The sequence below is a fragment of the Ranitomeya imitator genome, chromosome 6, assembly GCF_032444005.1.
Source record: "Ranitomeya imitator isolate aRanImi1 chromosome 6, aRanImi1.pri, whole genome shotgun sequence".
NCBI classification, from domain to species: domain Eukaryota; kingdom Metazoa; phylum Chordata; class Amphibia; order Anura; family Dendrobatidae; genus Ranitomeya; species Ranitomeya imitator.
Genome location: NC_091287.1, coordinates 117187842 through 117259930, shown reverse-complemented (window position 1 = coordinate 117259930; position 72089 = coordinate 117187842).

Sequence of the window (72089 nt, the reverse complement as noted above, 5' to 3'; positions counted from 1 at the left end):
GCCGCACACACAGCTGGGGATCAGCTGACGTTACTGAACCCCAATAACAGAGGAGCGACTGTTGACTGTGCACACAGCACTTCCAGGCACCAACTGGCGGTGTTAGAGCCCAGGGACAGCAGGAGGAGCAGAGGAACAGAGTGTAGGCCGAAGCCTGATTGGAGCAAGTTGAAAGGAAACCTTTAACCCCCCCCAAGACGTTTGTAGCTGAAAGAGCCATGTTGTGCAGCACTAAGGATGCAAAAGGAAAAGGTTGCTCTTTTAATTATGCTCCTTGCAAACACCGAAGTAAACACTAAAAATGTGTCCCTTTATACCGTTAAACCGTTCCGGAGGTGCGAATTTCCTTCGTAATGGGACACAGCACAGCTGTCATTCCTATCCCCTTGATGCCGTGCGCTGCCTCCTCAGCGTTGTTTTAAGCTGTCACGGAGCCTGCGCTGTTCTGTTAGCCCTTGGCCATGCCCAATTAGCGCTGCCTGTCTTCTGACATAATTTGGTGTCAGGCTGTCAGTGCCTGTGCGTCCACGCTGCTCCAGATCCCACCTCGCAGTCTCATCTAACGTAATCCCACTGCGGGCCTTGGAACCATGGGCATGCACAGTGCATAACCTCGACTCTCACTCCCCTCCTTCCCTCTTCTTCAGACTGTGCGGTGTCACGGCCGTGGCATGCTAGGGATCAGCTGACGGCGCACAGTCTAAAGAAGGCGGAGGGAAATGAGCGAGAGCCCGAGGGGAAGATATGCACTGCGCATGCCCATGGATCCCAGGCCCGCAGTGTGACTCAATCAGAAGACACTGCGAGGCGGGATCTCGGGCACCGCGGCCGCACAGGCGCAGCCAGCCTGACACCAAATTATGTCAGAAGACAGGCAGCGCAAATAGGGCATGCCCAAGGGATAACAGAACAGCGCAGGCTCCGTGACAGCTTAAAACAACGCTGAGGAGGCAGCGCATGGCACCAAGGGGGTAGGAATGACGGCTGTGCTGCGTCACATTACGAAGGAAAGTCCCAGCTCCGGGACGGTATAACGGTATCAGTGAACACATTTTATAAGTGTTAAGTTCTGCGTGTGCAAAGAGCTAAAAAAAAAAAGCTACCTTTTCCTTGTGCAGCATTACTGCTGCACAAGATGGCTCTTTCAGTAACAAACGACGGGGGGGGGGACAGGTTCCCTTACATTTAGGTTGTTGTGCCAGCGTGGCGGTCGCAGGACACATTGCCGGCTACACAGCTGGGGATCAGCTGACGTTACTGAAACCCAATAACACTGGGTCGTATGTTTTTACTGTGCAGCCTGCACTTCTGAGCCGCAACTGGCGGTGTTGGAGCCCAGGAATAGCAGTTCAGGTGGTAGAAAGATGAACACAGCAGGAGACCTGGATGACACCCAATTACTTAATCAGGCAGAGGAGTGGCAAATTCCTGCGAGATCCAGGCCTGGTTCATTTTCAGGAAAGTAAGCCGGTCAACGTTATCGGAGGATAGTCGCATGCGACGGTCTGTTAGTACACCACCTGCGGCACTAAAGACACGTTCCGATAAGACACTAGCCGCAGGGCAAGCCAGCACCTCCAATGCATACTGGCTTAGCTCTGGCCATGTATCCAGCTTAGAGACCCAAAACTTGAACGGGGAAGAGCCGTCTGGGAGTACAGTAAGAGGGCAAGCCATGTAGTCTGTCACCATCTGACGGAACCGTTGCCTCCTGCTGACTGGAGCCGCCGGTGATGGTGTAGACATTTGGGGCGGGCACACAAAAGTGTGCCAGAGTTGTGCCATACTGGGCTTGCCTTGGGCAGAGGCACTGCTTCTGCTCCCTCTTTGGGCAGAGCCTCCCCCACTGCCTCGACGCACTGAGCTGCTTTGTAAAGCACTAGCAGCACTCCTCTCAGTTGGACAGGAGAAGATGATGGAATTCACCAGTGTGTCGTGGTACTCCCGCAATTTACGCTCCCGGGTCAACGCAGGGATGAGGTTTTGGACGTTGTCCCGGTAGCGAGGATCGAGGAGGGTGAACACCCAATAATCAGGCATGTTGAGAATGTGGTCGATGCGGCGGTCGTTTCTCAGGCACTGCAGCATGAAATCCACCATGTGCTGCAGAGTGCCAACTGGCCCAGAAACGCTGTCCCCTGCTTGAGACATGATCTCTGCCCGCTCGTCATCACCCCACCCTCGCTGTACACACTGACCACTGGACAATTGTGTCGCTCCCTCCTCTGGACGGAGCTCTTCCTCCTCCATTGACTCCTCCTCATCCTCCTCACAAATTGGCCCCTGCGTACCCCTTTGTGAGGAACCACGTGGCGCTGACTCTCCAGAAGCTGATGGAAAAGGTGACTCCTCATCCTCCACCTCTTCCACCACATCATCCCTTAACCCTTGCAAAGTTTGCTGAAGCAGGCAGATAAGGGGGACAGTCATGCTGACTAGTGCATCATCTGCACTTGCCATCCGCGTGGAATAATCAAAAGGACGCAAAACCTGGCAGACGTCCTTCATAGTGGCCCACTCTGTGGTTGTGAAGTCTGATCGGCGCTGACTGCGACTTCTTTGCGCCTGATGCAGCTGGTACTCCATAACTGCTTGCTGCTGCTCACACAACCGCTCCAACATATGTAACGTGGAATTCCACCGGGTAGGTAGGTCACATATGATGCGGTGTTCCGGAAGGCGGAATCGGCACTGCAGAGCAGCAATGCGGGATCTGGCCAAGCTGGAACGCCGCAAGTGAGCACACTCTAGGCGGACCTTGTGCAGCAGGGCATCAAGATCCGGATAGTCCCTCAGAAAACTCTGCACAACCAAATTGAGCACATGTGCCAGACATGGGATGTGAGTGAGGTTGCCAAGGGCCAAAGCTGCCACCAGATTTCGGCCATTGTCACACACTACCATGCCTGGCTGGAGATTCGCTGGCAGTAACCACACATCGCTCTCCTGCTTTATGGCATTCCAGAGCTCCTGCGCTGTGTGGCTTCGATGCCCCAATGAAACTAGTTTCAAGACGGCCTGCTGACGTTTGGCCACGGCTGTGCTCATGTCGGTCATAGGTAAACGTTCACGGGTCCATGTGGGGGTGGACTGTGACGGATCCTGCAGAGAGGAATCAGAGGAACTGGTGTAAGAGGAGGAGTCGATGCGTACAGACTGGATTCCTGCAATCCTTGGAGTGGGCAGGACACGTCCTGCGCCACTCGCACGATCTGTACCTGGCTCAACAACATTAACCCAATGGGCAGTGAGGGAAACATATCGCCCCTGTCCATGCTGACTGGTCCACGCATCGGTGGTGAGGTGGACCTTGCTACTGACGGCGTTCAGTAGCGCATGTTTTATGTTTGCCTCAACATGCCTGTGCAGGGCAGGGACAGCCTGCCTGCTGAAGTAAAAGCGGCTGGGCACCTTGTACTGTGGGACTGCCAATGCCATCAAGTCACGGAAGCTGTCAGTCTCCACCAGCCTGAACGAGAGCATTTCCAGGGACAACAGTTTGGCAATGCCTGCATTCAGAGCCTGTGCTCGGGGGTGGTTGGCCGAGAATGCCCGCCTTTTCTCCCATGCCTGTACTACCGATGGCTGTAGAGTAGACTGGGAGTGTGAGGATGACTGGGAAGGTGGTGCTGTGGGTGGAATTACACAAGGTCTCTGGGAGGAAGCCAAACCAGCTGTGCGTGAGCTGGAGGAAGAGGCAACACGAGCTGAAGAGGTGGTAGCTGCCGCTGTTGGTTGGCCTACATCTTCAGTGTGTTTCTGTAACTCCACCGCGTGCCTGGTCCGCACATGTTTCCACATATTTGTGGTATTGAGGTTGCTGACATTTTTCCCTCTTTTTACTTTATGATGACACAGCTTGCATTTGACAAAACAAATGTCATCTGCAACTGTGTCAAAAAAGGACCAGGCACTGCAAGTCTTGGGAGCGCCCTTTTTGGCTTTGGAAAGAGACAGGCTCCTAACGGGTGCCAAAGTGGAGGCTACAGGCTCCGCAGTCTTCCCCCTCCCTCTCCCTCTTTGGCCCGTAAGAGGAAGCTCTTCCTCTGAGCTGCTCCCACCACCTTCCTGTTCCTCACGCCACGATGGGTCAAGGACCTCATCATCTCCACTACCCTCTGCCACCAACTGCTCCTCCTGGGTAGTCTCAGCAGCACAGTACGCACGAGAAAGCGGCACCTGAGTTTCATCATCAGATGCGTACTGCGCTGTGGTCACCGGAGGCACTGGCCCACCTGCCTCTTCAGAGTCAGAGAGAAAAAGGTGTTGGGCATCACTGCACACTGCCTCTTCTTCCATTTCTCCAATGCTGCTTGGCTGGCCCCCTGTTTCCAAGCCAAGAGATTCAGAGAACAGAAGTAGAGACGGCTCCTGTCCTGGGCTCTCTGACTGCCTGGCCAATTTGGCAGGTGGTGAAGAGACAGATGGCTGCTCTCCAGTGCTCTGTGCCTGAGAGGATGTGGCACTAACTGAAGTCGATGCCGAGGCGTTAGCTGCCATCCACCCGACAACGGCTTCAATTTGGTCTTCACGCAGCAGCGGTGCACGGCGCTCTCCGACAAAGCTGCGCATGAAGGACTGTTCCCTGCTGAAACTGAGTGACGACGAGTCACCGGCGCCCGCAGCAGGCACAGAATCACCACGTCCTCTCCCTGCTCCTCTCCCTGCTCCGCGCCCACGCCCACGTGCCTTACTCCCTGCCCTCTTCATCTTGGTTGACAGATAAAGATAAGCAGAAAAGTACTAAGGCCTTAGTGTGCTTATTCCTGTAATGCTCCTCCTAACAGGTGTAAGAAACACTAATGTTGTAAATTGTGGACTAAACTTTATTATTTTTCAAATGTGGCCTACACAAGTATTAAGTTGTGTTTGGTGAACTTAACCTTTTTTTTGGTGCAGATCGGGCTACAGAGCTAGTTTAAATCACACGGAGACCGTGCAGACAGCCGTAAACGGCGCTGCAAGGCCAAAAAACCCTCCTCTAGGTTATCCTATATAGTGTTTTTCCACTATTTAGCTGGATACAAGTGGAAAGACACTAATAGGAATTTTTTTTTTTCAAATTTTAAACTGGCTGCACTATTTGAAAAAAAGGAAATTGTTTTTCAAGGTATGAGGCAGTAACGCACCCTGAGCTGAATCCAACCGGCTATGGCTGCACACAGACTACAGGGCGAGCTGCGCTCACACAGAGACCGTGCAGACAGCCGTAAACGGCGCTGCAAGGCCCCAAAAAAACCCTCTAGGTTATCCTATGTAGTGTTTTTCCACAATTGAGCTGGAGACTGGTGGAAAGACACTAATAGGAATTTTTTTTTTTTCAAATTTTAAACAGGCTGCACTATTTGAAAAAAAGGAAAATTTTTCTCAAGGTATGAGCCAGTAACGAACCCTGAGCTGAATCCAACCGGCTATAGCTGCACACAGACTACAGGGCGAGCTGGGCTCACACGGAGACCGTGCAGACAGCCGTAAACGGCGCTGCAAGGCCAAAAAACCCTCCTCTAGGTTATCCTATATAGTGTTTTTCCACTATTTAGCTGGATACGAGTGGAAAGACACTAATAGGAATTTTTTTTTTCAAATTTTAAACAGGCTGCACTATTTGAAAAAAAGGAAAATTTTTCTCAAGGTATGAGCCAGTAACGAACCCTGAGCTGAATCCAACCGGCTATGGCTGCACACAGACTACAGGGCGAGCTGGGCTCACACGGAGACCGTGCAGACAGCCGTAAACGGCGCTGCAAGGCCCAAAAACCCCCCTCTAGGTTATCCTATGTAGTGTTTTTCCACAATAGAGCTGGAGACTGGTGGAAAAACACTAATAGGAAATTTGAGAAAAAATGTGCAGCAGGCTGCACTAAGAGCAAAAAAGAACAACTGTGTGAGGCAGTGTGAACCCCCCCTGAGCTGAATACAACCGGGTATATGGCTGCACACAGACTACAGAGTGAGCTGCACACACACACACACAGAGACCTTGCAGAACGCTGTTAAAACAGCGCTGCAAGGCAAGAGCAAGGTGAACAGTGAAGAACACACAGCGTTTTGCTAAATTAGCCTTTGGAAAGGAAAATAAAGCAATTAGCAAGCTCAACTGGCCCTCAGTTAGAACACAGCGTCCTGTCCCTAACTGAAATCACAGCAGAGTGAGCGCAAAATGGCGGCAGCGCTTTTTTATAGTGCAGAGTGACATCATTTCAGCAGCCAATCCAAGCCTTGCCAGTACTTACATGCCCACCATGCTAAACAGGATGTGCCCACACTTTCATTCATTCCTCATTGGCTGCTGCGTTCAATTTGAATTCTGGGAACTTCCGATTCCGGTATCCGATACGCGGGAAGTATCGGAATTCAGTATCGGAATTCCGATACCGCAAATATCGGCCGATACCCGATACTTGCGGTATCGGAATGCTCAACACTACACATCATCTATGAAACGATACCAGGCGTGCACGTGGGTAGCGAAGAGTGGTGAGGAATAAACAATAGTATCCTCCCACCAGCCTAAAAAGGTGTTAGCATAGGCCGTTGCACACTTCGCGCCCATCGCCACGCCTGAACACTGTAAATAATGGACCCTATCAAACAGAAAAAAATTGTGATGGAGAACAAAGGACATCAAGTCGAGGAGAAATGAGTCATGGCCTCTGTCCGTAGAGTGCTTCTTGTCCAGAAAGTAAGCTATCGCCTCTAACCCATCTTTATGCCCGATGTTAGAATACAGTGATTCTACATCACAGGTAACGAGCAGAAAGTCCGTAGGGAGTGAAATCTGACTGCATATTTCAATGTAGTGTGAAGAATCACGGACATATGAGGGAAGGGATGTGGCAATAGGTTTGAGAAAGAAGTCTAAATACTCACCGGCCTTTTCGCACATACTGCCGACACTGGACACGATTGGCCTACCAGGAGGCCTAGAACTGTCCTTATGAATTTTCGGCAGCATGTAGAAAGTTGCCGTCACCGGATTGGCCCCCCAAAGGTACTGTTTCTCTTGTGGGGAGATGATGGCCAACTGAAGAGCCCTGCAGAGTAATTTTTCGTATTTAGAAAGAAAAATAGAGGTAGGGTCAGAGGGAAGCTTTTGATAATACTGAGCGTTATTTAATTGACGTCTTGCCTCAGTCTCATAAAGCTCAATAGACCACAAAACCACATTGCCCCCTTTATCTGCCTCTTTGATAGTGAACTCCTTGTTGTTTTGTAAGGCAGAGAGGGCATGTTTTTCCTCTGAGCTCCTTTAAGTTCCTTGGGGGGTCTAGGTTCCAATATGGGGTCACTTGTGGGGGGTTTCTATTGTTTAGGTACATCAGGGGCTCTGCAAATGCAACGTGACGGCTGCAAACCAATCCATCTAAGTCTGCATTCCAAATGGCACTCTTTCCCTTCTGAGCTCTGCCATGCGCCCAAATGGTAGTTCCCCCCACATATGGGGCATCAGCATACTCAAAACAAATTGTACAACAACTTTTGAGGACCAATTCCTCTTGTCACCCTTGGGAAAATACAATACTGGGTGTTAAAAGATAATTTATGTGGAAAAAAAACGATTTTTTATTTTCATGGCTCTGCGTTATTAACTGTAGTGAAACACTTGGGGGTTCAAAGTTCTCACAACACATCTAGATAAGTTCCTTGGGGGTCTAGTTTCCAATATGGGGTCACTTGTGGGGGGTTTCTACTAGGTACATTAGGGGCTCTGCAAACGCAATGTGACACCTGTAGACAATTCCATCTGTAAGTCTGCATTCCAAATGGCGCTCCTTCCCTTCCGAACTCTGCCATGCGCCCAAACGGTGGTTAACCCCGACATATGGGGTATCAGCGTACTCAGGACAAATTGCACAACAACTTTTGGGGTTCAATTTCTCCTGTTACCCTTGGGAAAATACAAAACTGGGGCCTAAAAATAATTTTTGTGGAAAAAAAACAATTTTTATTTTCACGGCTCTGCGTCATAAACTGTAGTGATATAAACACAAAAGAAAAAAGACTCGACCAATAATGGTATGCACACCCATAAAATATGTGAAAATATCAAAAAATGTTTAATTAGACCTCAAAGAACATGACAAACATATAAAACCATTTAAAAAGGTCTGAATACAGAACCATAAGTCACCACCCCTAAGCACAAATATCATGAAATAACAACACTGCATGGATAAAGTGCTATATATATACAAGATGTATCCTGTCTAAACATGTAATGGTCCAATATGACATACATGAATATATAAAGGCCGAAACAAATGCATACGTAAACCTGTAGTCGTACACTGACAGATAATCTAGCAGTAAAATTACTGCAATTCAGTGTTAGGTATATAACAATATAAAGTGTTATATCAGCATGCTGTTTAGCCAAGATGATGGCAGTACCAAGATAGGTATATAAATGCGGGCTGCAAGCATGTGCCAGAAAGCCTCAAATAGGCATACACTGGTGCTCCCCTGCAATCAAATAATAACCCAATGGGTGCCAAGATGTAAGAAAAAATGGGGGGAGTAAAGAGAGGAAAAAATATTCCAAAGGAATGGCATGAACACTGAACAATGGTATACCATGAGACCAGATACCTAATGGAGACAGGAGACAGGCTTAAGGGGTGAGGCGAGAGCCCCATGCGTATCGCTGCGGATGCAGCTTCGTCAGGGGAAGTAAAAGAATATGCCTGTTCTGAGGTATATATAGATGCGATAATGATAGAAATGAGTCAAGTACTAACCGGTGTGTAGTTCTGACGAGACGCACACTGGAGGCCGCCGCATGGAGTGTGCAGGAAATGCAGGAAATGGCTATAGCCGGAAGTGTACACTGTTGTCATGGTGCAGATGCACATGCGAGACGGCAACACTAGGGGGAGACATAGACGCATGCGAAGAAATCCCTGCATAATGGAAGACGGCGTACATAAACCGCAGGTGAAAGAAAAAAGGAAACTAGGTCCAGATAAATGCATGCAGACCATAGATGCACTGTCAGTGCATGTTTGAAAATAAGAAATAGGATGACATAATGTAGAAACCTGTAACATATATTGGGAAAACAATGAGTCAAAAAGAAAAATCATAATGCGGTGGTTACAAAAATGAACTGGCATCCATATAATAATGGAATAACATTTAATTAGAGGAAAACTGGCATGGAAGCAAACACCGTCCACAGAATGTTAAATAAGCCAGAGCAAGATGAGTAATGAAGCCCCACTAGGTGAGGCTATAGCGAAAAAATCCTGAGGCAGATTACCCAAAACAAGCTTATCCATATATTAAGTGAAAATCAGAGATACCAACAATACATATGAATGAAGTAGGTTGCACCTAAGAAGGATATGTGTCCATCAATAGGGACTCAAGTACCAGGGCCAGATTGCACACAAATGCCAACCTGGATCCAATTAGGAAGCACGAGTATTATAACACAGATGAAAATAAAAGCAAGGGGAAAAGGTTCAACCACATAGTCCCAGTACGTCTTGTAAAAATGCGCAACCTTGGCAGCGATCATATTGCCGACATTTCTCCAGGTTCATGGGGTATATGGGTCAGCTATCACAAATTGTTAATAAGCCACCAGAAACGCCTGGGGAATGCTCTGTAACATGTCTGGTTTCTTGTACATAACCTGAAAGGTGATATTCCTGCAAAAAAGGTATAAGTCTTTGATGAGTGTAAACTTATCTACCCTATGCGTGGGGATGAATGTCAGGCCTCTCCGGAGAACTGACAATTCAACCTGTGATAAAGGGTGGTTAGACAGATTAATAACCTGTAAAACATCACTCGGTACCTCTAAATCCGTTGTTGGAATCTCCTGGGTGCCAATGTGATTTACTTGCGTCTGGTTTGATATTTGTGCTGATATGGCGATATCTTCCCTCGATATTGTGGAGGGCGTTTTCTTGGAGGTCTTCTTCTTTCGTCTGCCACGTCTGGTCTGTGGTCGAGCTCGCTCCCCGTTGAAGATAAAAAAATCACTGGAGCTAGCCCCTCTAAGTGATGGCTCAGTGTTAGCAGGCAGGGTAGTACCCCCATAACGATGTGAAGTCCCCACTCTAGCGTTACCTCTATGTTTCCATTTATAGACTTGTTGTTGCTCATAGTCCATTTTGACTCGCTGGAACTTTTTCCGTTTGCCTGCGATAATCTCAGCCTCATATTTGTCCAATGTGTCCTAAAGTTGGATTTTGAATGTCACCACCTGAGCCTCCTCAAATTTACTGAGTTTATCTTCTAGTTCTTTGATATGTGCCTTGGTGAAGGAAAACAGCCCCTTATCATGTTCAACAAGTAAGGTCATAAGTATATTAGAGCAACGCGTAAGACCCTGCTCCCAAGTTTGCTGAAATGAAGCGGAAGGTTCCCACGCAGGAAAGATGGAAACGTGGAGACCTCTGGGCACAAACCCAGCCTTGGAGTACTCTTCAAGGCTTCTCATATTCCACCAGAGTTTAATTCCAGATTTATGGGCCCTAGTCAGGTCTGTACATAATACCGAAAAATCTGAATCTGGGGTAACAGATGTTGCTGTATGGAACATACTAGAAGACTGTGCTAACCATGCGGCATCCCTGGCATCCCAATCCATGACTACACACCAGAAAAATAAAAGTAAAACATTATTACTTGCTACAATAAGCCGGCAGGATATGCCCCAATAAGCATGTGCAACCACTAAGAAAAATGCCCCTGAAAAAGGGCGAGACAAACTTAGGATAATTAATATAAGTGGTGCACCCCTCCACAACACATGGAGATGGGGTGCAAAACCTGGTCAGTAAATAGAATGTTATAAACACAAAAGAAAAAAGACTCGACCAATAATGGTATGCACACCCATAAAATATGTGAAAATATCAAAAAATGTTTAAACTGTAGTGAAACACTTGAGGGTTCAAAGCTCTCACAACACATGTAGATAAGATCTATAGGGGGTCTACTTTCCAAAATGGTGTCACTTGTGGGGGGTTTCAATGTTTAGGCACATCAGGGGCTCTTCAAATGCAGCATGGCGTCCCATCTTAATTCCAGCCAATTTTGCATTGTAGTGAAATACTTGGGGGTTAACAGTTCTCACAAAACATCTAGATAAGTTCCTTGGGGGTCTAGGTTTCAATATGGGGTTACCTGTGGGGGGTTTCTATTGTTTAGGTACATCAGGGGCTCTGCAAATGCAACGTGATGCCTGCAGACCAATCCATCTAAGTCTGCATTCCAAACGGCGCTCCTTCCCTTCCGAGCTCTGCCATGCACCCAAACACCCACATATTTGGTATCAGCGTACTCAGGACAAATTGCACAACAACTTTTGGGGTACAATTTCTTCTGATACCCGTGGGAAAATAAAAAATTGGGAGCAAAAAGTTCATTTTTGTGAAAAAATATTATACTTTATTTTTACGGCTCTATTTTTATGGCTCCAGTCTCAGAGTGCCATTTTACCTATAGTTTATAGAGTGCTCGTGCCACTCTGAAACTGGCTAGATTTTGGGAACTAGCTAGTTTGTCAGACTGAACCAGATCCAGTCCTACTGCTAGCAGCCAATGTGAGCACACATTTTGTATATGCCACTAGTCCAAACTGTCAGTTTTAAGGTCAATGACATCCCCTGCAATGCAGGAAGATCGGGATCAGTAGCGGTGCACTCCTAAAAAAAGAAGTTGAGCTAGCCCTTTTAAAGGGAATCTTTCACCCCATTTTAGGCCTATAAGCTAAAGCCACCGCCATCAGAGACTTATCTACGGCATTATATAATATTGTAGATAAGCCCCTGATGTAACCTGAAAGATAACAAAAACAAGTTAGATTATACTCACCCAGGGGCGGTCCCAGTGCAGTCCGGTCCGATGGGCATCGTGGTCCGGGTCCAGTGCCTCCCATCTTCATATGATGACATCCTCTTTGCTTCCTGTCGCGGCTCCTGCTCAGGCATACTTTGTCTGCCCTGTTGAGGGCAGAGCAAATTACTGCAGTGTGCTGGCGCCGGGAAAGGTCAGAGAGGCCTGGTACCTGTGCACTGCAGTACTTTGCTCTGCCCTCAACATGGCAGACAAAGTACGCCTGCGCAGGAGCCACGACAGGAAGCAAAGAAGAGGACGTCATCTTATGAAGATGGGAGGCGCTGAACTCGGACTGGGACCTCCCCTGGGTGAGTATAATCTAACTTCTTTTTCTTATCTTTCAGGTTACATCAGGGGCTTATCTCCAACATTACAGAATTCTGTAGATAAGCCCCTGATGGCGGTGGCCTTAGTTTATAGGCCTAAAATGGGGTGACAGATTCCCTTTAAAGAGGACTTTTCACTATTTTTTTACAAACTGGCCAAATTATGATAACATGGCTGAATAAACATTTTTTTTTCTTTTCTTTTAGTTCTTTGTTCTGTTGGTTATAAAAGTCCAAGGGTGCTAGCAGAGATTCTTCTCTGGATGCATCTAGTTTTTCCACTGCATGACAGCTATTAAGTGGTAGTCCAAGAAAGATGAGGCAGGTTGTTAGGGGTCGAGTTCCTGCCTCTGCACAGGGGGAATCTCGGGCCATCTCCGCTGTGGTCTCCCATTCTTCTCCTGCCACATTGGAACCTGCTCAGTGGAGACGTCGATCCCAGCACCTCGCTCAGTCTGACTCTGTGCTAAGAGTTACAGCTGCATTTCCTGCTTCTGCCATTGAAGTCAGTGCTGGGCAGCGGTGAGCAGACGCTTCTGGGACTAAGTCCTGCTTTTCATGTTCTGAGCATGCCCAGAGTAAGATCTGTCAGTGGAGATCGAGGGTCACATGATCAGATACTGCAGCTTGGTCATTGGTCCTTCTCGGAAGGTCCTTGTAGGTGCTAGAACTAAGTCCTGCTTTGTACTCTGAGCATGCTCAGGGCAAGATCTCTCAGTGGAGATCTGGGGTCACATGCTCAGGTACTGCAGCAACTCCATTGGTCCTTCTCTGAAGGTCCTAAACGTGCTGCAACTATTTAAGGCTCGCAAGGCCGCACGGCCATGCGCTAGTATTGACTTGATAATGTGTGTGTGTAGATGGATGTATGTCGATGGATGAAAGCTCCTAAATCATTCCCATTCCTAGTGTTGTTGACTGTTCGCGAATGATGGTTGCTATCTAGCGCCCATCCAAGCCATCAGCACGTTACACACATTTCAGCATCTAATTGCTGCGACCGCCAGTGCGGCGCCGTGCGCTTTCCTGACCCAAGCCTGGGTGGTTAGTGGCGTCCACCAGTGCAGCACCGCACGCACTCTTGTGCTTCTTAAATAATATTATTTCTGCCTCTCTGACACCCCAGTAGCGGTGTTGAGCGCATGAGGTCTTTATGAACTCAAATCCTGAGTCTTGAGATTGAGTTCTGAGACTCCTTGCTTGCGCACTTGGTGCGGTACCGCAGCCCTGTGACGCAACAGGGTAAAGTTAACCCATGTGTGTATTCACATTGTACCGCCATATCATCCGTCTCTACTAGCAGCAAGGTTTTCACCTGCACGGTGGACCTCGGACTGCGAACGCACCTAATATTATTACATCTTAAACTTGGTGCGTTCCGCCAGTCCTAACACAGGTAGACACTCTTATAGCCATTTGGCATAATTACCATGTTTTTGTCTAGCCTAAACCAAATTTTGAAAAATTTATTTTAGACTACGTTAAAATACATAACAGTTTTCCCTAGTATAAATCTTGACTGTATAAAAATACAATTATAAGCTGCTTCTTTTTTTTATTCAGAAGATCAAAGATCACATTGAACCGTTAGATACTATGTAATTAACAATCAGTGTTTACTTTAATCATCGAACTAATGTTACTGACAAGACAAATGAAGTTACTTTAACAAATAATGACTTTGCTAGCATTGCTAGTGACCTTCAAAGGGTCCCATTCTTTTTGATTGAAGAAATCTTTTCTCTTTGGCCTTATTAGATTTATCTCTATTTAATCTGATGTAACAATGCCAAAGAACATTTGCTATACATTTTTTCTATATGACCACGTCTGCATCCTAAAGGAGTAAAGCAAAAGCAGAAATCAAAAGTGAATGTAATTTGTAACAATTAACAATTGTTTCTTTAGATTTGTTTTCACATATTGCGTTTGTATTTTATCTTTTTATAAAATAAATTGCAATTGTTTGAATGCAGTAATGCCCTGTGCTTATAATTATTTTTTGTTATTGAGAAAGGGAAAAGTATTGGCAATTGCAAAAAAAGTGTCCAAGGAAAGGCTGAAAGATTTATATCAATGTACAAATGATAAAACTTTTAGTTCTATTTTTACTCAAATAATAAGTCAAGAACTTTTTTTTTATCTGAAGAAAGATGCCAATGTGCTTTTTAGAAAGCAAATATACCTTTTGTTTAAATGCTATTGATAATTTAAATAATAATGATGATGTTTCTCAAATATTTTGAAACAAATAAACTACGGACTAATACACAATATTTTTTTTGGTAATTTCTCAAAGAGCGACTTACAATAGTGTTTAAACTAATTGATCTCTAAATGGTCATTTTTCAAGATGATCAAATCGATCTGCTGTAAATCGACTTTATATTGAATTTTATGAAATTTGCATATCCTGTCTAATTCAAACAAATTGTGATTTGAATCATGTGAATCCTGACAAAACCTACATGAAAGCATTTCACACATTGCTGAAAAATGCATCAGCCAGAAATTTGGTTCACAGGACATCAGATGTGGCTGCACATTTTCCCGTAATGCCATGCAGCAAGCAAGTCACGTTTATTAGCACAGCCAGGTAACACTTTCATAGGCATGATAGGAAACAAGAGAAAAATGAACGCAGTGGTCATTTTAGGGTTTTACAGCCTATGGATAGATGGTCAGGGCACATGATTATAGATAGAGATTAGACAATCTAAATCTGAAGAACGACTGAAGCTCTGAAAAACAAAGAAAATGGGAAATGTAGTCTCAGTCTGTAAACTACATTACACCGATTAAAGTGGTGGGGAGTGTTGTGAATTCTGTTGTCGAGCTCCCTCCTGTGGTCATGAATGGTACTTCGGCTGGTTCAGTCCATGGGCTTCCTCTGGTGGTTGTGAGTGGAGCTGCGGCTTCTGAGTTTCCTTCCACAGGTGACGAGGTTAATTCGTTAGCTGGCTGCTCTATTTAACTCCACTTAGATCATTGCTCCATGCCACCTGTCAATGTTCCAGCATTGGTCTAGTTCTCTCCTGGATCGTTCTTGTGACCTGTCTTCCCAGCAGAAGCTAAGTTCCACTTGTTTTTCTCTGGTTTGCTATTTTTCTGTCCAGCTTACTATTTTGATTTTTGTCTTGCTTGCTGGAAGCTCTGGGACGCAGAGGGAGCGCCTCCGCACCTAGTCGGTGTGGAGGGTCTTTTTGCGCCCTCTGCGTGGTCTTTTTGTAGTTTTTTGTGCTGACCGCAAAGTTACTTTTCCTATCCTCTGTCTGTTCAGTAAGTCGGGCCTCACTTTGCTAAATCTATCTCATCTCTGTGTTTGTAATTTTCATCTTTACTCACAGTCATTATATGTGGGGGGCTGCCTTTTCCTTTGGGGAATTTCTCTGAGGCAAGGTAGGCTTTATTCTTCTATCTCTAGGGCTAGCTAGTTTCTTAGGCTGTGTCGAGTTGCATAGGGAGCGTTAGGAGCAATCCACGGCTATTTCTAGTGTGTGTGATAGGATCAGGAATTGCGGTCAGCAGAGTTCTCACATCTCAGAGCTCGTCCTATATTATTAGTAACTATCAGGTCATTCCGTGTGCTCTTAACCACCAGGTCCATTATTGTCCTTACCACCAGGTCATAACAGTACAGGTGGCCCAAAGTATTAATGCATCTCAATAGAGGGATAAGAGAAGTTCTGAGACCATTTTTTTTTTCTTTGCAGTGTGTTTTGTCCCTCTTTTCCCCTTTACCTCTGGGTGGTTCAGGATACATGTGTAGATATGGACATTCAAGGTCTGTCCTCTTGTATGGATAATCTCACTGCAAGGGTACAAAACATTCAAGATTTTGAATGTTAGATGTTAGAGCCTAGGATTCCTATTCCTGATTTGTTTTTTGGGGATAGATCTAAGTTTCTGAATTTCAAAAATAATTGTAAATTGTTTCTTGCTTTGAAACCTCGCTCCTCAGGTGACCCTGTTCAACAAGTGAAAATCATTATTTCTTTGTTACGTGGCGACCCTCAAGACTGGGCATTTTCCCTTGCGCCAGGAGATCCGGCATTGCGTGATGTTGATGCGTTTTTTCTGGCGCTCGGATTGCTTTATGATGAACCTAATTCAGTGGATCAGGCAGAGAAAGTCTTGCTGGCTCTGTGTCAGGGTCAGGATGAGGTAGAAATATATTGTCAGAAGTTTAGAAAGTGGTCTGTACTCACTCAGTGGAATGAATGTGCCCTGGCAGCAATTTTCAGAAAGGGTCTCTCTGAAGCCCTTAAGGATGTCATGGTGGGATTTCCCATGCCTGCTGGTCTGAATGAGTCTATGTCTTTGGCCATTCAGATCGATCGACGCTTGCGTGAGCGTAAAGCTGTGCACCATTTGGCGGTATTATCTGAGCATAGACCTGAGCCAATGCAATGTGATAGGACTTTGACCAGAGCTGAACGGCAAGAACACAGATGCCGGAATGGGCTGTGTTTTTACTGTGGTGATTCCACTCATGCTATCTCCGATTGTCCTAAGCGCACTAAGCGTTTCGCTAGGTCTGCTACCATTGGTACGGTACAGTCGAAATTTCTTTTGTCCATTACTCTGATTTGCTCCTTGTCATCCTATTCTGTTATGGCATTTGTGGATTCAGGTGCTGCCCTGAATTTGATGGACTTGGAGTTTGCTAGGCGCTGTGGTTTTTTCTTGGAGCCCTTGCAGTATCCTATTCCATTGAGAGGAATTGATGCTACGCCTTTGGCCAAGAATAAGCCTCAGTACTGGACCCAATTGACCATGTGCATGGCTCCTGCACATCAGGAGGATATTCGCTTTTTGGTGTTGCATAATTTGCATGATGTGGTCGTTTTGGGGTTGCCATGCCTACAGGTCCATAATACAGTATTGGATTGGAAATCTATGTCTGTGTCCAGCTGGGGTTGTCAGGGGGTACATGGTGATGTTCCATTTTTGTCTATTTCGTCATCCACCCCTTCTGAAGTCCCGGAGTTTTTGTCGGATTACCGGGATGTATTTGATGAACCCAAATCCAGTGCCCTACCTCCTCATAGGGATTGCGATTGTGCTATCAATTTGATTCCTGGTAGTAAGTTTCCTAAGGGCCGACTGTTCAATTTATCTGTGCCAGAGCACGCCGCTATGCGGAGTTATGCAAAGGAATCCTTGGAGAAGGGTCATATTCGCCCGTCGTCGTCACCATTGGGAGCAGGGTTCTTTTTTGTGGCCAAGAAGGATGGTTCTTTGAGACATTGTATTGATTACCGCCTTCTTAATAAGATCACAGTCAAATTTCAGTACCCTTTGCCGCTGCTGTTGGATTTATTTGCTCGGATTAAGGGGGCTAGTTGGTTCACCAAGATAGATCTTTGTGGTGCGTATAATCTTGTGCGTATTAAGCAGGGCGATGAATGGAAAACAGCATTCAATACGCCCGAGGGCAATTTTGAGTACCTGGTTATGCCATTCGGGCTTTCCAATGCTCCATCAGTATTTCAGTCCTTTATGCATGACATCTTCCGAGAGTACCTGGATAAATTCCTGATTGTATATTTGGATAATATTTTGGTCTTCTCGGATGATTGGGAGTCTCACATGAAGCAGGTCAGAATGGTGTTCCAGGTCCTGCGTGCTAATTCTTTGTTTGTGAAGGGGTCAAAGTGTCTCTTTGGAGTTCAGAAGGTTTCATTTTTGGGTTTCATTTTTTCCCCTTCTACTATCGAGATGGACCCTGTTAAAGTCCAGGCCATTTATGATTGGACTCAGCCGACATCTGTGAAGAATCTGCAAAAGTTCCTGGGCTTTGCTAATTTTTATCCTCGCTTCATCAGTAATTTTTCTAGTGTTGCTAAACCGTTGACTGATTTGACCAAGAAGGGTGCTGATGTGGTCAATTGGTCTTCTGCGGCTGTGGAAGCTTTTCAGGAGTTGAAGCATCGTTTTTCTTCTGCCCCTGTGTTGTGCCAGCCAGATGTTTCGCTTCCGTTTCAGGTCGAGGTTGATGCTTCTGAGATTGGAGCAGGGGCTGTTTTGTCGCAAAGAAGTTCTGATGGCTTGGTGAGGAAACCATGTGCCTTCTTTTCTAGCAAGTTTTCGCCTGCTGAGCGCAATTATGATGTTGGCAATCGGGAGTTGTTGTCCATGAAGTGGGCATTCGAGGAGTGGCGTCATTGGCTTGAAGGAGCCAAGCATCGCGTGGTGGTCTTGACGGATCACAAGAATTTGACTTATCTCGAGTCTGCCAAACGGTTGAATCCTAGACAGGCTCGTTGGTCGCTATTTTTCTCCCGTTTTGATTTTGTGGTTTCGTACCTTCCAGGCTCTAAGAATGTGAAGGCTGATGCCCTGTCAAGGAGTTTTGTGCCCGATTCTCCGGGTGTTCCTGAGCCGGCGGGTATTCTCAAAGAGGGGGTAATTTTGTCTGCCATCTCCCCTTCTCCCCTGATTTGCGGCGGGTGCTGCAAAAATTTCAGGCTGATAGACCTGACCGTTGCCCAGCGGAGAAACTGTTTGTCCCTGATAAATGGACTAGTAGAGTTATCTCTGAGGTTCATTGTTCGGTGTTGGCTGGTCATCCTGGAATCTTTGGTACCAGAGATTTGGTGGCTAGATCCTTTTGGTGGCCGTCTTTGTCGCGGGATGTGCGTTCTTTTGTGCAGTCCTGTGGGACTTGTGCTCGGGCTAAGCCCTGCTGTTCTCATGCCAGCGGGTTGCTTTTGCCCTTGCCGGTCCCGAAGAGGCCCTGGATGCATATCTCTATGGATTTTATTTCGGATCTCCCTGTCTCTCAAAAGATGCCGGTCATTTGGGTGGTTTGTGATCGCTTCTCTAAGATGATCCATTTGGTACCCTTGTCTAAATTGCCTTCCTCCTCTGATTTGGTGCCATTGTTTTTCCAGCATGTGGTTCGTTTACATAGCATTCCGGAGAACATCGTTTCGGATAGAGGTTCCCAGTTTGTTTCGAGGTTTTGGCGAGCCTTTTGTGCTAGGATGGGCATTGATTTGTCTTTTTCCTCGGCTTTCCATCCTCAGACAAATGGCCAAACCGAACGAACTAATCAGACTTTGGAAACATATCTGAGATGCTTTGTTTCTGCTGATCAGGATGATTGGGTGTCCTTTTTGCCTTTGGCTGAGTTCGCCCTTAATAATCGGGCCAGCTCGGCTACTTTGGTTTCGCCGTTTTTCTGCAATTCTGGTTTCCATCCTCGTTTCTCTTCGGGGCAGGTTGAGTCTTCGGACTGTCCTGGTGTGGATACTGTGGTGGATAGGTTGCAGCAGATTTGGACTCATGTGGTGGACAATTTGACATTGTCCCAGGAGAAGGCTCAACGTTTCGCTAACCGCCGGCGCTGTGTGGGTCCCCGACTTCGTGTTGGGGATTTGGTTTGGTTGTCGTCTCGTTATGTTCCTATAAAGGTTTCCTCTCCTAAGTTTAAGCCTCGTTTCATTGGTCCGTATAAGATTTCTGAGGTTCTCAATCCTGTGTCGTTTTGTTTGACCCTTCCAGCTTGTTTTGCCATCCATAATGTATTCCATAGGTCATTGTTGCAGAGATACGTGGCGCCTGTGGTTCCATCCGTTGATCCTCCTGCCCCGGTTTTGGTTGAGGGGGAGTTGGAGTATGTGGTGGAGAAGATTTTGGATTCTCATATTTCGAGACGGAAACTCCAGTACCTGGTCAAGTGGAAGGGTTATGGTCAGGAAGATAATTCCTGGGTCTTTGCCTCTGATGTTCATGCTGCCGATCTGGTTCGTGCCTTTCATTTGGCTCGTCCTGGTCGGCCTGGGGGCTCTGGTGAGGGTTCGGTGACCCCTCCTCAAGGGGGGGTACTGTTGTGAATTCTGTTGTCGAGCTCCCTCCTGTGGTCATGAATGGTACTTCGGCTGGTTCTGTCTATGGGCTTCCTCTGGTGGTTGTGAGTGGAGCTGCGGCTTCTGAGTTTCCTTCCACAGGTGACGAGGTTAATTCGTTAGCTGGCTGCTCTATTTAACTCCACTTAGATCATTGCTCCATGCCATCTGTCAATGTTCCAGCATTGGTCTAGTTCTCTCCTGGATCGTTCTTGTGACCTGTCTTCCCAGCAGAAGCTAAGTTCCACTTGTTTTTCTCTGGTTTGCTATTTTTCTGTCCAGCTTGCTATTTTGATTTTTGTCTTGCTTGCTGGAAGCTCTGGGACGCAGAGGGAGCGCCTCCGCACCTAGTCAGTGCGGAGGGTCTTTTTGCGCCCTCTGCGTGGTCTTTTTGTAGTTTTTTGTGCTGACCGCAAAGTTACCTTTCCTATCCTCTGTCTGTTCAGTAAGTCGGGCCTCACTTTGCTAAATCTATCTCATCTCTGTGTTTGTAATTATCATCTTTACTCACAGTCATTGTATGTGGGGGGCTGCCTTTTCCTTTGGGGAATTTCTCTGAGGCAAGGTAGGCTTTATTCTTCTATCTCTAGGGCTAGCTAGTTTCTTAGGCTGTGTCGAGTTGCATAGGGAGCGTTAGGAGCAATCCACGGCTATTTCTAGTGTGTGTGATAGGATCAGGGATTGCGGTCAGCAGAGTTCCCACGTCTCAGAGCTCGTCCTATATTATTAGTAACTATCAGGTCATTCCGTGTGCTCTTAACCACCAGGTCCATTATTGTCCTTACCACCAGGTCATAACAAGGGAGCTTCTGAACTTGCAGTCTGTGCGACTGAAAAGATTGATTGTTGAACTTACAATTGTGAGCCTCATTGGGGACAGTGATGATTGATAACTCTTCAATAAAGTGTTGTGGAATTAGTGGTGCATAAATATGGGAGACATGAGAGCAGCTGGTGTCCACCCACTAGCTCATAGACAAGTTAAAATTTGAATTTTTTTGCAATGTAATTTTATGAGTTTTGAATTTTTGCTGTTTATTTTTAATCAACTGGGTTTACGTTTTATTTTCTTACAATTTCAGTCAACAAGTTCTTAAAATGTTTATAGAAAGCAGAGTGCAACAGTTAGGCCAGTGTCACACTTGCGTGTGCAATGCGAGAAACTCACGCAAGTCTCTCGCATAAAAACCTGGCACTGCTGCCGGCACTTGGGACCGGAGCATGCAGCTGCATGCATTTCTATGCAGCTGAATGCTCCGGTCCGAACTACTGGTGGCATAGTTTCTCGCATTGAACATGCAAGTGTGACACTGGCCTTAGTATCAGTTATAGTTAGGTTAATTGTGCATTGTGGTCATGTTGTGTGTAATGAATATGGCAATTAAGTGTCAAAAAATTTAGTAATGCCCTACCGTTAACTCAGTTTCAGAGTTGTTAAACTTGAATAAGTGTAGATCAATCGAGTTCAATGCCCTCTTATTTAGAAAAAAAAATCATGACTCTAAAAAACAGAATAAATACCTTTAGCAACATTCCAACTCTAAAACTTTAGCAGTAATAAAATGAAATACTAAATTTGAAACCATTTAGACCTTTCCTAAATTTGCTCAATCAATCAAAGTTGTTATGATACAGTGTTAATAAATACATTAAATTGACATAGGGGAATGCATCAGTGTTTTTTTAAGTTGTATGGCATGATAAAAACATTGTTTTTTACAGAACTTCTTTTGTTGTTTTTTCCATTCTGAAAGTTCTCTGGGATTACCGTATATACTCGAGTATAAGCCGACCCGAGTATAAGCCGACCCCCTAATTTTGCCACAAAAAACTGGGAAAACTTATTGACTCGAGTTTAAGCCTAGGGTAGGAAATGCAGCAGCTACCAGTGAATATCAAAAATAAAAATAGATGCTCCATACCGTTCATTATTGCCCCATAAGATGCTCCATATAAAGCTGTGACACATATAATTCTCCATATCGTTCATTGTTGCCCCATAGATGCTCCATAGAAAGCTGTGCCCCATATAGAGTGCTCTGCACCGTTGATTATGGCCCCATAGATGCTCCTTATAAAGCTGTGCCATATTGTTATGATATGGTGGCCTAGGAGCAGCATGTGACATACTCTAGAGAAGGTGGTACGTGTACTGACCGCAAACCCTGAACTTAGCAGCGCGACTAGAAATAGCCATGGGATGTACCTAACACTCTCTAGACACCTCGACACAGCCTAAGGACTAACTTCCCCTAAAGATAGAAACGGGAAAACTATCTTGCCTCAGAGAAAATCCCCAAAGGATAGACAGCCCCCCACAAATATTGACTGTGAAAGGAGAGGGAAATGACAAACGCAGACTGAAATCAGGATTAGCAAAGGAGGCCTTACTAGCTAAAAAGAAAGAATAGGACAGAGAACTATGCGGTCAGTATTAAAACACTAGAAAATATCCACCACAGAAAATACAAAACTCCACATCTGACTAAAGACATGGAGGGTATATCTGCATCTCCAGAGATACCGCTTGGCTGCAAAAAATCCTTACACAGACAAGCTGGACAAGACAAAACATGAAAATGCACTGAACTATAAGGCTCACAGCATGTGGACAGCAAAAACAAAGCCAGGACTTATCTTTGTTGAAAAGCACAGCAAACAGGAGAGACCAGTAAGGGATGTGAATCCTCCAAAAACAATGGACAACTGGCACTGACTAAAGGATCAAGCAGGACTAAATAGCTGAGTCCAAATTGCAAAAAGTGAACACACCTGATAAATGCTGCGATCCAAAGACAGCAGCACTACCACTCATAACCACCGGAGGGAACCCAAGAGCAGAATTCACAACAGTACCCCCCCTTGAGGAGGGGTCACCGATCCCTCACCAGAGCCCCCAGGCCGATCAGGACGAGCCAAATGAAAGGCACGAACCAAATCGTCAGCATGAACATCGGAGGCAACAACCCAAGAATTATCCTTGGCCATAACCCTTCCATTTGACCAGATACTGAAGCTTCCGCCTCGAAAAACGAGAATCCAAAATCTTCTCAACCACATACTCCAACTCCCCATCAATCAACACCGGGGCGGAGGATCAACAGAGGTAATAACGGGCACCACATACTTCCGCAACAAAGATCTATGGAAAACATTATGGATGGAAAAAGAGGCAGGAAGGCCCAAACGAAAAGACACTGGATTGATAATCTCAGAAATCCTATAAGGACCAATAAACCGAGGCTTGAACTTAGGGGAAGAAACCTTCATAGGAACATGACGGGAAGACAACCAGACCAAATCCCCAACCCGAAGCCGGGAACCAACACACCGACGACGGTTAGCAAAACGCTGAGCCTCCTCCTGAGACAACACCAAATTGTCCACCACATGAGCCCAAATCTGCTGCAGCCTGTCAACCACAGAATCCACACCAGGACAATCAGAAGGCTCAACCTGCCCTGAAGAAAAACAAGGATGAAAACCAAAATTACAAAAAAAAGGCAAAACCAAGGTAGCAGAACTAGCCCGATTATTAAGGGCAAACTCGGCCAATGGCAAGAAAGCCACCCAATCATCCTGATCAGCAGACACAAAGCATCTCAAATAAGTTTCCAAAGTCTGATTAGTTCGCTCGGTTTGGCCATTTGTCTGAGGATGAAATGCGGAAGAAAAAAACAAATCAATGCCCAGCCTAGCACAAAAGGCCCGCCAAAACCTAGAAACAAACTGGGAACCTCTATCGGACACAATATTCTCCGGAATGCCATGCAAACGAACCACATGCTGAAAAAACAACGGAACCAAATCAGAAGAGGAAGGTAATTTAGGCAAAGGAACCAAATGAACCATCTTAGAAAATCGGTCACAAACCACCCAGATAACAGACATCCTCTGGGAAACCGGAAGCTCTGAAATAAAATCCATAGAAATATGCGTCCAAGGTCTCTCAGGGACCGGCAAAGGCAGAAGCAACCCACTAGCGCGGGAACAGCAAGGCTTAGCCTGTGCACAAATCCCACAGGACTGCACAAAAGAACGCACATCCCGCGACAAAGAAGGCCACCAAAAGGACCTACCAACCAAATCTCTGGTACCAAAAATCCCAGGATGGCCAGCCAACACAGAACAATGAACCTCAGAAATCACTTTACTAGTCCATCTATCAGGAACAAACAGTTTCCCCACTGGAAAGCGGTCAGGTTTATTAGCCTGAAATTCCTGAAGAACCCGTCGTAAATCAGGGGAGATGGCAGAAAGAATCACCCCATCCTTCAGAATTTCCACCAGCTCAAGAACCCCAGGGGAATCAGGAAAAAAACTCCTAAAGAGGGCATCCGCCTTAACATTTTTAGTACCAGGAATGTACGAGACCACAAAATCAAAACGGGAGAAAAACAGGGACCATCGAGCCTGTCTAGGATTCAGCCGTTTGGCAGACTCGAGGTAAATCAGATTCTTATGATCGGTCAGGACCACAATACGGTGCTTGGCCCCCTCAAGCCAATGTCGCCACTCCTCAAATGCCCACTTCATAGCAAACAACTCCCGATTGCCGACATCATAATTGCGTTCTGCAGGCGAAAACTTCCAAGAAAAGAAGGCACACGGTTTCATCAAGGAACCATCAGAATTCCTCTGAGACAAAACGGCCCCTGCCCCAATCTCAGACGCGTCAACCTCAACCTTGAAATGGAAGAGAAACATCCGGCTGACGCAACACAGGGGCAGAAGTAAATCGGCGTTTAAGCTCCTGAAAGGCAGAAACAGCCGCGGAGGACCAATTCGTCACATCAGCGCCTTTCTTCGTCAAATCGGTCAGAGGTTTAACCACACTGGAGAAGTTGGCAATGAAACGACGATAAAAATTAGCAAAGCCCAAGAATTTCTGAAGGCTCTTCACAGATGTGGGCTGAATCCAATCATGAATGGCCTGAACCTTAACCGGATCCATTTCTATAGATGAGGGAGAAAAAATGAAGCCCAAAAAGAAACCTTCTGCACTCCAAAGAGGCACTTCGACCCCTTCATAAATAAAGCATTATTACGGAGGATCTGAAATACCATCTTGACCTGTTTCACATGAGACTCCCAATCATCGGAAAAAATCAAAATATCATCCAAATATACAACCATGAATTTATCAAGATAACTCTGAAAGATATCATGCATGAAGGATTGGAACACAGATGGGGCATTAGAGAGTCCGAATGGCATCACAAGGTATTCAAAATGGCCTTCGGGCATATTAAATGCAGTTTTCCATTTGTCAGCCTGCTTAATACGAATAAGATTATATGCCCCTCGAAGGTCAATCTTAGTAAACCAGCTAGCCCCCTTAATCCTAGCAAACAAATCAGTAAGCAAAGGCAAAGGGTATTGAAATTTGACCATGATCTTATTCAAGAGGCGATAATCAATACAGGGTTTCAAGGAGCCATCCTTCTTGGCAACAAAAAAAAAACCTGCTCCCAATGGTGAAGAAGATGGCCGAATATGCCCCTTCTCCAAAGACTCCTTAATATAGCTCCGCATGGCGGCATGTTCTGGCACAGACAGGTTGAAAAGTCGGCCCTTAGGGAACTTACAACCTGGAATCAAGTCAATAGCACAATCACAGTCCCTATGCGACAGAAGGGAACTGGATTTGGGCTCATCGAATACATCCTGGAAATCTGACAAAAACTCAGGAATTTCAGAAGAGGGGGAAGAGGAAATTGACATCAAAGGAACGTGACCATGAACCCCCTGACAACCCCAACTAGTCACAGACATAGATCTCCAATCTAACACCGGATTATGTACCTGTAACCATGGAAAACCCAGCACAATATCATCATGCAAATTATGCAACACCAGAAAACGACAATCTTCCTGATGGGCTGGCGCCATGCGCATGGTCAGCTGTGTCCAAAACTGAGGTTTATTTATAGCCAACGGTGTAGCATCAATGCCCCTTAAAGGAATAGGGTTCTGCAAAGGCTGCAAGGGGAAACCACAACGTCTGGCAAATTCTAAGTCCATTAAGTTCAGAGCGGCGCCTGAATCCACAAATGCCATGACAGAAAATGATGATAATGAGCAGATCAAGGTCACAGATAACATAAATTTAGGTTGTACAGTACTGATGGTAACAGAACTAGCGATTCTCTTTGTACGCTTAGGGCAATCAGAAATAACATGAGCAGAATTGCCGCAGTAAAAACACAACCTATTCTGATGCCTGAATCCTTATCGTTCAGCTCTAGACAAATTCCTATCACACTGCATAGGCTCAGGGCTCCGCTCGGAGGACAATGCCACAGTGTGCACAACTCTGCGCTCGCGCAAGCGCCGATAAATCTGAATGGCCAGAGACATAGAATCACTCAGACCAGCAGGCGTGGGGAACTCCACCATAACATCTTTAACGGATTCAGAAAGACCCTTTCTGAAAATTGCCGCCAAGGCATCCTCATTCCATTTAGTCAATACAGACCATTTTCTAAATTTCTGGCAATATGATTCTGACGCTTCTTGACCCTGACACAGGGCCAACAAGGTCTTCTCTGCATGATCCACTGAATTAGGTTCATCATACATTAACCCTAGCACCTGAAAAAAGGTGTCTACATTAAGCAAAGCAGGATTCCCAGATTCCAGGGAAAATGCCCAATCCTGAGGATCACCACGCAGCAGGGAATTAACAATTTTAACCTGCTGAATGGGATCACCAGAAGAACGGGGTTTCAGAGCAAAAAACAGTTTACAGTTATTTTTAAAGCTCAAAAATTTGGACCTGTCCCCAAAAAACAAATCAGGAGTAGGAATTCTAGGCTCTAAAACCGGAGTCTGAACGATATAATCAGAAATACCCTGTACTCTAGCAGCAAGTTGGTCCACACGAGAAACCAATTCCTGAAGCTCCTTGCCAGCACCTAACTCCTGAGCCACCCAAAGGAAAAGGGAAGGAAGGACACAACAGACTACAGAAAAAAAAATGGCTCAGCACTTTCCTTCCCTTCTTCTGAGATGCATTTAACCCATTGTGGGCCAGTTGTACTGTTATGATCTGGTGGCCTAGGAGCAGCATGTGACGTACTCTGGAGAAGGTGGTACCTGTACTGACCGCAAACCCTGAACTTAGCAGCGCAACTAGAAATAGCCGTGGGATGTACCTAACACTCCCTAGACACCTCGACACAGCCTAAGGACTAACTTCCCCTAAAGATAGAAAACTATCTTGCCTCAGAGAAAATCCCCAAAGGATAGACAGCCCCCCACAAATATTGACTGTGAGAGGAGAGGGAAATGACAAACGTAGACTGAAATCAGGATTAGCAAAGGAGGCCTTACTAGCTAAAAAGAAAGAATAGGACAGAGAACTATGCGGTCAGTATTAAAACACTAGAAAATATCCACCACAGAAAATACAAAACTCCACATCTGACTAAAGACATGGAGGGTATATCTGCATCTCCAGAGATACCGCTTGGCTGCAAAAAATCCTTACACAGACAAGCTGGACAAGACAAAACATGAAAATGCACTGAACTATAAGGCCCACAGAATGTGGACAGCAAAAACAAAGCCAGGACTTATCTTTGTTGAAAAGCACAGCGATCAGAAGAGACCAGTAAGGGATGTGAATCCTCCAAAAACAATGGACAACTGGCACTGACTTAAGGATCAAGCAGGACTAAATAGCTGAGTCCAAATTGCAAAAAGTGAACACACCTGATAAATGCTGCGATCCAAAGACAGCAGCACTACCACTCATAACCACCGGAGGGAGCCCAAGAGCAGAACTCAAAACACCATATAGAATGCTCTGCACCGTTTATTATGGCCCCATAGATGCTCCATAGAAAGCTGTAGCCCATATAGAATGCTCTGCACCGTTGATTATGGCCCCATAGGTGCTTCTTATAAAGCTGTGCCATATAGAATGTTCTGCACCGTTCATTATGGCCCCATAGATGCTCCTTATAAAGCTGTGCCATATATGCCCTGCACCGTTCATTATTGCCCCATGGATGCTCCTTATAATGCTGTGCCATATATAATGCTCTGCCCCGTTCATTATGGCCCCATAGATGCTCCATATAAAGCTGTGCCTTAGGGAATGTTTTGCACCGTTCATTATGGCCCCATAGATGCTCCATATAAAGCTGTGCCCCATATAGAATGCTCTGCACCGTTCATTATGGCCCCATAGATTCTCCTTATAAAGCTGTGCCATATATGCTCTGCACCGTTCATTACTCCCCCATAGATGCTCCTTATAAAGCTGTGCCCCACATATAATGCTCTGCACCGTTCATTATGGCCCCATAGATGCTCCTTATAAAGCTGTGCCATATATAATGTTCTGCACCGTTCATTATTGCCCCATGGATGCTCCTTATAATGATGTGCCATATATAATGCTGCTGCTGCTGCAATAAAAAAAAATCACATACTCACCTCTCTTGCTCAGGATGCCGGCGCTTTCAATATTTACCTGCTCCTCGTGTGGCTCCATCTCCAGCACTGACGCTCAGCAGAGGGCGCGCACTGACTACGTCACCGCGCCCTCTGACCTGAGCGTCACTGCTAGAGGACGCTGGAGACGGAGACGCACTGGAGCGAGGAGCAGGTAAATATAACGCAGCGCTGGGCTCCCCGTATACTTACCTGCTCCTGGCACGGTCCCTGCAGTCCCTGGCTTCCCCGGCACCGCATCTTCTTCCTGTATTGAGCGGTCACAGTTACCGATCATTTACAGCAATGAAGATGCGGCTCCACCTCTATGGGAGGTGGAGCCGCATATTCATTTCTGTAATGAGCGGTGCCATGTGACCACTCAGTACAGGAAGAATCTGCAACGCCGGGGAAGCCAGGGGCTGCAGGGACGGGAGCAGGTAAGTATAATTACACAGCCCCCGCTCCCCCTCCCCTGCTGACCTCCCGGTATATGACTCGAGTATAAGCCGAGAGGGGGACTTTCAGCCCCAAAAAATGGGCTGAAAATCTCGGCTTATACTCGAGTATATACGGTACTTTAAAAGGCAATGTCAGACGCATATTAAAATGCATACTATTGAGGAGAGTACATTATAACAGAAAGATTTCTCAGCTCATAGCTGGAGTGCATTTCTGATTCTGGTGCATATTAGCGTTGAAAGCTCCAAATTTAATAAGGGGCATGCAACACCAAATAAATTTGTCTCATGGAACTCCAGTGGAATTTCTTCAAGACTGGTGTATAAAGCACCAGTCCTGATTAATTGTACCCAAATCATTTAATGTGGATTAATGTGAATATTGCGGATGGTTAAAAGAGCTATTGCCTTGAATTTTACTTTATTTATGAACCTTTCACCTTTAATGAGACATCCTTTTTAGTAGCAGTACTACAATGCCATGCGGCAGATTACTTTTACTGCCCATTGATGTCATTAACAACAGTGATGTTCTCGTCATTTGATACTTTGTGATCTTTAGCTTTTCTCAAAAAATGAGGAAATATGCCCAAGTCTGTCACACAAATAATTTTTTACTGATGTTTGCATACTGTAATAATGTACCTTTTTCAATGTGCATTATATTTTATTCTTAATATAAAAAAGAATTCAGGAAATATGATTGATGTTTTCTAAACCCTTTCTGACATTGAGTGTAATAGTACACCTACAGTTAAGTCCATATGTATTTGGACAGAGACAAGATTTTTCTAATTTTGGTTATAGACATTACCACAATGCATTTTAAACAAAACAATTCCGATGCAGTTGAAGTTCAGACTTTCAGTTTTCATTTGAGGGTATCCACATTAAAATTGGATGAAGGGTTTTGGAGTTTCTGCTCCTTAACATGTGCTACCCTGTTTTTAAAGGGACCAAAAGTAATTGGACAGATTAAATACTTTTAAATAAAATGTTCATTTCTAGCACTTGGTTGAAAACCCTTTGTTGGCAATGACTACCTGAAGTCTTGAACTTATGGACATCACTAGACGCTGTGTTTCCTCCTTTTTGGTGCTCTGTCAGGCCTTTACTGCGGTGGTTTTCAGTTGCTGTTTGTTTGTGGGCCTTTCTGTCTGAAGTTTAGTCTTTAAAAAGTGAAATGCATGCTCAATTGGGTTGAGATCAGGTGACTGACTTGGCCATTCAAGAATGTTCCACTTCTTTGCTTGAATAAACTCCTGGCTTGCTTTGGCTTTGTTTTGGGTCACTGTCCATCTGTAGTATGAAACGACAACCAATCAGTTTGGCTGCATTTGGCTGGATCTGCGCACACAGTATGGCGGCTCTGAATACCTGAGAATTCATTCGGCTGCTTCTGTCCTGTGTCACATCATCAATAAACACTAGTGACCCAGTGCCACTGGCAGCCATGCATGCCCAAGCCATCACACTACCTCCACCGTGTTTTACAGATGATGTGGTATGCTTTGGATCATGAGCTGTACCACGCCTTCGCCATAATTTTCTCTTTTCATCATTCTGGTAGAGGTTGATCTTGGTTTCATCTGTCCAAAGAATATTATTCCTGAACTGTGCTAGATTTTTTAGATGTTTTTAGCAAAGTCCAGTCTAGCCTTTTTATTCTTGATGCTTATGAGTGGCTTGCACCGTACAGTGAACCCTCTATATTTACTTTCATGCAGTCTTCTCTTTATGGTAGATTTGGATATTGATACGACTATCTCCTGGAGAGTGTTGTTCACTTGGTTGGCTGTTGTGAAGGGGTTTCTCTTCACCATGGAGATTATTCTGCGATCATCCACCACTGTTGTCTTCCTTGGGCGCCCTGGTCTTTTTGCATTCATGAGTTCACCACTGCTTTTTTTCTTTCTCATGATGTACCAAACTGTAGGTTCTGCCACTCCTAATATTGTAGCAATTTCTCGGATGGGTTTTTCTGTTTTCGCAGCTTAAGGATGGCTCGTTTGACCTGCATGGAGAGCTCCTTTGACCGCATGTTTACTTCACAGCAAAACCTTCCAAATGCAAGTACCACACCTCAGATCAACTCCAGGCCTTTTATCTGATTAATTGAGTGACATAATGAAGGGATTGCCCACACCTGTCCATGAAATAGTCTTGTAGTCAATTGTCCAATTACTTTTGGTCCCTTTAAAAACAGGGTGGCACATGTTAAGGAGCTGAAACTCCTAAACCTTTCATCCAATTTTAATGTGGATATCCTCAAATGAAAGCTGAAAGTCTGATCTTCAACTGCATCTGAATTGTTTTGTTTAAAATTCATTGTGGTAATCTCTATAATCAAAATTTGAAAAATGTTGTCTCTGTCCAAATATATATGGACTTAACTGTATGTCGGAATCTCTGCCTTTGAAGTGAGCTCCGGTGCTGAGCACCATCTTTCCTGGCACATATCAGCTTATATGAATAGCTGACATCTGCATCTAACAGCCGCTGTTGTAATCGCAATCCACCCGCGGCTGTTAACCTGTTAAATTCTGCTGTCAATCTCTGAAAGCAGCATTTAACTCATGCTTTTGGTAAGCGTGCTGGAAATTACCCCCATTGGCGACTCCGTCACATGATCGCGAGTTACCGATGGGTTGGCATGACAACCAGAGGTCTTCAGCAGACCTCTTGTTTTTAAAAAATGTTTATAAAAATATTAAAGAAATAAAAATTAAAAGTTTAAATCACCCCCTTTTCTCCCCATTCAAAATAAAATAAAAAAATTAAATAAACACATATTTGGTATCACCGCATTTAGATTCGTCTGATCTATCAATATAAAAAAGAATTAACCTAATTTGTAAACGGCGTAATGATAAAAAAAATTCAAAACACCAGAATTACGTTTTTTTGGTTGCCGCTACATTGCAATAACATGCAATACCGGACGATTAAAATATAGTATCTACACAAAAATTGTGTGAATAAAAATGTCAGCTCGGTGCGCAAAAAATAAGCCCTCACTCAGCCCCAGATCACAAAATATTGAGAGATGCAACAGGTCTTGGAAAATGGCACCATTTTTTTCTTCTTACCAAAGTTTGGATATTTTTCCAGCACTTAAATAAAAAAGAACCTAGACATGTTTGGTGTCTATTAGAGATGGGCGAACCCGAACAGTAAAGTACGGCATCTGTACCGAACACCTACTGTTCGGGCACGGATACCGAACACGAACTTCACCAGCATGTCCATGTTACTGTTTGGGTTCGGCTGCCCGAATACCGGGTGTTTGTCGCGCTGAGGGTTTAATAATGATTTGCATTAGAAAATCCTAGAAATGATAAAATGAAAGAGTGAATATTTAAATGTGTATTTGTCAAAATAAGGTGCAAACAATAGTAGCAAAAGTAAATAAATAATGAAAATTGAATTCACACAATTAAAGGTCACTTTCATTTTGATATAAAATGAATTATAATGCCAAAACATCTGTACTTCTAAATCGATATTATTTGTTTCATTATTACATTTTTTCCCAACTTAATTGGTCCATGGCAATAAAATCAAGCATCACCAATAAATATCAGAAATATGAAATAAAAATTATTTGCTGATTTCTTAGAAAATAGTAATATTCATTTAACTATAGAGCAAATGTCATTAACATAGTTACATAGTTATTAAGGTTGAAGGAAGACTTTAAGTCCATCTAGTTCAACCCATAGCCTAACCTAACATGCCCTAACATGTTGATCCAGAGGAAGGCAAAAAAAAAAACATATAGCAAAGAGCAAGCTCCATATTGGGGAAAAAATTCTGTCACTGCTCTTACAGTAAAGAATCTGCATCTATGATTATGCTTAAACCTTCTTTCCTCCAGACGTAGAGGGTGCCCCCGTGTCCCTGTCTCAGGTCTATGAGGAAAAAGATCATTAGAAGGGTCTTTGTACTGTCCACTCATATATTTATACATTAAAATAAGATCATCCCTTAGCTTTCATTTTTCCAAACTACAGTTATATGAAAAAGTTTGGGCACCCCTATTAATCTTAAGCTTAATGTTTTATAAAAATTGTTTTTTTTTGCAACAGCTATTTCAGTTTCATATATCTAATAACTGTTGGACACAGTAATGTTTCTGCCTTAAAATGAGGTTTATTGTACTAACAGAAAATGTGCAATCTGCATTCAAACAAAATTTGACAGGTGCATAAGTATGGGCACCACACCAGAAAAGTGACATTAATATTTAGTAGATCCTCCTTTTGCAAAAATAACAGCCTCTAGTCGCTTCCTGTAGCTTTTAATGAGTTCCTGGATCCTGGATGAAGGTACTGTTGACCATTCCTCTTTACAAAACAATTCCAGTTCAGTTGCACATTTTCTGTTAGTACAATAAGCCTAATAGGGGTGCCCAACCTTTTTCATATAACTGTAAATAGCCTCAAGTAGGGTTGAGCGACCTTGACCTTTTTAGAGTCGAGTCGTGTTTCGCGAAACCCGACTATCTTAGAAGTTGAGTCGAGTGGAATCGGCCGATTATCGCGAAAAGCCGGGTATCGCCCGAAACACGAAACCCAATGCAAGTCAATGGGGGAGCATAGTCGGCAGTGAGTGGAGGCCAGGAAAACACCTACACTGCCCATTTTAATGGCAAAAACATCCATTCTTGTTACAGAAGCTTGTCAATCGTAATTTACCTTATAATTATTGGAAGGCATTTGAAATTGGGGGTCATTTGGCTAAAGTTGTGGGGGGTAGGGCTGGTTCAAGTAATTAGTGGGCCCAGGAAATCTGGAACACGTCATGGCAGTGGAGCAGGGAGAGGTAAGTATTTCAACTTTGCAAGTGCTGAGATCCTGAGCAAGCAGGGGGGCCCACTCGTTGGCATTGGCACTGGCACAGGGCCCCTCAAAGTACAGCGGTGTGTTTGCACGGCGGGGGCGCCTCCCACCGGCAGCAACACTTTTGCGTACTATGAGAGGCCCTGTGCCAGTGACATCGCCAACTAGTATTCCTCCCCCCACCTGATGAAGGAACCTGCACTTTCATCTGCACCTTCCTCTTTGTCCCCGTGTAAGGTGGTATGGTATGCGGGAAGAGGAACCTGACTTTCAGCAGGGTCACAATCTTGCTGTGTAGCGTGCACGGGGAATTTTGCGTTATGGGTCAATGTACCAGCAGACTCATCTATCACTGGCTGGGCAATGGACAGGATGAGGAGGAAACACCGATATAGGCCCAAAGAATAAAGTGGGCTAAATGCAGTTCAAAATTGGTAACACAGGACTAACCAGGGGGCATTGCAGTGGAGGACAACTGGAATGAGAGGCTGACACAGAGAGTAGGCCCAAATCAGTAAGTAGTCGAAATGCAGTTCAAAATTGGCAACCGTAGTAAACAGGCTGCACAGCTTTGTTCAGTGGAGGAGAACAGCAAGGAGTGGCAGACACCGATAGTAGGCCCCAACCCAACTAGTAGGCCAAATGCAGTCTAACATTAACAACTACTTAACGAGAGCCTGAAAATGGAATTTCAGGACAGGAAACCAGGAGAACAGCAAGGAGCGGCAGACACTGTTAGTAGGCCCCAAACCAACTAGTACGCCAAATGCAGTTGTTCCATTTAACCACTATTTAACAAGAGCCTGAAGATAGAAGCTCAGGAAAGGCAACCTGGAGAACACCTTGGAGTGGAACACACCGTCTCTACACCCCATACACAATTTGTAGGCCTAATGCAGTGTAGTTTCCAACAACTACTAAACGAGAGCATTAAGATCGAAGCAATGGCGAGGAAACCTGGGGAACACCTTGGAGTGGAACACACCATCTCTCTACACCCCATACCCAATTTGTAGGCCTAATGCAGCGTAGTTTCCAACAACTACTAAACGAGAGCATTAAGATCGAAGCAATGGCGAGGAAACCTGAGGAACACCTTGGAGTGGAACACACCATCTCTCTACACCCCATACCCATTTTGTAGGCCTAATGCTGTGTAGTTTCCAACAACTACTAAACGAGAGCCTGAAGATAGAAGCTCAGGAAAGGCAACCTGGAGAACATCTTGGAGTGGAACACACCATCTCTCTACACCCCATACCCAATTTGTAGGCCTAATGCAGTGTAGTTTCCAACAACTACTAAACGAGAGCCAGAAGATCGAAGCAATGGAGAGGAAACCTGGGGAACACCTTGGAGTGGAACACACCATCTCTCTACACCCCATACCCAATTTGTAGGCCTAATGCAGCGTAGTTTCCAACAACTACTAAACGAGAGCATTAAGATCGAAGCAATGGCGAGGAAACCTGGGGAACACCTTGGAGTGGAACACACCATCTCTCTACACCCCATACCCAATTTGTAGGCCTAATGCAGCGTAGTTTCCAACAACTACTAAACGAGAGCATTAAGATCGAAGCAATGGCGAGGAAACCTGGGGAACACCTTGGAGTGGAACACAACATCTCTCTACACCCCATACCCATTTTGTAGGCCTAATGCAGTGTAGTTTCCAACAACTACTAAACGAGAGCATTAAGATCGAAGCAATGGCGAGGAAACCTGGGGAACACCTTGGAGTGGAACACACCATCTCTCTACACCCCATACCCATTTTGTAGGCCTAATGCAGTGTAGTTTCCAACAACTACTAAACGAGAGCATTAAGATCGAAGCAATGGCGAGGAAACCTGGGGAACACCTTGGAGTGGAACACACCATCTCTCTACACCCCATACCCATTTTGTAGGCCTAATGCAGTGTAGTTTCCAACAACTACTAAACGAGAGCCTGAAGATAGAAGCTCAGGAAAGGCAACCTGGAGAAGACCTTGGAGTGGAACACACCGTCTCTACACCCCATACCCAATTTGTAGGCCTAATGCAGTGTAGTTTCCAACAACTACTAAACGAGAGCATTAAGATCGAAGCAATGGCGAGGAAACCTAGGGAACACCTTGGAGTGGAACACACCATCTCTCTACACCCCATACCCATTTTGTAGGCCTAATGCAGTGTAGTTTCCAACAACTACTAAACGAGAGCCTGAAGATAGAAGCTCAGGAAAGGCAACCTGGAGAACACCTTGGAGTGGAACACACCGTCTCTACACCCCATACCCAATTTGTAGGCCTAATGCAGTATAGTTTCCAACAACTGCTAAACGAGAGCATTAAGATCGAAGCAATGGCGAGGAAACATGGGGAACACCTTGGAGTGGAACACACCATCTCTCTACACCCCATACCCATTTTGTAGGCCTAATGCAGTGTAGTTTCCAACAACTACTAAACGAGAGCCTGAAGATAGAAGCTCAGGAAAGGCAACCTGGAGAAGACCTTGGAGTGGAACACACCATCTCTACACCCCATACCCAATTTGTAGGCCTAATGCAGTGTAGTTTCCAACAACTACTAAACGAGAGCATTAAGATCGAAGCAATGGCGAGGAAACCTGGGGAACACCTTGGAGTGGAACACACCATCTCTCTACACCCCATACCCAATTTGTAGGCCTAATGCAGTGTAGTTTTCTACAACTACTAAACGAGAGTCCGAAGACCGAAGCAATGTGGACGAAACCTGGGGCACACCTTTGGGCGGCAGACATCGTTAGTAGGCCCTGCCAAAGTTGTACCCCCAATGCAGTTTTAAAATTCCTAGAGGCTGAAAACAAGACTATTGACGCTCAGCTTTTTTGAAAGGAACACAGCTGAATTGAGTGGCGCTGACAGACACAGGTAGTAGGCCTTAAACCAAAAATTGTGGCTCACTGCAGCTTAAAAAAGGTTACAGGGGTACACAGGCAGCATTGCTCTGGGCAGTGGAGGACAATTTCAATAGTGGACCGCAGACAGACTTTGTACGCCTACTATTAAAAAAAGGATGCTCTATGCAATAAAAAATAGGTTCCAGGGGTACACGAGCAGTAGTGATCTGGTCAGTGTAGGAGTAGTAGAAAGAAGGGACCGCAGACAGGCTTCGAAGGCCTAACATAACAAAATAGTGCTGTTGGCAATTTAAAATTGGTTCCAGGGGTACACGGGCAGCAATGGTCTGGTCAGTGTAGTAGTAGTAGAAAGAAGGGACCGCAGAGAGGCTTCGAAGGCCTAACATAACAAAATAGGGCTGTTGGCAATTTAAAATTGGTTCCAGGGGTACACGGGCAGCAGTAGAATGGTCAGTGGAGGCCTTGTGGAAGGAGGGACCGCAGACAGGCTTTGAAGGCCTAACATAACAAAATAGGGCTGTTGGCAATTTAAAATTGCTTCCAGGGGTACACGGGCAGCAATGGTCTGGTCAGTGTAGTAGTAGTAGAAAGAAGGGACCGCAGACAGGCTTCGAAGGCCTAACATAACAAAATAGGGATGTTGGCAATTTAAAATTGGTTCCAGGGGTACACGGGCAGCAGTAGAATGGTCAGTGGAGTCCTAGTGGAAGGAGGGACCGGAGACAGGCTTCGAAGGCCTAACATAAAAAAAATTGGGCTGGCTGTAGGCAATTTAAAATTGGTTCCAGGGGTACACGGGCAACAGTAGAATGGTCAGTGGAGGCCTAGTGGAAGGAGGGACCGCAGACAGGCTTCGAAGGCCTAACATAACAAAATAGGGCTGTTGGCAATTTAAAATTGGTTCCAAGGGTACACGGGCAGCAGTAGAATGGTCAGTGGAGGCCTAGTGGAAGGAGGGACCGCAGACAGGCTTCGAAGGCCTAGCATAAAAAAAAATTGGGCAGGCTGTAGGCAATTTAAATTTGGTTCCAGGGGTACACGGGCAGCAATGGTCTGGTCAGTGTAGTAGTAGTAGAAAGAAGGGACCGCAGACAGGCTTCGAAGGCCTAACATAACAAAATAGGGATGTTGGCAATTTAAAATTGGTTCCAGGGGTACACGGGCAGCAGTAGAATGGTCAGTGGAGTCCTAGTGGAAGGAGGGACCGCAGACAGGCTTCGAAGGCCTAACATAAAAAAAATTGGGCTGGCTGTAGGCAATTTAAATTTGGTTCCAGGGGTACACGGGCAGCAATGGTCTGGTCAGTGTAGTAGTAGTAGAAAGAAGGGACCGCAGACAGGCTTCGAAGGCCTAACATAACAAAATAGAGCTGTTGGCAATTTAAAATTGGTTCCAGGGGTACACGGGCAGCAGTAGAATGGTCAGTGGAGGCCTAGTGGAAGGAGGGACCGCAGACAGGCTTCGAAGGCCTAACATAACAAAATAGGGCTGTTGGCAATTTAAAATTGGTTCCAGGGGTACACGGGCAGCAGTAGAATGGTCAGTGGAGGCCTAGTGGAAGGAGGGACCGCAGACAGGCTTCGAAGGCCTAACATAAAAAAAATTGGGCTGGCTGTAGGCAATTTAAAATTGGTTCCAGGGGTACACGGGCAGCAGTAGAATGGTCAGTGGAGGCCTAGTGGAAGGAGGGACCGCAGACAGGCTTTAAAGGCCTAACCTAAAAAAATTGGGCTGTAGGCAATTTAAAATTGGTTCCAGGGGTACACGGGCAGCAGTAGAATGGTCAGTGGAGGCCTAGTGGAAGGAGGGACCGCAGACAGGCTTCGAAGGCCTAACATAAAAAAATTGGGCTGTAGGCAATTTAAAATTGGTTCCAGGGGTACACGGGCAGCAGTAGAATGGTCAGTGGAGGCCTAGTGGAAGGAGGGACCGCAGACAGGCTTCAAAGGCCTAACATAAAAAATTGGGCTGTAGGCAATTTAAAATTGGTTCCAGGGGTACACGGGCAGCAGTAGAATGGTCAGTGGAGTCCTAGTGGAAGGAGGGACCGCAGACAGGCTTCGAAGGTCTAACATAAAAAAAATTGGGCTGGCTGCAGGCAATTTAAAATTGGTTCCAGGGGTACACGGGCAGCAGTAGAATGGTCAGTGGAGTCCTAGTGGAAGGAGGGACCGGAGACAGGCTTCGAAGGCCTAACATAAAAAAAATTGGGCTGGCTGTAGGCAATTTAAATTTGGTTCCAGGGGTACACGGGCAGCAATGGTCTGGTCAGTGTAGTAGTAGTAGAAAGAAGGGTCCGCAGACAGGCTTCGAAGGCCTAACATAACAAAATAGGGCTGTTGGCAATTTAAAATTGGTTCCAGGGGTACACGGGCAGCAGTAGAATGGTCAGTGGAGGCCTAGTGGAAGGAGGGACCGCAGACAGGCTTCGAAGGCCTAGCATAAAAAAATCGGGCTGTTGGCAATTTAAAATTGGTTCCAGGGGTAAACGGGCAGCAGTGGTCTGGTCAGTGGAGGTCTAGTGGAAGGATGGACCGCAGACAGGCTTCGAAGGCCTAACATAATAAAATTGGACAGGCTGTAGGCACTTTATAATTGGTTCCAGGAGTACACGGGCAGCAGTAGACAGGTCAGTGTAGTAGTAGTTGAAAGAACGGGCCGCAGACAGGTTTCGAAGGCCTAACATAATAAAATGGGCTGGCTGTAGGCAATTTAAAATTGGTTCCAGGGGTAGACGGGCAGCAGTGGTCTGGTCAGCGGAGGCCGATTGTAATGAGTGTCTGCCAGTTAGTAGTCCAAAACAATAAATAAATGTGAATGTCTCGCATTAAAACAAAACGAAAACACTAAAGGGTGCAATCATTAGGTTCAGGGGTGGGATCCTCTGCGTAGTTTCAGACCTACTAATTTAGCGCAAAGTATTTACTGTGGTAAATAGAGGACACTGCCCCTGACTATGTTAAGTACCATGATACATGTCAACACAATGGTATTGTCAGTGGCAGGAATGGAAGGATGTCAGCGCATAGACTAAACATTGGTGGTGGAAGTGTGAGAGATAACTGTGGAAGTGGTAGAGCAATGTTTGACCTGGGGGTGGGTGAACTCTCTTGTGGCCGGTGGTACAAGCCCAGGGCCCCTCATGTTACAACAGTGTGTCTGACGTTGGGTGCGCACCACCACCGCCAGAGACACTTTATTGTACTATGAGGGACCCAGTGGCAGTGCCGTCGACCAAAAGCGGGCACACCCACCTCTTCAGACAAACAGCACTCTCACGGGTGCTTGCGCCAAGTCGCGATACCACGGCCCCGTGTGGGGAGTTTGGCCATTTAGGGAGGTGTAAACATGTCATATGCTGGACAATCAGCTGCAGCAAATTAGACATTAGATAAGTAATTCACAGTAGTCCACAGGCAAGAGCTTTTCATAGGAAAGCTAGGTGTCTGCCGGGCAAGGTGGGGCAAAAGAATTCGAAATCCAGTTGTGGTTCATTTTAATGAATGTTAGATCATCAACATTTTGGGTAGCCAGACGAGTCCTTTTTTTGGTTAATATTGAACCTGCAGCACTGAATACTCTTTCTGATAGGACACTAGCTGCCGGGCAAGCAAGCTCCTGCAATGCATATTCTGCCAATTCTGGCCAGGTGTCTAATTTTGATGCCCAGTAATCAAATGGGAATGACGGTTGAGGTAGAACATCGATAAGGGATGAAAAATAGTTAGTAACCATACTGGACAAATGTTGTCTCCTGTCACTTTCAATTGATGCAGCAGTACCTGTCCTGTCTGCGGTCATAGCAAAATCACTCCACAACCTGGTCAGAAAACCCCTCTGTCCAACGCCACTTCTGATGTGTGCACCCCTAACACTCCTGGTCTGCTGCCCCCTGGAGCTCGTGTGAGAACGATCACGGGCACTGTGTGCTGGGAATGCCTGAAGCAAACGGTCAACAAGAGTTGATTGTTTGGTTGCTAATATTAGTTCCAAGTTCTCATGTGGCATAATATTTTGCAATTTGCCTTTATAGCGAGGATCAAGGAGGCAGGCCAACCAGTAATCATCATCGTTCATCATTTTAGTAATGCGTGTGTCCCTTTTGAGGATACGTAAGGCATAATCCGCCATGTGGGCCAAAGTTCCAGTTGTCAAATCTACGGTTGTGATTGGTTGAGGGGCAGTTTCAGGAAAATCTACATCACTTGTGTCCCTCAAAAAACCAGAACCCGGCCTTGCCACGCCACCAATTTCCAGTGCCCCCGGGAAAGCTTCCTCATTAAAAATATACTCATCCCCATCATCCTCCTCGTCCTCCACCTCCTCTTCGCCCGCTACCTCGTCCTGTACACTGCCCTGACCAGACAATGGCTGACTGTCATCAAGGCTTTCCTCTTCCTCTGGTGCAGACGCCTGATCCTTTATGTGCGTCAAACTTTGCATCAGCAGACACATTAGGGGGATGCTCATGCTTATTATGGCGTTGTCTGCACTAACCAGCCGTGTGCATTCCTCAAAACACTGAAGGACTTGACACATGTCTTGTATCTTCGACCACTGCACACCTGACAACTCCATGTCTGCCATCCTACTGCCTGCCCGTGTATGTGTATCCTCCCACAAAAACATAACAGCCCGCCTCTGTTGGCACAGTCTCTGAAGCATGTGCAGTGTTGAGTTCCACCTTGTTGCAACGTCTATGATTAGGCGATGCTGGGGAAGGTTCAAAGACCGCTGATAGGTCTGCATACGGCTGGAGTGTACAGGCGAACGTCGGATATGTGAGCAAAGTCCACGCACTTTGAGGAGCAGGTCGGAGAACCCAGGATAAGTTTTCAATAAGCACTGCACCACCAGGTTTAAGGTGTGAGCCAGGCAAGGAATGTGTTTCAGTTGGGAAAGGGAGATGGCAGCCATGAAATTCCTTCCGTTATCACTCACTACCTTGCCTGCCTCAAGATCTACTGTGCCCAGCCACGACTGCATTTCTTGTTGCAAGAACTCAGACAGAACTTCCGCGGTGTGTCTGTTGTCGCCCAAACACTTCATAGCCAATACAGCCTGCTGACGCTTGCCAGTAGCTGGCCCATAATGGGACAACTGGTATGCAACAGTGTCAGCTGCCGATGGAGTGGTTGGCCGACTGTCTGTGGAAGAGCTGTCGCTTCTGCAGGAGGACGAGGAGGAGGAGGAGGGGGTGCGAACGCCTACAGCCAACTGTTTCCTAGACCGTGGGCTAGGCACAACTGTCCCGAAATTGATGTCCCCTGTGGACCCTGCATCCACCACATTCACCCAGTGTGCCGTGATGGACACGTAACGTCCCTGGCCATGCCTACTGGTCCATGCATCTGTAGTCAGGTGCACCTTTGTACTCACAGATTGCCTGAGTGCATGGACGATGCGCTGTTTAACATGCTGGTGCAGGGCTGGGATGGCTTTTCTGGAAAAAAAGTGTCGACTGGGTAGCTCGTAGCGTGGTTCAGCGTACTCCATCAGGGCTTTGAAAGCTTCGCTTTCAACTAACCGGTAGGGCATCATCTCTAACGAGATTAGTCTAGCTATGTGGGCGTTAAAACCCTGTGTACGCGGATGCGAGGATAAGTACTTCCTTTTTCTAACCAGAGTCTCATGTAGGGTGAGCTGGACTGGAGAGCTGGAGATCGTGGAACTTGCGGGTGTGCCGGTGGACATGGCAGACTGAGAGACGGTTGGAGACGGTATTGTTTCCGCCGGTGCCCTAGATGCAATATTTCCTCCTACAAAACTGGTGATTCCCTGACCCTGACTGCTTTTGGCTGGCAAAGAAACCTCCACAGATACTGCCGGTGGTGCGGAAAATGGTGGCCTTACAGTGACGGAAGGGATGTTGCGTTGCTGACTAGCTTCATTGGCCGAGGGTGCTACAACCTTAAGAGACGTTTGGTAGTTAGTCCAGGCTTGAAAATGCATGGTGGTTAAATGTCTATGCATGCAACTTGTATTGAGACTTTTCAGATTCTGACCTCTGCTTAAGCTAGTTGAACATTTTTGACAGATGACTTTGCGCTGATCAATTGGATGTTGTTTAAAAAAATGCTAGACTGCACTCTTCCTAGCATCGGATCCCTTTTCAGGGATTGCAGACTGAGCTTTAACCGGATGGCCACGCTGTCCTCCAACAGGTTTTGGCTTTGACACGCGTTTTGGGCCAGATACGGGCCCGGCAGATGGAACCTGTTGCGATGTTGATGCCTGCTGCGGCCCCTCCTCCACCTCTGCTTCTGAACTACTGCCGCCTGCACCCTGTTCCCCCAATGGCTGCCAATCGGGGTCAACAACTGGGTCATCTATTACCTCCTCTTCTAGCTCGTGTGCAACTTCGTCTGTGTCACCGTGTAAGTCGGTGGTATAGCATTCGTGACGGGGCAACATAGTCTCATCAGGGTCTGATTGTGAATCAGTACCCTGAGAGGGCAATGTTGTGGTCTGAGTCAAAGGACCAGCATAGTAGTCTGGCTGTGGCTGTGCATCAGTGCACTCCATGTCAGAATCTACTTGTAATGGGCATGGCCTGTTAAGTGTTTCACTTTCTAAGCCAGGGACGGTATGGGTAAAGAGCTCCATGGAGTAACCCGTTGTGTCGCCTGCTGCATCCTTCTCTCTTGTTGTTATTTTTGCTGAAGAGGACAAGGAAGCGACTTGTCCCTGACCGTGAACATCCACAAGCGAGGCGCTGCTTTTACATTTACCAGTTTCAGAAGAGGAGGCAAAAGAGCTAGAGGCTGAGTCTGCAAGGTAAGCCAAAACTTGCTGTTGCTGCTCCGGCTTTAAAAGCGGTTTTCCTACTCCCAGAAAAGAGAGCGTTCGAGGCCTTGTGTAGCCAGACGACGAACCTGGCTCCACAGCTCCAGACTTAGGTGGAATATTTTTTTTCCCACGACCACCTGATGCTCCACTACCACTACCATCATTACCAGCTGACAATGAACGCCCACGGCCATGACCTCTTGCACCAGACTTCCTCATTGTTTTAAAAACTTAACCAAAGTAACTTTATTTGTTGCTGTCAAACAACTTACACGGTGACCTATAACTTCAGTATGATTTCAATATCCCTTTACAGGTTGGTGAGACCACAAGGAAAATCAGGCACAATGTTACACACTCTGTTTTCTGTGGCACCAAATCACAGAGATGCCACACACGCAGGACTGTCACTCAAGCACAAATGTCAATATTAATCTCCCACTGTTTTATTTTTATTTTTTTTTTTTCAGGGAGACTTTAGAAACAAAATTAAAAAAAATGATTTTTTCAGGAAGAATTTAGAGACCAAATAAAAAAACAAAAAAAGGCTTTCTATGGTCCACTGAGTGAGAGATGGCACACACAGGAGTCAGGAGTGGTATACAAGCCCAGAGGCCAATATTTTTCTCCCACTTATTGATAGATAAATAACACAGTATACCCACAATTGGTATGTATAAAATTCACCGATATGATATCACCCCTAAAAAAGTGATATATATAAGAATAGATAAAATCAACCACCAAGGTGCACTGTGCCCAATTGCAATGAAACCACTGCTCAAGAAGGTAAAAGCAAAGCAATATTACAGGGATCAAAAAAGAAGAAAAACGTACCACGCAAAGAACAATTAAAATTATGGCTTTATTCAAGGAAATGCCAATGATTATACAATCATAAAGAATAAAAACAGAAAAAACCACATCCGCGTAGCAACAGGATTACAAAGCTGTACAAGCAAAAGGGCCCCCACAATATCAGGATAAAATGAATAGACTGTACACCAAACAATTTACATGAAGAAAATAGAAAAAGGCAGGATTAAAAAAAAAGAAAAAATTTTTTTTAGTGTAAATTGTATAAAAAAAGGGGGATTTTTTATGTGTAAAAATTAATATATAATAAAATATTATGTGCAAAATACAGCAAAAGGGTGAAAAAATAAATTAATTATTTGACTGCAAAATCTCATATACTGTGATATATATATAAATTACTGTTGCACAAACAATTAAGAACAAAACAAAATTATGTGAAACAAAAAAACGGGGGTAGATAGAACAGGGGGTAATAAAACCCACTAATAAAACCACCAAAGCTATACTAAGGTGCATAAATTATTAAAGTGATATAGTGCCACCACACCGCCCAAATCAACTCAAATCTTTTCCTGCTGATTCCCACCAGACAAGCACACTAATGGCGCCTCTATGGATATGCACAATATAAAGTGCAGCTGTACAATCACAATTATGAAGTCTCTCTACCTCGGGGGGCTCTCTCCTGTGCCAGCGCGTACCCGACGCGCGTTTCGGTCTTCAACCTTCGTCAGGGGGTGGCTAGTTATGTGTGGCTGTGGTTTATATAGTGTGCGTCCTTAATCCCCAACGCTGCAGCCCAGGTGGATCCGGCGCGTGCGCAGTCAGGAGGCTCCAGAGTTCCGGTCCCCGCGTCACATGACCGGCCGCATGGGAACGGAGTACCCAGCGTTGCCACGGTTACATGGACGCAGGGAACCAGGACTCCAAGGCACAGACCGCGCATGCGCGCAGCCAGGGGCACAGCGTGGGAGCAGGCACGTCACACGGGTACTGCAGGATCAAGCGTTGAATTAACAACGCTGATTCCAAGATTCTGGCTAGTAATTACACTTGCCAGATGTAGTATATAGAGGGACATTATAAAAGGAAATTTTGACTAAGAAATATACCCCACATAGTCACCCAGTATCGGCATATATAAGAGTTACTCATTCGGATTATACTGCTTGAACACCGCATATATCTAAAATAACCCTAAATAATGTAAAGAAAAAAGGAGGAGGGAGTTAGATGCAAAATGAAAAAAATGAAAAAAATATTTTCTAAAAATAAAAATAGTCCAAAATAATCATAAAGTTCTATGGTATTCTACATATTGTATATGTCAACCTAAATAATATTTAAGACGAAAGATAGATGGATTCTACATATAATTTGAAAAATTAATAAAAATGAAAAATAAAATTAAACGGAAAGAAAATGTTAGGACTGGCGGAACGCACCAAGACAGATGATAAAGGTGCGTTCGCAGTCCGGGGTCCACCGTGCAGGTGAGAACCTGCTGCTAGCAATTAGCAGACAATATGGCGGTACACTAAAGTATACACGCGTGGGTTAAACCTCACCCAGCGTGAAGAAAGCGATCCTGTTAATTCACAGGACCGCAGTACCGCACTAGTGCGCGAGCAAGTGGTCAGCGGACTTAACCCCAGAAGGGATTGGAGCCCGATTAGACCCTTGCTGGCGTAACACCGCAACTGGGTGTGTAGAGAACCTTTAGCAATCTGTGCACAAGAGTGCGAGCGATGCCGCACTAACGGACGCCACTAACCACCCAGACTCGGGTATGGAAAGCGCAAGGCAGGCGCACGGCGCCGTACTGGCAGGCACAGCTACAGGACGCTGTGATGTGTGTTAGTGCTGTAGGCTAAGTCGGGCGCTAGGTAGCAGCCATACACCTTCCGCGAACAGACATTCAATAGGGTAGGGGTTTCCAAGGACGACTAGCACTCACAACATACACACATAAGCAATTGTAAAACAATACTAGCGCATGGCCGTGCGGTCATGCGCAGTTTATATAACAGCAGCACAGGAAGTGGCCACAGCACTTTTGCCCTTCTAGGACCTGCCAAGAGGACCAATGGAATGTGCTGCAGAGCCTGAGCACATGACCCTCGATCTCCAACGGGAGACCTTACGCTGGGCATGCTCAGTACATGCAGACAAGGACTTAGTCCCAGAGAAGTCCGCTCGCTGCTGACCAGCACTGACTTTAAAGGCAGAGACTGGAGAAGCAGCACTAACTCTCAGAACAGAGTGAGAATGAGCAAGACGCTGGGACCGACGTCCTTGCTGAGCAGGCTCCACTGCGGCTGGACAAGAATGGGAGACCGCAGCGGAAGTGGCTCGAGTTTCCCCCTGTGCAGAAGCGGGAACTCGACCCCTAACATTACCCCCCCTCCTAGGGCCCCCCCCTCCTTGGGCCTCGCTACGTTCGAAGGCAGCAATGAGCTGCGGGGCCCGAATGTGCTCAACAGGTTCCCAGGACCTGTCCTCGGGGCCATAACCCTTCCAGTCCACCAAATAAAATTTTTTACCACGCACCACCTTGCACCCCAAAATAGCGTTCACCTCATAATCGTCCGTAGACGAACCCGATGTCCCAGCAGATGACTCGGAAAAGCGGGACATATACACGGGTTTCAAGAGGGACACATGAAAGGTGTCGGTGATACCCAGGCGTGGCGGAAGGGCCAAACGATAGACCACAGGATTAACCTGCTCGAGGACCTTGAATGGACCCAAGTAGCGAGGAGCAAATTTAGTGGACTCAACTCGCAGCCTGATGTTACGGGCGGAGAGCCACACCAAGTCGCCAGGAGCAAAGGTCGGGGCGGGGCGCCGATGAGCATCAGCGGAGGACCTCATTCTCTCCTTAGAGGCCCGAATGGCATCCTGAGTGCGGTCCCAAATATCCCGTGCCTCCACAGCCCAGTCTGCCACCCTGGAGTCGGCGGAAGACACGGGCATAGGCACAGGTACCCGTGGATGCTGACCATAGTTGAGGAGGAATGGGGTTTGTCCAGTGGAGTCGGCAACGGCGTTGTTCAGTGCAAACTCTGCCCATGATAGCAAGGATGCCCAGTCATCCTGCCTGGCTGAAACAAAATGTCGCAGGTATGTGACCAAGGTCTGGTTGGCCCTCTCTACCAACCCATTCGTCTCGGGATGATAAGCGGAAGAGAGATTCAACTCAATACTGAGAAGACGACAGAGCTCTCTCCAGAACCGAGACGCAAACTGGGGACCCCGGTCACTGACAATTTTGTCTGGCATACCATGTAGGCGGAAGATATGTCTGATGAACAACGCTGCCAAGGCCCGTGCAGAAGGTAACCGCGGCAGCGGCACCAAATGCACCATTTTTGAGAAATGATCGGTGATGACCCAAATGATGGTACAGCCGCGAGACTTGGGCAAACCCACAACAAAGTCCATCCCGACCATCTCCCAGGGCCTATCTGCCACCGGCAAGGGATAGAGCAAACCAGCTGGCCTTTGACGCGGAGATTTATTTTTGGCACAGGAGACACACGCCAGAACGTAATCCCTGACATCCCGGACCATATGCGGCCACCAGTACGTCCTCGCCAGTAGCTCAGATGTCCTCTTTGTCCCAAAGTGTCCACCCACCCTGGACGAATGAGCCCAAGAGAGAACCTCCGGTCGCAAATTAATGGGCACAAAAGTCTTGCCCGGAGGCACAGACTCTAGCGATACCGGCGCCACGGTTCTCAGGCTCTCGGAAGGGACAATAAGCCGAGGCTCCTCTTCCTCCTCCTCAGTTGACATAAGGGAGCGAGAGAGAGCGTCAGCACGGATATTCTTCTCCCCGGCGAGATAATGCAGGGAAAAGTGGAACCGGGAGAAGAACAGGGACCATCTGGCCTGGCGAGAATTTAGCCGCTGGGCTGTCTGCAAATAGACCAAATTTTTGTGGTCCGTGTAAACTTGGAAGGGAAACCGCGCACCTTCCAGAAGGTGTCTCCACTCCGAAAAGGCCAACTTCATTGCTAGCAACTCCCTGTCCCCGATGGAGTAGTTCCTCTCCGCTGGCGTGAAGGTCTTGGAGAAGAAGAAGCATGGATGCTTCCGACCTTGAGCATCCTTTTGGTAGAGGACTGCTCCAGCACCAACGGACGAGGCATCCACCTCCAGTAGGAATGGCTTATCCACATCGGGACGATGTAAGATGGGAGCGCTAGCAAAGTGGGACTTAATAGAAGTGAAGGCCTTGGAGACCTCTTCCGACCACAATTTGGGATTCGCTCCCTTCTTGGTGAGGGCTACCAAGGGAGCCACCAGAGTTGAGAAGTGGGGAATGAACTGGCGGTAATAGTTTATGAACCCCATAAAGCGCTGCACCGCTTTAAGAGAATGGGGCTCTTGCCAGTCCATCACAGCCTGTAGTTTGGCAGGATCCATAGCCAATCCCTGGGCGGAGATGATATAGCCCAGGAAAGGTAAGGACTCCTGCTCAAACACACACTTCTCCAACTTTGCGTAAAGAGAGTTTGCCCGTAGGAGGTCGAAGACTCTGCCAACATCTCTCCGGTGGGAGTCAATATCTGGAGAAAAGATGAGAATATCATCCAGATAGACTACAACCGAGGTGGAAAGCATATCCCGGAAGACGTCGTTGACAAAGTCTTGAAAAACGGCAGGTGCATTACAGAGCCCGAAGGGCATCACCAGATACTCATAGTGCCCATCTCTGGTGTTAAATGCCGTTTTCCACTCGTCCCCCTCACGGATGCGAATCAGGTTGTAAGCACCCCGCAGATCTAGTTTCGTAAACACTCTAGCTCCCCGAAGCCTATCGAAAAGCTCAGATATCAACGGCAAAGGGTACTTGTTCTTAACTGTGATAGCATTAAGACCCCTGTAGTCTATGCATGGACGTAGTTCTCCATTCTTCTTCTGCACGAAGAAGAACCCTGCCCCAGCAGGTGACACTGACTTCCTAATGAACCCTCTTGCCAGATTCTCTTGTATGTACTGAGACATTGCCTCCGTTTCCGGGAGAGATAATGGGTAGACTCGACCCCGGGGAGGCTCAGCACCAGGCAAGAGATCGATAGGACAGTCATAGGGACGATGGGGCGGAAGGGTCTCCGCCGCCTTCTTGGAGAACACGTCTGCATAAGACCAATATTGCTTGGGGAGAGAGGATAGATCTGCGGGTACCTCAGTAGTAGCAACCTGAACGCACTCTCGGTGACACCTACCCCCACATGATTCACCCCATCCCAGAATTCTGCCTGAGGACCACTCGATGTGAGGAGAGTGGTACCGTAGCCAAGGTATCCCCAACAGGACCTCATCAATACCCTCAGGAATGACGAGTAGAGAAATAATCTCCTGATGGGATGGCGACAGGGACAGAGTAACAGGGATGGTCTGATGTGTTATCTGTGCGGGGAGTGTCGACCCATTCACCACTCGTACCGTTACTGGTTGGGATAGCATAACCAGGGGTATTGCGTGACGTTGGGAGAAGGCAGAAGACATAAAATTGCCCTCCGCCCCAGAATCCACGCAGAGGTCTACCGAGTGGGAGGATGAGCCAAAGGTAATTGTCCCCTTAAAGGACAATTTGGAGGCGAACGTCGCAGTGTCTAGTGCACCTCCACCTACTACCACTAGACGCTGACGTTTCCTCGACCGCTGATGACATCTGGTGGCAAGATGTCCTGACTGTTGGCAAACCTGGCAACCCTGGAGTGCACGAGCAGTCTGGGACTTAGATCCCGCTCGTGACACCACCTTAGGTTCCTGAACCTCAGGAGCCTGAACTGGAGATTCCAAAGGTTTGGCGAAGGTGGGAGCCAGCCGAAACCTCTGCCTACACTGGGCTCGCTCTAACCTCCGCTCGTGAAAACGGCGGTCAATGCGAGTAGATACTGCTATTAACTCCTCCAGTGTGGCGGGAATCTCCCTAGTGGCCAGAGCATCCTTAACGTGGTCAGCCAGCCCCCTCCAAAATATAGGGATAAGGGCTTTATCCGACCACTCCAGCTCAGATGCCAGAGTGCGGAAATGGACGGCAAAAAGGCTGACCAAGGACGAGCCCTGAGTCAGTGCCAACAGTTGGAGCGCCGTGTCATGGGTGACACGAGGTCCAAGAAAGACCTGTTTCAGAGTGCTCAGGAATAACGGAGCACTCTGCACCACATGATCGCCACGCTCCCACAGCGGCGTAGCCCACTGCAACGCCCTGTCCGACAATAAGGAAATTATAAAGCCCACCTTAGCCCGCTCTGTAGGGAAACGAGAGGCCAGAAGCTCGAGATGTATTGAGCACTGACTCACGAAACCCCTACAGGACTTACTGTCACCAGAAAATTTCTCTGGTAGCGGGAGGCGAGATAGCGTCGGTACAGGAGCGGCAGTGGACAAGGTAGCTGCAGCCACACTTGCAGCCTGAACAGCGACAGCAGTAACATCCACAGCTGAGGTTGAACGCTCAAAAGCCGCCAACCTTCCCTCCAGCTGCTGGATGTACCGCTGTAAACGCTGATCGTCCGCCATTTTACTAGCCAGACCCTGGCGCTAGTATTCTGTTAGGACTGGCGGAACGCACCAAGACAGATGATAAAGGTGCGTTCGCAGTCCGGGGTCCACCGTGCAGGTGAGAACCTGCTGCTAGCAATTAGCAGACAATATGGCGGTACACTAAAGTATACACGCGTGGGTTAAACCTCACCCAGCGTGAAGAAAGCGATCCTGTTAATTCACAGGACCGCAGTACCGCACTAGTGCGCGAGCAAGTGGTCAGCGGACTTAACCCCAGAAGGGATTGGAGCCCGATTAGACCCTTGCTGGCGTAACACCGCAACTGGGTGTGTAGAGAACCTTTAGCAATCTGTGCACAAGAGTGCGAGCGATGCCGCACTAACGGACGCCACTAACCACCCAGACTCGGGTATGGAAAGCGCAAGGCAGGCGCACGGCGCCGTACTGGCAGGCACAGCTACAGGACGCTGTGATGTGTGTTAGTGCTGTAGGCTAAGTCGGGCGCTAGGTAGCAGCCATACACCTTCCGCGAACAGACATTCAATAGGGTAGGGGTTTCCAAGGACGACTAGCACTCACAACATACACACATAAGCAATTGTAAAACAATACTAGCGCATGGCCGTGCGGTCATGCGCAGTTTATATAACAGCAGCACAGGAAGTGGCCACAGCACTTTTGCCCTTCTAGGACCTGCCAAGAGGACCAATGGAATGTGCTGCAGAGCCTGAGCACATGACCCTCGATCTCCAACGGGAGACCTTACGCTGGGCATGCTCAGTACATGCAGACAAGGACTTAGTCCCAGAGAAGTCCGCTCGCTGCTGACCAGCACTGACTTTAAAGGCAGAGACTGGAGAAGCAGCACTAACTCTCAGAACAGAGTGAGAATGAGCAAGACGCTGGGACCGACGTCCTTGCTGAGCAGGCTCCACTGCGGCTGGACAAGAATGGAAGACCGCAGCGGAAGTGGCTCGAGATTCCCCCTGTGCAGAAGCGGGAACTCGACCCCTAACAGAAAAAATCTTAGAAAGGAAAAAAAATAATAAATATGAAAATGAATATAAAAATAAAAATAAAAATGCCTAAAGAGAAAATTAGACGATAATAATTAGCCATGCTATTATATCCAAATGAGGACTTTTCTTTATAAATGTTCATCTCCAATTCTCTTCAGGTTCAGTGTGCCACATCCAGGATCTCCAATCGAGGCTTCACCAACCAGTCAAATTATTAATTTATTTTTTCACCATTTTGCTGTATTTTGCACATAATATTTTATTATATATTAATTTTTACACATAAAAAATCCCCCTTTTTTTATACAATTTACACTAAAAAAATGTTTTTCTTTTTTTTTTTTTCCTGCCTTTTTCTATTTTCTTCATGTAAATTGTTTGGTGTACAGTCTATTCATTTTATCCTGATATTGTGGGGGCCCTTTTGCTTGTACAGCTTTGTAATCCTGTTACTACGCGGATGTGGTTTTTTCTGTATTTATTCTTTATGATTGTATAATCATTGGCATTTCCTTGAATAAAGCCATAATTTTAATTGTTCTTTGCGTGGTACGTTTTTCTTCTTTTTTGATCCCTGTAATATTGCTTTGCTTTTACCTTCTTGAGCAGTGGTTTCATTGCAATTGGGCACAGTGCACCTTGGTGGTTGATTTTATCTATTCTTATATATATCACTTTTTTAGGGGTGATATCATATCGGTGAATTTTATACATACCAATTGTGGGTATACTGTGTTATTTATCTAATATATATTCTGTGTTTTGCACAGGTTTTGTTTCTTCGCAATAAAGACATGGATTTTAAGACAAGAGAACTATCATGGCAGGGGCAAATTAAGGCAGTCTTTTCTAAGGGAAATGGAAACACTATGGGTATTGATGGTTGTGAATTTGATGCTTTATTTAAAACTATTAAAAATCTTACATATAGAAGGACGAGATCATGGTGGAGCAAGGCATTCCTTGAGAATTATATTCAGTATCAACTAATACCAAGGGGCCTAAGGATACATGTTACTCCCGCTTTCCCTGTCAGTGACGAGGAATTCATAAAGAATTGGGAGGAAACATGTAATACTGCTTCGAAACAGCTAATGGAACTCCTGATCAAGTATAATTCTGACAATATTGAGATGATTGATAAATCCCTGGATGAAATGTATGGAAAGGCTAAAGTATGTCTTTCCACTGAACAATTGATGTCTATGGACAATTTACTAGAAAAACAATTGGATCAGTGGATAAAGGGTATTCAAACAACCCAAAAAAGCAAATTAACAAGAGATCAGGATGATTTTTCTAGAGGAAGGGTCTATAGGTGGCGAAAACATGATCAGAATGAGAATGTACGTGACCGGATGGATTCAGCCTCATCCAATCAAGCAATGGTGGATGTCTCTGGTGCCTCCTCCTCCGCCTCTGTGTCTACTTTGGCCTCAATTATATCTACTCCAAAGCGTAAAAGGGAACCACGATATGCACCAGCGAAACGTAACTTCAGATATTCACCGGAGAACTCACGGAATAATTTAGAGGTGATTAATTTAAGTACTCATGTCTTATCTGAGGTCGAGATTAGTGTTCTACAAAAGGGCCTTACATTTTGCCCGACGGCACAATTTGACAAATTTGTAGCTATTAAGGACTTAAATTTATTTGCTAGGAAGCTACTTTTTAAAAAACATTTTCACAATGAGGAAGTGTTACGATTGTTTCCCACAGAGGCGGAGCAGGACGCACTAAGTATACTTGACGAATTGGCGCGGGAGCATAATGAGCCCTTGGGAGGTAAGATCCCGACATCTATTCTTCCTAAGTCACGTAAGTTTCCCCCCTTGTCGACCTGTCCCACCATCGATACTTTTGTCAAAACGGTGAGTAGGGAATTCGATAGAATTCCACGATTCCCATCTAGTGATAATTTTGGCAGAGATGAAAAAATGGCCCTTAAAAAACTAGAGAGTTTATCTGATGTGGTTATCAAACCGGCTGACAAGGGGGGAAACGTCGTGATTTGGCCTATAAAAATGTATGAACATGAGGTGTTTCGACAGCTGAGGGATAGTGTTTTTTATAAAAAATTAACTTTTAATCCACTGAATAAATTTCGAGCCGAACTCGCTTTGATCTTAAATATAGCCCTTGACAATGAAGTTATTAACAAAGATTTATTTTTAGCACTTCAGGTACTTGAACCGACAGTAGCAACATTTTATTTGTTGCCAAAGGTTCATAAGAACCAAATAAATCCACCTGGCAGACCTATTGTTTCTGGTTGCGGGAACTACTTGGAAAACATAAACAAATTCCTTGATTCTAGGTTACAACCCTTGGTTGAAAATCTACCGTCCTTTATTAAGGACACTAACGACTTTCTTAAGAAAATTGACGGCCTATATGTAGGTGAAGACACACTTTTGGTATCATGTGATGTTGAAAGTCTATATACGAATATTCGTCATCTAGATGGTGTACAGGCGGCGAGTTACTTTTTAGAGACATCTATTATGCCCACGTCTATGAGGAAATTTGTAGTACAACTCCTTGAGTTTGCATTAATGAAAAATTTCTTTCTTTTTAAGGGGTCCCTCTACCTACAGCTCCAGGGTACAGCAATGGGTGCCTCTTTTGCGCCTGCGTACGCAAATCTTTTCCTGGGGCTGTGGGAAAGGGACCTTTTTCACACTGAGTCGGTGTCATCGATGGACCGCATCCCTATTTGGGTGCGGTTCATCGATGACATATTCTTTATCTGGCAGGGGTCTGTTGGATCTCTCCATGAATTTATGAAACAATTGAACTCTAACTCCCTTAACATACATTTGACATATAAGTGTGATACAAGCTTTATGGAATTTTTAGATGTGGGTGTACATAAGGATGAGAATGGCTGCCTGTACACCAATATTTTTCGTAAATCTACGGCCGTCAACTCCCTCCTTCATGCCTCTTCCTCACATCCGCCAGCAATGATTGGATCTATTCCGATAGCCCAATTTCTGCGTTTACGTAGGATATGCGCGAATGAAGAAGATTTCGAAAAACAAGCATTGGACATGAAAGAGAGGTTTCTAGAACGTGGTTATAGTAGGCGTTCCATTAAGAAAGGGTATAATCGAGCTAAACATGTAACAAGACACCAAGCCCTATATGGAAACAAGCCGTCTAAGTCTAATCAAGTAACCAGGTATATTACCCAATACCATGGTCAAACTGAGATGATGAGGTCGTGTCTGACAAAGTCTTGGGCTATTTTAAAATCTGACCCTGTCCTAGCACAATATATAGGGGAGGGACCTAATATCACTTATCGGAGATCTAAAAACCTAAAAGATCAATTAGTGAAAAGTCATTATGCGTATAATCCAGTGGTCCCTACCTTTCTTACAAATACAAGAGTCGCTGTGGGATGCAAACCCTGTGGTCAATGCATTGCGTGTCCCAATATTCAGAGAACAGATTCATTCAAGAATCATGATGGGACGACTGTATATAAAATCAAACACGCCATAACCTGTTCGTCTAAAGCGGTGATCTATCATGCCACATGCCCTTGTTCCCTAGTATATGTGGGAATGACAACAAGACAATTAAAGGTTCGTGCTAGGGAGCATATTTTGGGGATTGTGGCTGCTAAGGAGGTAAGTGATGTATCACTATTGAAGACAATCCCTAAGCATTTTAAGTTGCATCACGATTGTGATGCATCACTACTGAGGGTTACTGGCATAGATTTGGTAAGGATTAATGAGAGAGGCGGTAAAATAAGTGCATTATTAGTCAAGAAAGAAACCAAGTGGATTTGGACACTTGATACTGTCTCACCAAAGGGATTAAACGAAAACCTGAGTTTCGCACCATTTTTGTAACAACTATCTGTTTTAATTTTTCATAGTGTTCTGTATAGTCTTTTATAAATAATTTTTAATAAATTTATGGTATCTTTTTATATAAATAATTTTTTATATATTTTTTATTATATTTTATATAAACCAAATAACTTTTATATGGCTTTTTATGTGGTAATATTCATGTGTTGGAGTGTGGTTAACTTATGGTATTATACATTGCAGTACTCACCTTGTATGGATTGTGGGCCAATTCTGCCTAATGCTCGATTGATTGTTGGTGAAGCCTCGATTGGAGATCCTGGATGTGGCACACTGAACCTGAAGAGAATTGGAGATGAACATTTATAAAGAAAAGTCCTCATTTGGATATAATAGCATGGCTAATTATTATCGTCTAATTTTCTCTTTAGGCATTTTTATTTTTATTTTTATTTTTATATTCATTTTCATATTTATTATTTTTTTTCCTTTCTAAGATTTTTTCTTTCCGTTTAATTTTATTTTTCATTTTTATTAATTTTTCAAATTATATGTAGAATCCATCTATCTTTCGTCTTAAATATTATTTAGGTTGACATATACAATATGTAGAATACCATAGAACTTTATGATTATTTTTGACTATTTTTATTTTTAGAAAATATTTTTTTCATTTTTTTCATTTTTTTCATTTTGCATCTAACTCCCTCCTCCTTTTTTCTTTACATTTTTTAGGGTTATTTTAGATATATGCGGTGTTCAAGCAGTATAATCCGAATGAGTAACTCTTATATATGCCGATACTGGGTGACTATGTGGGGTATATTTCTTAGTCAAAATTTCCTTTTATAATGTCCCTCTATATACTACATCTGGCAAGTGTAATTACTAGCGAGAATCTTGGAATCAGCGTTGTTAATTCAACGCTTGATCCTGCAGTACCCGTGTGACGTGCCTGCTCCCACGCTGTGCCCCTGGCTGCGCGCATGCGCGGTCTGTGCCTTGGAGTCCTGGTTCCCTGCGTCCATGTAACCGTGGCAATGCTGGGTACTCCGTTCCCATGCGGCCGGTCATGTGACGCGGGGACCGGAACTCTGGAGCCTCCTGATTGCACACGCGCCGGATCCACCTGGGCTGCAGCGTTGGGGATTAAGGACGCACACTATATAAACCACAGCCACACATAACTAGCCACCCCCTGACGAAGGTTGAAGACCGAAACGCGCGTCGGGTACGCGCTGGCACAGGAGAGAGCCCCCCCAGGTAGAGAGACTTCATAATTGTGATTGTACAGCTGCACTTTATATTGTGCATATCCATAGAGGTGCCATTAGTGTGCTTGTATGGTGGGAATCAGCAGGAAAAGATTTGAGTTGATTTGGGCGGTGTGGTGGCACTATATCACTTTAATAATTTATGCACCTTAGTATAGCTTTGGTGGTTTTATTAGTGGGTTTTATTACCCCCTGTTCTATCTACCCCCGTTTTTTTGTTTCACATAATTTTGTTTTGTTCTTAATTGTTTGTGCAACAGTAATTTATATATATATCACAGTATATGAGATTTTGCAGTCAAATAATTAATTTATTTTTTCACCATTTTGCTGTATTTTGCACATAATATTTTATTATATATTAATTTTTACACATAAAAAATCCCCCTTTTTTTATACAATTTACACTAAAAAAAATTTTTTCTTTTTTTTTAATCCTGCCTTTTTCTATTTTCTTCATGTAAATTGTTTGGTGTACAGTCTATTCATTTTATCCTGATATTGTGGGGGCCCTTTTGCTTGTACAGCTTTGTAATCCTGTTGCTACGCGGATGTGGTTTTTTCTGTTTTTATTCTTTATGATTGTATAATCATTGGCATTTCCTTGAATAAAGCCATAATTTTAATTGTTCTTTGCGTGGTACGTTTTTCTTCTTTTTTGATCCCTGTAATATTGCTTTGCTTTTCCCACTTATTGATGTAGTGATTTTTTCAGGTAGATTTTGGAACCCAAATCAAGCAAAAAAGAAAATAGGCTTTCTATGGCCCACAATTTGAGAGAGAGAGAGAGATGGCACACCCAGGAGTCAAGACTGGCACACAAGCAGAAAGGGCAATATTAATCTCCCACCTATTTTTTTTTTTTTCAGGGAGACTTTAGAAACAAATTAAAATAAAATGATTTTTTCAGGAAGAGTTTAGAAACCAAATAAAATAAAATGATTTTTTCAGGGACAATTTAGAAACCAAATAAAAAAACAAAAAAAGGCTTTCTATGGCCCACTGAGTGAGAGATGGCACACACAGGAGTCAGGAGTGGCACACAAGCCCAGAGGCCAATATTTTTCTCCCACTGATTGATGTAGTGATTTTTTCAGGTAGATTTTGGAACCCAAATCAAGCAAAAAAATAAATAGGCTTTCTATGGCCCACAATTTGAGAGAGAGAGAGAGAGAGAGATGCCACACCCAGGAGTCAAGACTGGCACACAAGCAGAAAGGGCAATATTAATCTCCCACTGTTTTATTTATTTATTTTTTTCAGGGAGACTTTAGAAACAAAATAAAATAAAATGATTTTTTCAGGAAGAATTTAGAAACCAAATAAAATAAAATGATTTTTTTCAGGGGCCCAGAGGCCAATATTTATCTCCCACTGATTGATGTAGTGATTTTTTCTGGTAGATTTTAGAACCCAAATCAAGCAAAAAAATAAATAGGCTTTCTATGGCCCACTGAGTGAGAGATGGCACAGACAGGAGTCAGGAGTGGCACACAAGCCCAGAGGCCAATATTTATCTCCCACTGATTGATGTAGTGATTTTTTCTGGTAGATTTTAGAACCCAAATCAAGCAAAAAAATAAATAGGCTTTCTATGGCCCACTGAGTGAGAGATGGCACACACAGGAGTCAGGAGTGGCACACAAGCCCAGAGGCCAATATTTTTCTCCCACTGATTGATGTACTGATTTTTTCAGGTAGATTTTGGAACCCAAATCAAGCAAAAAAAAAAAAAATAGGCTTTCTATGGCCCACAATTTGAGAGAGAGAGAGAGAGATGGCACACCCAGGAGTCAAGACTGGCACACAAGCAGAAAGGGCAATATTAATCTCCCACTGTTTTATTTTATTTTTTTTTCAGGGAGACTTTAGAAACAAAATAAAATAAAATGATTTTTTCAGGAAGAATTTAGAAACCAAATAAAATAAAATGATTTTTTCAAGGACAATTTAGAAACCAAATAAAATAAAATGATTTTTTTCAGGGACAATTTAGAAACCAAATAAAAAAACAAAAAAAGGCTTTCTATGGCCCACTGAGTGAGAGATGGCACACACAGGAGTCAGGAGTGGCACACAAGCCCTGAGGCCAATATTTTTCTCCCACTGATTGATGAAGTAATTTTTTCAGGTAGATTTTGGAACCCAAATCAAGCAAAAAAATAAATAGGCTTTCTATGGCCCACAGTTTGAGAGAGAGAGAGAGAGAGAGAGAGATGCCACACCCAGGAGTCAAGACTGGCACACAAGCAGAAAGGGCAATATTAATCTCCCACTGTTTTATTTTTTTATTTTTTTTTCAGGGAGACTTTAGAAACAAAATAAAATAAAATGATTTTTTCAGGAAGAATTTAGAAACCAAATAAAATAAAATGATTTTTTCAAGGACAATTTAGAAACCAAATAAAAAAAAAAAAGGCTTTCTATGCCCCACTGAGTGAGAGATGGCACACACAGGAGTCAGGAGTGGCACACAAGCCCAGAGGCCAATATTTTTCTCCCACTGATTGATGTAGTGATTTTTTCAGGTAGATTTTAGAACCCAAATCAAGCAAAAAAAAATCAATAGGCTTTCTATGGCCCACTGAGTGAGAGATGGCACACACAGGAGTCAGGAGTGGCACACAAGCCCTGAAGCCAATATTTTTCTCCCACTGATTGATGTAGTGATTTTTTCAGGTAGATTTTAGAACCCAAATCAAGCAAAAAAATAAATAGGCTTTCTATGGCCCACTGAGTGAGAGATGGCACACACAGGAGTCAGGGGTGGCACACAAGCCCAGAGGCCAATATTTTTCTCCCACTGATTGATGTACTGATTTTTTCAGGTAGATTTTGAAACCCAAATCAAGCAAAAAAAGAATAGGCTTTCTATGGCCCACAATTTGAGAGAGAGAGAGAGAGATGGCACACCCAGGAGTCAAAACTGGCACACAAGTAGAAAGGGCAATATTAATCTCCCACTGTTTTATTTTTTTTTTTTTTTCAGGGAGACTTTAGAAACAAAATAAAATAAAATGATTTTTTCAGGAAGAATTTAGAAACCAAATAAAATAAAATGATTTTTTCAAGGACAATTTGAAACCAAATAAAAAAAAAAATAAAGGCTTTCTATGCCCCACTGAGTGAGAGATGGCACACACAGGAGTCAGGAGTGGCACACAAGCCCAGAGGCCAATATTTTTCTCCCACTGATTGATGTAGTGATTTTTTCAGGTAGATTTTGGAACCCAAATCAAGCAAAAAAAAAATAGGCTTTCTATGGCCCACAATTTGAGAGAGAGAGAGAGAGAGAGATGCCACACCCAGGAGTCAAGACTGGCACACAAGCAGAAAGGGCAATATTAATCTCCCACTGTTTTATTTTTTTATTTTTTTCAGGGAGACTTTAGAAACAAAATAAAATGAAATGATTTGTTCAGGAAGAATTTAGAAACCAAATAAAATAAAATGATTTTTTCAAGGACAATTTAGAAACCAAATAAAAAAAAAAAAAAAAGGCTTTCTATGCTCCACTGAGTGAGAGATGGCACACACAGGAGTCAGGAGTGGCACACAAGCCCAGAGGCCAATATTTATCTCCCACTGATTGATGTAGTGATTTTTTCTGGTAGATTTTAGAACCCAAATCAAGCAAAAAAATAAATAGGCTTTCTATGGCCCACTGAGTGAGAGATGGCACAGACAGGAGTCAGGAGTGGCACACAAGCCCAGAGGCCAATATTTATCTCCCACTGATTGATGTAGTGATTTTTTCTGGTAGATTTTAGAACCCAAATCAAGCAAAAAAATAAATAGGCTTTCTATGGCCCACTGAGTGAGAGATGGCACACACAGGAGTCAGGAATGGCACACAAGCCCAGAGGCCAATATTTATCTCCCACTGATTGATGTAGTGATTTTTTTCAGGTAGATTTTAGAACCCAAATCAAGCAAAAAAATAAATAGGCTTTCTATGGCCCACTGAGTGAGAGATGGCACAGACAGGAGTTAGGAGTGGCACACAAGCCCAGAGGCCAATATTTATCTCCCACTGATTGATGTAGTGATTTTTTCAGGTAGATTTTAGAACCCAAATCAAGCAAAAAAATAAATAGGCTTTCTATCGCCCACTGAGTGAGAGATGGCACACACAGGAGTCAGGAGTGGCACACAAGCCCAGAGGCCAATATTTATCTCCCACTGATTGATGTAGTGATTTTTTCAGGTAGATTTTAGAACCCAAATCAAGCAAAAAAATAAATAGGCTTTCTATGGCCCACTGAGTGAGAGATGGCACACACAGGAGTCAGGAGTGGCACTCAAGCCCTGAGGCCAATATTTATCTCCCACTGATTGATGTAGTGATTTTTTCAGGTAGATTTTAGAACCCAAATCAAGCAAAAAAATAAATAGGCTTTCTATGGCCCACTGAGTGAGAGATGGCACACACAGGAGTCAGGAGTGGCACACAAGCCCAGAGGCCAATATTTATCTCCCACTGATTGATGTAGTGATTTTTTCAGGTAGATTTTAGAACTTAAATCAAGCAAAAAAATAAATAGGCTTTCTATGGCCCACTGAGTGAGAGATGGCACACACAGGAGTCAGGAGTGGCACTCAAGCCCTGAGGCCAATATTTATCTCCCACTGATTGATGTAGTAATTTTTTCAGGTAGATTTTAGAACTTAAATCAAGCAAAAAAATAAATAGGCTTTCTATGGCCCACTGAGTGAGAGATGGCACACACAGGAGTCAGGAGTGGCACTCAAGCCCTGAGGCCAATATTTATCTCCCACTGATTGATGTAGTGATTTTTTCAGGTAGATTTTAGAACCCAAATCAAGCAAAAAAAAATATAGGCTTTCTATGGCCCACTGAGTGAGAGATGGCACACACAGGAGTCAGGAGTGGCACACAAGCCCTGAGGCCAATATTTTTCTCCCACTGATTGATGTAGTGATTTTTTCTGGTAGATTTTAGAACCCAAATCAAGCAAAAAAATAAATAGGCTTTCTATGGCCCACTGAGTGAGAGATGGCACACACAGGAGTCAGGAGTGGCACTCAAGCCCTGAGGCCAATATTTATCTCCCACTGATTGATGTAGTGATTTTTTCAGGTAGATTTTAGAACCCAAATCAAGCAAAAAAATAAATAGGCTTTCTATGGCCCACTGAGTGAGAGATGGCACACACAGGAGTCAGGAGTGGCACACAAGCCCAGAGGCCAATATTTATCTCCCACTGATTGATGTAGTGATTTTTTCAGGTAGATTTTAGAACCCAAATCAAGCAAAAAAATAAATAGGCTTTCTATGGCCCACTGAGTGAGAGATGGCACACACAGGAGTCAGGAGTGGCACACAAGCCCTGAGGCCAATATTTTTCTCCCACTGATTGATGTAGTGATTTTTTCTGGTAGATTTTAGAACCCAAATCAAGCAAAAAAATAAATAGGCTTTCTATGGCCCACTGAGTGAGAGATGGCACATACAGGAGTCAGGAGTGGCACACAAGCCCTAAGGCCAATATTTTTCTCCCACTGATTGATGTAGTGATTTTTTCAGGTAGATTTTAAAACCCAAATCAAGCAAAAAAATAAATAGGCTTTCTATGGCCCACTGAGTGAGAGATGGCACACACAGGGATGGCACTGTAGCAGAAATGCCAATCTTAATCTCCCACAAAAAAAAAAAAAAACAGGGACTGTCCTACAATTACTATCTCCCTGCAGTAATCTCAGCCAGGTATGGCAGGCAGCAATAGGGAGTGGACTGATGCACAAATTAAATAAAAAGTGTGGACAAACAAACAAGATAGCTGTGCAGAACAACAGGATTTGTGCTTTGAAAAAAGCGGTTGGTTTGCACAGCGGCGTACACACAGCAATGCAGCTATCAGGGAGCCTTGTAGGGCAGCCCAATGAGCTACAGCACTGAGAAAAAAAAATGTAGCTTCCACTGTCCCTGCACACCGAAGGTGGTGTTGGACAGTGGAAATCGCTACAGCACAAGCGGTTTGGTGGTTAATGGACCCTGCCTAACGCTATCCCTGCTTCTGACGAAGCGGCAGCAACCTCTCCCTAAGCTCAGATCAGCAGCAGTAAGATGGCGGTCGGCGGGAACGCCCCTTTATAGCCCCTGTGACGCCGCAGACAGCAAGCCAATCACTGCAATGCCCTTCTCTAAGATGGTGGGGACCAGGACCTATGTCATCACGCTGCCCACACTCTGCGTTCACCTTCATTGGCTGAGAAATGCCGCTTTTCGCGTCATTGAAATGCGACTTTGGCGCGAAAGTCGTGTACTGCATGGCCGACCACGCACAGGGGTCGGATCGGGTTTCATGAAACCCGACTTTGCCAAAAGTCGGCGACTTTTGAAAATGAACGACCCGTTTCGCTCAACCCTAGCCTCAAGTATAACCTGTCTTGGTATTGCAGACCCTCCAGTCCTCTAATAACCTTGGTCGCTCTTCTCTGCACCCGCTCTAGTTCAGCTATGTCTTTCTTACACTGTGGAGACCAGAACTGTGCACAGTATTCTAAGTGTGGTCAAACTAGTGACTTGTATAAAGGTAAGCTATGCCTCTTTTAATGCATCCCATCATTTTATTTGCCTTTATAGCAGCTGCCTGACACTGGCCACTAAATGTGAGTTTGTCATCCACCCATACACCCAGGTCTTTTTCATTGACGGTTTTGCCCAGTCTTTAACAATTAAGCACATAATTATACATCTTATTACTTCTACCCAAGTGCATGACCTTACATTTATCCCCATTAAAGCTAATTTGCCAGTTATCAGCCCAAGCTTCTAGTTTACATAAATCCTCCTGTAATATAAAATTGTCCTCCTCTGTATTGATTACCCTGCAGAGTTTAGTGTCATCTGCAAATATTGAAATTCTACTCTGTAAGCCCCTTACAAGGTCATTAATAAATATGTTTAAAAGAAGTGGGCCTAATACTGACCCCTGTGGTACCCCACTGCTAACTGTGACCCAGTCCGAGTGTGCTCCATTAATAATCACCCTTTGTTTCCTATCCCTTAGCCAGTTATTAACCCACTTACACATATTTTCCCCTATCCCCATTATTCTCATTTTATGTATCAACCTTTTGTGTGGCACCATATCAAAAGCTTTTGAAAAGTCCATATACACTACATCCACTGGGTTCCCTTGGTCCAGTCCGGAACTTACTTCTTCATAAAAGCTTATCAGATTAGTCTGACAGGACCGGTCCCTGGTAAACCCATGTTGATATTTGGTCATGAGGTTATTCCTCTTCAGATACTCCAGTATAGCATCTCTAAGAATACCCTCCAGGATTTTACCCACAGTAGAGGGTAAGCCTACTGGCCTATAATTTCCAAGTTCAGTTTTTGTCCCCTTTTTGAATATTGGCACCACATTTGCTATATGCCAGTCCTGGGGTACAGACCCTGTTATTATGGAGTCTTTAAATATAAAAATAATGGTCTATCAATTATTATACTTAATTCCTGCAGTGCTCAGGAGTGTATCCCTTCCGGGCCCGGAGATTTGTCAACTTTAGTGATTTTTAGACACCACCATACTTCCTGCTGGGTTAAGCAGGTGACATTTAATTGGGAATTTTTGCTATTACTGATCATATTGTCTGCCATGGAATTTTCTTGTGTAAATCCTGATGAAAAAAAGTCATTTAGCATATTACCTTTTTCCTCATCCTCATCCACCTTTTCACCGAGATTATTTTTAAGGGGGCCAACACTATCATTTTTTAGTTTCTTACTATTTATGTAGTTAAAGAATATTTTTTGGATTAGTTTTACTTTCTATGGCAATGAGTCTCTCTGTACCAATCTTTGCTGACTTGATTTGCTTTTTACAGAATGTATTTATAATACTGTATTTATTTAATGCCTCCTCACTACCTACTTCCTTTAATTCTCTAAATGCTTTCTTTTTGTCACTTATTGCACCCCTTATAGCTCTATTTAACCATATTGGTTTCCTCCTATTTCTAGTATGTTTATTCCCTTACGGTATATACTGTGCATAGGTCCTATCCAGGATGCTAATAAACATATCCCATTTTCTTTGTGTATTTTTATGTCTCAGGATACCGTCCCAGTTAATTGCACCAAGATCATCTCTCTTCCATTGGAGATTTGCCTTCCTGAAGTTTAGTGTCCTTGTAACCCCTCTACTACACATCTTATTAAAGGATACATGAAAACTTATTATTTTGTGATCATTATTATCCAAGTGACTCCCAACCCTTATATTTGATATGTGGTCTGGCCTGTTGGTTAATATTAGGTCTAGCAGTGTCGCCCTTCTTGTTGGGTCCTGAACCAGTTGTAAAAGGTAATTGTCTCTCATAGTTGTCAAAAACCTATTACCTTTTGCTGGAACTGTAGGTTTCTGTTCCCCAATGTATTTCAGGGTAGTTGAAGTCCCCCATTATAATGACTTCTCCTTGAGTAGCTGCTTCATCTATTTGCTTTACGAGGATTTTCTCCGTTGTTTCTATTAATTTTGGGGACTTATAACAAACCCCTATCAGTAATTTATTATTTTTTTTACCCTCCCCTTATCTCCACCCACAGGGACTCTACATTTTCATTAGATTCACATATATTATCATGCAGGATGGGTTTTAAGGATAATTTTACATATAGACACACCCCTCCCCCTTGCTTATCTGTACAGTAATTTCTGAAAAGACTATAGCTCTGTAAGTTAGCAGCAAAGTCATGGCTCTCGTCCAGCCATGTCTCAGATATCCCCATCATGTCATAATTATGCTCCAACAAAATTAATTCTAATTCGTCTTTTTTGTTGGCAAGGCTTCTGGCTTTAGTATACATACACTTTATATATCTCTCTGTACCTCTATCCTTTCTTAAATTATTAACTGTTCTAACCCCACCCCCCATGCACCCGCCACTAGAGTTGAGCGACCTTGACCTTTTTAGAGTCGAGCCGGGTTTTGCGAAACCCGACTATGTCCAAAGTCGGGTCGAGTGAAATCGGCCGATTATGACGTAAAGTCGGGATCGACCGAAACACGAAACCCAATGCAAGTCAATGGGGCAGCATAGTCGGCAGTGAGTGGGGGCCAGGAAAACACCTAGAGTGCCCATTTTAATGTCAAAACCATCCATTCTTCTTAATGAAGCTTGTCAAGCGTAATTTACCTTATAATAATTGGAAGGCATTTGAAATTGGGGGTCATTTGGCTAAAGTTGTGGGGGGTAGGGCTGGTTCAAGTAATTAGTGGGCCCAGGAAATCTGGACCACGTCACGGCAGTGGAGCAGGGAGAGGTAAGTATTTCAACTTTGCAAGTGCTGTGAACCTGAGCAAGCAGGGGGGGCCCACTCGTTGGCATTGGCACTGGCACAGGGCCCCTCAAAGTACAGCGGTGTGTTTGCACGGCGGGGGCGCCTCCCACCGGCAGCAACACTTTTGCGTACTATGAGAGGCCCTGTGCCAGTGACGTCGCCAACTAGTATTCCTCCCCCCACCTGATGAAGGAACCTGCACTTTCATCTGCACCTTCCTCTTTGTCCCCGTGTAAGGTGGTATGGTATGCGGGAAGAGCAACCTGACTTTCAGCAGGGTCACAATGTTGTTGTGTAGCGTGCACGGGGAATGTTGCGTTATGGGTCAATGTACCAGCAGACTCATCTATCACTGGCTGGGCAATGGGCACGATGAAGTGGAAACACAGATATAGGCCCAAAGAAGAAAGTGGGCTAAATGCAGTTCAAAATTGGTAACACAGGAATAACCAGGGGGCATTGCAGTGGAGGACAACTGGAATGAGAGGCTGACACAGAGAGTAGGGCCAAATCAGTAAGTAGTCGAAATGCAGTTCAAAATTGGCAACCGTAGTAAACAGGCGGCACAGCTTTGTTCAGTGGAGGAGAACAGCAAGGAGTGGCAGACACCGATAGTAGGCCCCAACCCAACTAGTAGGCCAAATGCAGTCTAACATTAACAACTACTTAACGAGAGGCTGAAAATGGTATTTCAGGACAGGAAACCAGGAGAACAGCAAGGAGTGGCAGACACCGATAGTAGGCCCCAAACCAACTAGTACGCCAAATGCAGTTGTTCCATTTAACCACAATTTAATGAGAGCCTGAAGATAGAAGCTCAGGAAAGGCAACCTGGGGAACACCTTGGAGTGTAACACACCATCTCTCTCCACCCCATACCCATTTTGTAGGCCTAATGCTGTGTACTTTTCTACAACTACTAAACGAGAGTCGGAAGACCGAAGCAATGGCAAGGAAACCTGGGGAACACCTTGGAGTGTAACACACCATCTCTCTCCACCCCATACCCAATTTGTAGGCCTAATGCAGCCTACTTTCCGACACCTACTAAACGAGAGCATGAAGATCGAAGCTCAGGAAAGGCAACCTGGGGAACACCTTGGAGTGTAACACACCATCTCTCTCCACCCCATACCCATTTTGTAGGCCTAATGCTGTGTACTTTTCTACAACTACTAAACGAGAGTCGGAAGACCGAAGCAATGGCAAGGAAACCTGGGGAACACCTTGGAGTGTAACACACCATCTCTCTCCACCCCATTCCCCATTTTTTAGGCCTAATGCAGCCTACTTTCCGACACCTACTAAACGAGAGCATGAAGATCGAAGCTCAGGAAAGGCAACCTGGGGAACACCTTGGAGTGTAACACACCATCTCTCTCCACCCCATACCCATTTTGTAGGCCTAATGCTGTGTACTTTTCTACAACTACTAAACGAGAGTCGGAAGACCGAAGCAATGGCAAGGAAACCTGGGGAACACCTTGGAGTGTAACACACCATCTCTCTCCACCCCATTCCCCATTTTTTAGGCCTAATGCAGCCTACTTTCCGACACCTACTAAACGAGAGCATGAAGATCGAAGCTCAGGAAAGGCAACCTGGGGAACACCTTGGAGTGTAACACACCATCTCTCTCCACCCCATACCCATTTTGTAGGCCTAATGCTGTGTACTTTTCTACAACTACTAAACGAGAGTCGGAAGACCGAAGCAATGGCAAGGAAACCTGGGGAACACCTTGGAGTGTAACACACCATCTCTCTCCACCCCATACCCAATTTGTAGGCCTAATGCAGCCTACTTTCCGACACCTACTAAACGAGAGCATGAAGATCGAAGCTCAGGAAAGGCAACCTGGGGAACACCTTGGAGTGTAACACAACCTCTCTCTACACCCCATACCCATTTTTTAGGCCTAATGCAGTGTACTTTTCTACAACTACTAAACGAGAGTCGGAAGACCGAAGCAATGGCAAGGAAACCTGGGGAACACCTTGGAGTGTAACACACCATCTCTCTCCACCCCATTCCCCATTTTTTAGGCCTAATGCAGCCTACTTTCCGACACCTACTAAACGAGAGCATGAAGATCGAAGCTCAGGAAAGGCAACCTGGGGAACACCTTGGAGTGTAACACAACCTCTCTCTACACCCCATACCCATTGTTTAGGCCTAATGCAGTGTACTTTTCTACAACTACTAAACGAGAGTCGGAAGACCGAAGCAATGGCAAGGAAACCTGGGGAACACCTTGGAGTGTAACACACCATCTCTCTCCACCCCATTCCCCATTTTTTAGGCCTAATGCAGCCTACTTTCCGACACCTACTAAACGAGAGCATGAAGATCGAAGCTCAGGAAAGGCAACCTGGGGAACACCTTGGAGTGTAACACAACCTCTCTCTCCACCCCATACCCATTTTGTAGGCCTAATGCTGTGTACTTTTCTACAACTACTAAACGAGAGTCGGAAGACCGAAGCAATGGCAAGGAAACCTGGGGAACACCTTGGAGTGTAACACACCATCTCTCTCCACCCCATACCCAATTTGTAGGCCTAATGCAGCCTACTTTCCGACACCTACTAAACGAGAGCATGAAGATCGAAGCTCAGGAAAGGCAACCTGGGGAACACCTTGGAGTGTAACACACCATCTCTCTCCATCCCATACCCATTTTGTAGGCCTAATGCTGTGTACTTTTCTACAACTACTAAACGAGAGTCGGAAGACCGAAGCAATGGCAAGGAAACCTGGGGAACACCTTGGAGTGTAACACACCTTCTCTCTCCACCCCATTCCCCATTTTTTAGGCCTAATGCAGCCTACTTTCCGACACCTACTAAACGAGAGCATGAAGATCGAAGCTCAGGAAAGGCAACCTGGGGAACACCTTGGAGTGTAACACACCATCTCTCTCCACCCCATACCCATTTTGTAGGCCTAATGCTGTGTACTTTTCTACAACTACTAAACGAGAGTCGGAAGACCGAAGCAATGGCAAGGAAACCTGGGGAACACCTTGGAGTGTAACACACCATCTCTCTCCACCCCATACCCAATTTGTAGGCCTAATGCAGCCTACTTTCCGACACCTACTAAACGAGAGCATGAAGATCGAAGCTCAGGAAAGGCAACCTGGGGAACACCTTGGAGTGTAACACAACCTCTCTCTACACCCCATACCCATTTTTTAGGCCTAATGCAGTGTACTTTTCTACAACTACTAAACGAGAGTCGGAAGACCGAAGCAATGGCAAGGAAACCTGGGGAACACCTTGGAGTGTAACACACCATCTCTCTCCACCCCATTCCCCATTTTTTAGGCCTAATGCAGCCTACTTTCCGACACCTACTAAACGAGAGCATGAAGATCGAAGCTCAGGAAAGGCAACCTGGGGAACACCTTGGAGTGTAACACAACCTCTCTCTACACCCCATACCCATTTTTTAGGCCTAATGCTGTGTACTTTTCTACAACTACTAAACGAGAGTCGGAAGACCGAAGCAATGGCAAGGAAACCTGGGGAACACCTTGGAGTGTAACACACCATCTCTCTCCACCCCATTCCCCATTTTTTAGGCCTAATGCAGCCTACTTTCCGACACCTACTAAACGAGAGCATGAAGATCGAAGCTCAGGAAAGGCAACCTGGGGAACACCTTGGAGTGTAACACACCATCTCTCTCCACCCCATACCCATTTTGTAGGCCTAATGCTGTGTACTTTTCTACAACTACTAAACGAGAGTCGGAAGACCGAAGCAATGGCAAGGAAACCTGGGGAACACCTTGGAGTGTAACACACCATCTCTCTCCACCCCATACCCAATTTGTAGGCCTAATGCAGCCTACTTTCCGACACCTACTAAACGAGAGCATGAAGATCGAAGCTCAGGAAAGGCAACCTGGGGAACACCTTGGAGTGTAACACACCATCTCTCTCCACCCCATACCCATTTTGTAGGCCTAATGCTGTGTACTTTTCTACAACTACTAAACGAGAGTCGGAAGACCGAAGCAATGGCAAGGAAACCTGGGGAACACCTTGGAGTGTAACACACCATCTCTCTCCACCCCATACCCAATTTGTAGGCCTAATGCAGCCTACTTTCCGACACCTACTAAACGAGAGCATGAAGATCGAAGCTCAGGAAAGGCAACCTGGGGAACACCTTGGAGTGTAACACAACCTCTCTCTACACCACGGAAGGGCTGATTCTTAGGAAGGAAGGCTGTTGTAAATAAGCATTGCGCGTCCGAGGGTGATTATATTCTTATTCGGTATCTACTCACCCTCGGACGCGCCATGCTTCTTGATTTGTAATTAATGTTTATTTGCAATGTGCTTTTGACTTACTCAATTATTTTTTTAATTATTGATTTTATTAAATTAATAGTTTAACATCTTATTGGAAATAATTTAAAGGAGACGCAACAGGACAACACTCGGTGGATGCCATATCTGTGTTAACAACTCCAAAAAACTTTCAGTTAACTTCTTGCAGGAGAAAGAAATTGTAGCTGTTGGACCTTTGTAGTACAGTTCCAGATATTTGTTGTGTGTTTGTTTTGATTGTTAAAATGTCTGCATTTGAGATCTCAACACGATCTTATTTTTTATAATCAAATTAATTTTTTAAATATTTTATTAGGTTGGTTCAAGGGGTACACGGGCCGCAGTAGACAGGTCAGTGGAGGCCTAGTGGAAGGAGGGACCGCAGATGCGCCACTGTTTCACCCATACACAATTAGTAGGCCTAATGCAGCGTAGTTTCCAACAGCTACTAAACGAGAGCCGGAAGATCGAAGCTCAGGAAAGGCAACCTGGGGAACACCTTGGAGTGTAACACAACCTCTCTCTACACCACGGAAGGGCTGATTCTTAGGAAGGAAGGCTGTTGTAAATAAGCATTGCGCGTCCGAGGGTGATTATATTCTTATTCGGTATCTACTCACCCTCGGACGCGCCATGCTTCTTGATTTGTAATTAATGTTTATTTGCAATGTGCTTTTGACTTACTCAATTATTTTTTTAATTATTGATTTTATTAAATTAATAGTTTAACATCTTATTGGAAATAATTTAAAGGAGACGCGACAGGACAACACTCGGTGGATGCCATATCTGTGTTAACAACTCCAAAAAACTTTCAGTTAACTTCTTGCAGGAGAAAGAAATTGTAGCTGTTGGACCTTTGTAGTACAGTTCCAGATATTTGTTGTGTGTTTGTTTTGATTGTTAAAATGTCTGCATTTGAGATCTCAACACGATCTTATTTTTTATAATCAAATTAATTTTTTAAATATTTTATTAGGTTGGTTCAAGGGGTACACGGGCCGCAGTAGACAGGTCAGTGGAGGCCTAGTGGAAGGAGGGACCGCAGATGCGCCACTGTTTCACCCATACACAATTAGTAGGCCTAATGCAGCGTAGTTTCCAACAGCTACTAAACGAGAGCCGGAAGATCGAAGCTCAGGAAAGGCAACCTGGGGAACACCTTGGAGTGTAACACAACCTCTCTCTACACCACGGAAGGGCTGATTCTTAGGAAGGAAGGCTGTTGTAAATAAGCATTGCGCGTCCGAGGGTGATTATATTCTTATTCGGTATCTACTCACCCTCGGACGCGCCATGCTTCTTGATTTGTAATTAATGTTTATATGCAATGTGCTTTTGACTTACTCAATTATTTTTTTAATTATTGATTTTATTAAATTAATAGTTTAACATCTTATTGGAAATAATTTAAAGGAGACGCGACAGGACAACACTCGGTGGATGCCATATCTGTGTTAACAACTCCAAAAAACTTTCAGTTAACTTCTTGCAGGAGAAAGAAATTGTAGCTG